The 72,089-nt window shown below is 47.6% G+C and overlaps 3 protein-coding genes across 3 annotated transcripts; all 3 read left to right on the top strand.

Moving 5' to 3' along the window:
- Positions 1-6,207: 6,207 nt before the first annotated feature.
- LOC123138828 (probable acetolactate synthase 2, chloroplastic) lies at positions 6,208-6,699 on the top strand. Its single transcript, XM_044558692.1, has one exon. It carries the CDS (start codon positions 6,259-6,261, stop codon positions 6,697-6,699), a length of 441 nt encoding a protein of 146 aa, XP_044414627.1. The 5' UTR covers positions 6,208-6,258.
- An 18,781-nt stretch (positions 6,700-25,480) lies between these two features.
- LOC123138827 (probable acetolactate synthase 2, chloroplastic) lies at positions 25,481-25,972 on the top strand. The gene has a single exon (XM_044558691.1). The coding sequence runs from the start codon at positions 25,532-25,534 to the stop codon at positions 25,970-25,972; it is 441 nt and encodes a 146-aa protein (XP_044414626.1). The 5' UTR covers positions 25,481-25,531.
- An 18,780-nt stretch (positions 25,973-44,752) lies between these two features.
- LOC123133512 (acetolactate synthase 1, chloroplastic-like) lies at positions 44,753-64,998 on the top strand. The gene is made up of 2 exons (XM_044552991.1): positions 44,753-45,093; positions 63,540-64,998. Exons 1-2 carry the CDS (start codon positions 44,789-44,791, stop codon positions 64,996-64,998), a joined length of 1,764 nt encoding a protein of 587 aa, XP_044408926.1. The 5' UTR covers positions 44,753-44,788.
- Positions 64,999-72,089: the final 7,091 nt, after the last annotated feature.

Here is a 72,089-nt window from a genome sequence, read left to right as displayed (position 1 = left end):
CACAGAGAGAAAAGACCATGGATCTACGGGGGTTCACCTTTTTCTACCACGTTATCCAAGAGTCAGTACCTTCTTCAGTATATCCCCTGGCTCTTCACTACTGCCTGAAACATGTCCGACAGGAGTTTCCGAATGCGGACATCTAGGAGTAATAGAAGAACCATCAACAAAGATGAATCAATATAGAGACGTCTTTATAAAAGCCAAAGAGCAAGGGGCGGCAGAGTGTACGATCTAACTGAGGCACTGGTAAGACAAAAGTAGCTCAACTCACCGGCTTCTTCAACTGCTTTCAGAAAATAAAAAAAGGTTGCATACTACACGCAGAAAACTAAAAACAACCAACATTCATGAAGAAAATGAAGGTCTCGTCAATTTCGTTGGTCCTCTAGCAGAAGCAGCAAGCCATGGAAGCTGGCTAGTACTTGGGCCGGCAGCATTACATTCATTTGGCTGAAAACCAACAAAAACACTGCTACCATTAGGGAGAATTTTGAGGACCTGAAATGAAACGGATCTTCTATATCTAAATAGCTAGCCCCCAGTAACCTATTTCTCTCAACATGCAAATATGCCAACTCATCATTCAACATGCATGGAGAAAGGCCCGCCACAACATGCAACCATGCATAATAAAAAGACACCTCAACATAAAAACATGCATGAGAATTGAAATTCGATTATGATAGTTATATTATACAATAACCAAACACCACAAATCATATTTATTTTCAGTTTTAGTTCATATTATTACTCTACATATTCATGTTCCATACAACCAATTATCACTGAATATATTGCAAAATACTTCCGCAACAATGTGCGGGTTAACGCGAGGTAGCGGCATTCAGAACTGTAGTTCCTTCCAACCAAACCAGATATCTGCATAGGCACAAACAGAGAACATAACATAGGTCTCGGCTAGTAAAACATCAATACCTTTGTCAACCAAGTCTTGCTCCACATCGACCAAGAATACCATGCCATCCACATAGCTTATCCCGCATCCAAGATCGTTAACCGGTACATGCATCTCATCAACAAACGAAAAAACATGTAAGGCACATAATTGATAGTACAGTAATGAAAGAAACCATGGCCTGGGCAACCTTCCTTCGAACACCTATAAACATTCCTCATATGATAGAACAACCATTTTAGTTTGGCTGCAAACCATCAATTTTAATGTTGGACTTGAACATTTTACCCTACAGGAATCGCCGCCAACACGCATGATGTCATCAGTGAATCATAAATTAAAAAAATAGATGCCCACTCTATCGAACAACGCACCGGATAGGAAAGATCAGCTCCCCGATAGTGTCACTGGCCATGTCACCGACATTGGCTTATTCACATCTTTTCTTAGATACTCCTCTGAGTCCTCTCATATCTGTAAAAAAAGCAACATGATTTAGACATCATCTGCATGTAGAATAACATTGAGCCATATAGCCACCTAATGTAAGTGTCATAGTCACCTGAAGCAAGGGTCTAAAATCTGACGCAATTATTCACATCGAAAATTACACAATGAACTTTGAAATGAGGTTAAGCAATCACAAAAACCGACAGTGTCACTCCACCACGCTATCGTCATTGGCTCATTCGGTTATTTCCTTAGAGCCTCCTCTCATATATGTAAAACATCAATATAATGTAGACATGATCTACCAAAAAAGGGCCATATAGTCACTTCATGCATGAGCCTCCAAAATTTGAGGTAATCATTCACATCCTAAAATACATAATGAACTTTGAAATGAGGTTAAAAAATCACCACAACCAGCTGCAAACAAACGATCATCATCGGCAGCAACTGATTTCTGAAGTAGTTGACGGCAGGTCGGCAGCAAGCGAGCGGCGGCGACGGCAATATTGGGATCGAATTGTTGAGGGATCTCAACCGGTCAAGGCCTAATACAGTCGCCAATTCAAACGACCAGAACATGCAGCGTTTAGGCCATTTAATTTGCTGTGCCTGTTGGGCTTAGGCCATGAGAACTAATCTAATATACACCGGTTGATTCATCCCAAAAATCTATCAGAGGTAAACAGATTACCATTGCATAAATCTATGACAACTAGTACTGAGTTCTACGATAAGTCGATAAGTAGTTAGGGGTGGCCTGGCCCCCGCTTATTGCCCCGTCTTCGCCCTGGCAGCGACACCATATGGCACGCGTCGGAGCTGCTGCCGAAGAGGGAGGCGAAGATCACAAAGCTGAAGCCGATCTGTGTCAGCAGGGCCTCATCATCGGCCTCCCATATGCGTCGGCCTCTGCGGGATCCTGGGTCGGTGGCGAGGGCTTGGTCGTCTCGCCTCCTTGAGCCGCCACCGCCGCTCGCCTCCTTTAGCAGCTATCTGCCGGTGTGTCAGATGCCCGAGTCTCTCATCCAGGGCGTGTTTGGTTGCCAGTGTGAGGTCCAACAAGGCCCACGCGGGAAGTGAACGGGCTGTTTAGTTGCCTGGCTTTATTATTGGGCCTGCATAACAAACTTAAAACATCTCTGGGGATACTAGCTGATATGCAGCCTACCCGTGCTTATCTTCCTACCTCCATTAACCTTCCCTCTAATTCTGTTCTTCCTAGCCCATTCTGATCTACACAACGGTGCTTCGATTCAAGGTAAGCTCTACACAAAAAAGATGCACCTCGATGCTATGGTTTCATTCAGGCGATCGGTTCGTAGTTTCGTCGGCTGTAAGTTCTTAATTTTGTCTTCCCGTTTGAAGCTGTTCTTGACGAATTTTGTCAAATTCGTCGCGCACGATCGATCATTTGAGTTTTCCTTTGACCAGCAGCCCAATCTCGCGGTTCCTCAAAACATTCGTGTTGTAAGTTTTTGGTTTTGACGATCGTAACTTCATCTCCTTTTGAATAGCAGTTTACTGCACCGACGATCCTGACGTGCTTGTGCTGCTGCTGCGGCTGGTGGTGCTGCGGCAGCGCGGCCGCGACGAGGAGCGCCGCGCAGCAGGCGGCGACGGCGAGCAGAGTCGCCGCTGGCGAGGACACGTCGCTCATCTCGGTCTCTCTGTCGTCCTCCTACTGCACTGACGCTGCAATGGCGTGCACACTTTTTTCTTGTGTCCTCTGCCTCCGTGCACACTGCAGTTCGCCGCGCCGCCGACGGGGTCGATCTTCTTGGCCTCCTCTCTCTCGCCCTACTAAACTGGAGTCATTTCCGGCATCGATCATCTCGGCTTCCTCTCTCGTTCACTGCACTGACGAACCATGGCGCGAGCACTGCATTCTCCTCCTCTGTCGACTGTCTTTGCGCGAGCACCGCAACTAGTTCATCGACGGTGTCGCTCGCCGTGCCGCCGACGGGGTCGCTAGTCGACGACTCCATGCTCGTCATGTCGGACACGGCGCCACAGCCACTATCCACCGCAGTCGCCATGGTCCGGCGCACACTGCATTTCTTCCCCCCCCCTCTGCTAGCTCTTAATCCTGTGTGCTAAGTGCAAGTGCTAGCTCTTAATCATACCCCATGCGGGCAACCAAACACCGTGTTCATGTGCCGCTTGGGCTAATGCAGGCAACCAGCGTTGTACCCAAGAAAATGGAGGCCGGGTGCGAAACCAAAAATTGGGCCCTCGTAACCATTGGCAATTAGGAAAATGTAGTTTTATAATATGTGTGTGCCTATATATATATATATATATATATATATATATATATATATATATATATATATATATAATGTTAGTGGTAAATTTTTTGAAAGAGTTACATCTTACCAAGAAGCAATCTAAGTATTCAAAAGTACTATGTTCTTTAGCATAAACGTGCCATCCTTCTATCATTCCTTGAGAAAAAAAATCTTAAATTAGTTCTTCATAAAAAACCTTTTCTAAAAACAGAACATGGAAATAAAATGTGATGAAACAACATGTGATTGATTTTGAAAGCACATCATTGCGCGACGGCGCATGTGGCTTCGGTAGTCTGGATGCAGGGCATGCCCAGTTGGGAGCTAGATCCTTTAACATACAAAGGGAAGTCATGTATGCTACATTAACCTGACTTCCCTTCTCTGTAGGTCCTTGAACAGTGCTCATTTTAATTTTCATGGAAGAGAGCGGGGGCTTGCGTGAGTTTCAGCCGTGTGGAGCAGGGCCTGGCGTAGAGTTAATTCTGCCACAGATTCGGTGGAATTTTTAAATGCGTTGATTAGTACAAGGCCTGATTAACCCAACTAAACCAGCACTAAGTAATAGTTTAAAAAATTGGGGGCCCTCCTGCTTTGGGGGCCCTGTTTGGTCGAACCTTCTGCAGAGGCGTCAGGTACGGGGCTGCAGGCAACCAAACAAAGTGCACTTGGGTATTATCTAATGCCACGCGGGAACACCTATACCACTATGCTGAGTATTTCAGGAACTCGACAAATCTTTACCACACTTAAAACAATGTTTGGATAAATGATTGCCTGTATGACTCATAGGAACCTCGACAAATATTTACTGCACATTATAAAAGTATTTGCAGAAAATGATTGCCAAGCACCAGCCAAACTGAACACGGTAAACCTTTACTGCACATGGAAAAAGTATTTCCAAAAAATGATTCCCGGGTACTCCATTCGTCCTTAAAAGAGTGTACTTCCAACTTTATTGAAAAGTCAAACATTTTTTATGTTTGCCCTTATTTATACAATAATACACCAACATTTATGTCATCAAATTAGTAGCATTAGATTCATGATAAAATATATTTTGATCATATACCTATTTAATTTCACAAACATTGATACATTTTTCTACAAACTTTGTCAAATTTTGAGATAGCTTGACCATTCAACTAAACTGGAAGTACATTTTTTGAACGACGGAGGGCGTACCATGCATAAGGTTCTTGACAAAGGTGCACTCGACGTTACGGAGCCGTCAACACAGACCAGTTGTGCCACGTGGCACCTAATTGTGAGCTCTCGGCAAAGGTCTTTCAGACCGAGCCTTTTTTATTGTGCGGAGTTTATTTAGATTGGCTCTCGACTAACTGGAGTCTCTGGCAAAGTCTTCTCTGTTCTTCGAGTCTGCCACTCGGCAAAACTGGTTGTTTGACATGATCCCGTGGAATAGAACTCGCCAAACACATATTAGAACTCGGCAAAGACTCAATTTTCGCAGTAGTGACACTCATACGACTAGCCACAATGACGAGTAACTTACACTAGCAACATACACATATCCCTAGACTATATTACTATCTTCATAGTGGGTAGTAACCTAAGTGTGGTAACATGTAAAGCTTCATTTATTAGGTTATAGACTCATATTGTATTGAGACATGTGATGTTACAGTAACTAGCTAAGTTACTCAAACTACCTCTCTCCTCATTAACTCATTATCACTTAAACAAATTTGCTAAGTTGGACTCGATATTACTGCTGAAATTACTCCCACTGTGGCCAGTCTACCAGAGCGCTTGTGCACATAGGACATTGCCAAAACTACCACGGTCCGGATCACCAGCCCGATAAATCGTTGATTGGTATTACTTCCTCTGTTCCTAAATATAAGTCTTTTTAGAGATTTATTCTAATGCAGACTATACATGAAACAAAATGAGTGAATCTACATAGTAAAATATGTCTATATAAGTACATCTGTATGTAGTTTTTATTAAAATACTTAAAAAGACTTATATTTAGAAATGGAGGGAGCACTGATCATTGATATTCACCTTGATCACTCCATTATCAGGAGGTGTCCATTTAGCTTTCATCTTCAGAGGCTTGGCTCTGCTTTCTTTTCCTGCCGTGGCAAGTCCACCACATATTGCCCGCTCTTGTTTTTATCTCCAATGTGTCTTGTTCGACACTGGATAAAACGTGATGCTTTTCACTTTGAATTTTTGATAAAGAAAAAAAAAACGTGTGGCTTTTCTCAAATGAACACACGTTTTTCTTTTGACCCGAAACTAACACACGTTGGTTTCCTGGCGTTTGCGGGTACGTTGCCTACCGAAACACTATCGAAGTCTCCAAAATAATCACGTATACGTGGAGCCCATTTTTCCCTTTACAAAACGTGACCCATATCTAGCAATTTAAGAAAAATTGAATTATTTTCCACACATTATATCCCATATATAATACATGCATGTAGATGTGTCCTATAAAAATGAGGGCAAGGAAAGCATCTGCGAGTGTTCCAGTGAGAGCTGTGTTTCTAGCCAAGGAGCGCGGGTGTTTTCCTAAGGATTCTGGCCTTCTTTGCATCTAAATAAGGGTACGCTCTAAACACCATGGCCTCCTCTTCTCCCACCGTCACAACGCTTAGGCGAAATGGCGCAGACATACTCGTGGAGGCCCTCGAGCGCTGTGGAGTTGGCGACGTGTTCGCGTACCCGGGCGGTGCGTCCATGGAGATCCACCAGGAGCTCACGCGCTCGCCCACCATCCGCACCCACCTGCTCCGCCACGAGCAGGGCGAGGCCTTCGCCGCGTCAGGCTACGCGCGCGCTTCCGGCCGGCCCGGCGTCTGCATCGCCACCTCCGGCCCCGGTGCCACCAACCTCGTCACCGCGCTCGCCGATGCGTATCTCGACTCTGTGCTGTTAGACAAACTAGAGTTTGGAACAATGCTCGATGCCCTTGATGGACACGGCTGTCATATATTTATAAGAGGGAATCGTACAAATACAAGTTATGTTACAACACGTATATATACTATATACTTAGTCTAACACCCTCCCTCAATCTTAACTATGTCCTGAAACACTCAGAAGGTTAAGATTGCGTCGACATCCCTCAAAAGAAGGCAAGGGCAAGGGCTTAGTGAAAATATCAGCAAGTTGATCCTTAGAAGAAACAAACTTGATCTGAAGAAGCTTCTGAGCAACACGTTCCCTCATAAAGTGATAGTCAACTTCGATGTGCTTCGTTCGGGCATGAAATACTGGATTGGATGAAAGGTATGTAGCACCGATGTTATCACATCAAAGGACAGGCGGCTGAGTTGGAGAGACCTTCAACTCCCGAAGCAACGACTGCACCCACATGATCTCAGCTGTGGCATTAGCAACCGCTTTGTACTCAGCTTCAGTACTACTCCGGGAAACCGTAGCTTGCTTGCGAGCTTGCCAGGCGATCAAGTTAGGTCCAAAGAATACAACATGTCCCCCCGTGGATCGCCTGTCATCAGGACTACCAGCCCAGTCGGCATCAGAAAATGCGGAGATTAGTCTAGAAGGCGCCGACTGAAGATGAAGACCATATGAACCAGTGTGACGAACATAGCGCAAGAAGCGCTTAACAGCGGACCAGTGAGAATCACGCGGCGCATGAAGATACTGGCACACACGGTTCACTGCAAACGATATGTCTGGTCGAGTGATGATCAAGTATTGCAGTCCATCAACAATGCTGCGATACTCAGTGGCATCCTCAGGAGAAAGCAAGTCACCAGCAAGAGCAGTTAGTTTGTCCGTGACAGACATGGGAGTCGTAGCAGGCTTGCACTGCAACATACCTGCACGACGGAGGAGATCCTGGGAGTACTTCTTCTGAGTAAGAGTCAAGCCACCATCAGAATGAAGAACCTCGAGACCCAGAAAATAATGCAGTCTCCCAAGATCCTTAACAGCAAACTCAGCACCAAGAGAGGACACCAGCCGATCCGTAGCAGCAGCAGATGAGCTAACAATGATGATGTCATCAACATAGACCAGAATGTACATAGTCACCTCCGGTCGCTGAAGGATAAACAAAGACGTGTCCGCTGCAGAAGGCACAAACCCATGAGCACGAAGAGCAGCGCCAAGACGTGCATGCCATGCACGAGGGGCCTGCTTCAGACCATAAAGAGCTTTGACAAGACGACATAAATGATGTGGCTGAGCAGGATCAACAAAATCGGGCGGCTGACGCATATAAACCTCTTCTTCCAGAACTCCATGGAGAAAAGCATTCTGAACGTCAAGCTGTCGAAGCGACCATCCTCGAGTAACAGCCAAGGAGAGAAGAACACGAATAGTGGTTGGTTTAATAACAGGACTGAATGTGTCTGCATAATCAATACCATACCGTTGCTTGAATCCCTTGGCAACCAGACGTGCCTTGTATCTCTCAATGGAACCATCAGCATGTTTCTTCACCTTGAATACCCATTTAGAGTCAATGACATTGACACCAGATGGAGGTGGAACCAGGCGCCAAGTGTTGTTTCGTTGAAGAGCATGAATCTCCTGCTCCATCGCAGCACGCCAGTGTGGAATGCCAAGTGCTGCCTGAAAATGTCGTGGTTCAGTCGTAGGGTCGGCCTCAGTATGCGCCATACAGGCCACAAGCCATGCAACAGTGCCGTCAGTGCGCTTCTTCGGTTGGAAGATGCCACTCTTGCTGCGAGTATGAGGACGCAGGATGACAGGCGGCGGTGGCGGTGGAGCAGCCACCACAGAGGAGCCACTGTCCATCAGCGGCGAAGAAGACATGCCTGGAGTGGTTGGTGAAGACGAGCCTCTCGAAGCAACGATCGGCGAAGTCGTCCGCTCAGGCGACTGTGTCGCGGGAGCAGCCAGCCCAGGGAGCAACGCTGCGGGGTCAGCCGGCCCAGGCGACCCAGGCGACAGCGCCGCGGCCGGCGTAGGCGACAACGAGGCCACGGACCCAGGCGACGTGGGTGCCTCGTCGGATCCACGTGCATGTCCCATGCATGCGCGATTGTCGTCGTGAGCAGCCGGCGTAGCAGCAGGCACAACCGGTGTAGTAGCAGGCGCAGCCGGTGTAGCAGCAGGCGCAGCCGGCGTAGCGGCGGCTGGCGCAGGTGAGGCCTCATTATCAACCTCAAGAAGCTCAAGTCGTGCACCTCGCCCAGTCCCTGCACCATGGTTAGGCAACAACAGACGAGAATATGCAGCATCCACAAATTGATCAGGCAAAACTGGAAAAGAGTGCAACTCGTTGACGGGAGTATCAGTGGAAGATGTGAGCGTGGAAAAAGGAAAGACAGTCTCATCGAACACAACATCACGGGAAATGTAAACACGATTCGTTGGAATGTGGAGACACTTGTAACCTTTGTGGAGAGGACTGTACCCAAGGAACACACATTTTTTTGATCGATACTCAAGTTTATGCTTGTTGTACGGACGAAGATGTGGCCAATACGCACGACCAAACACTTTGAGGAAGGAGTAATCTGGAGTTTCATGAAGCAACACCTCAAGAGGAGACTTCATACGAAGAAGTCGTGTGGGAGTCCTGTTTATCAAAAAACAAGCAGTGACAAAAGCATCGCTCCAGAACCTAAAAGGAACAGAGGCATGTGCAAGAAGGCTTAGACCAGTTTCAACTATGTGACGGTGCTTGCGCTCAGCTGCACAGTTCTGCTGATGTGTATGAGGACAAGACACATGGTGTGAGATGCCAAGCTTCTGAAAGAAGGTGTTGAGATTACGATATTCACCCCCCCAGTCGGATTGAACATTGATAATTTTATGCTTAAGCAACCGCTCAACATGTGCTTGAAATTGCATAAAGACATGAAACACATCAGATTTGCGCTTAATAAGAGAAATCCAAGTAAAGCGACTGAAAGCATCGATGAAACTGACATAATAGTTGTGACCACTGACAGAAGTTTGGGCATAGCCCCACACATCTGAAAACACAAGTTCGAGAGGAGTCTTGACAACATGACTCGATACAGAAAAAGGCAACTGATGACTCTTGCCTTGTTGACAGGCATCACACACTAGAAACTCCTTATTACTCGACTCGACAGGAAGACTATGACGATGAAGCACATGGCGCACAATGGGAGTGGCAGGACGACCAAGGCGAGAATGCCACTGCGACGATGACACCCGAACACCACTGAAAACTTGAGGAACTCGTGCATGGACTCGTGGCACATCAAGCGCATATAATCCACGCGAGCTCGACCACTAAGAGCAGGCCGTGTAACAGAGAAGAAGTCGTCGTCAAGGGCCCAGAACTGGGTTGGACACAAAAGCCCACGTTGGGTGCTAATTTATGATTTCGAGCCCAGTAGCCGAACGTATAAAAAGAACACCTCTTAAACTGGTCCCGAGGGCTGTTTTGAAGACGGCAAATACTCCCTCCATTCAAAAATACTTGTCATCAAAATTAATAAAAAGAAATGTATTTAGAACTAAAATATGTCTAGATACATTTCTTTTGATTCATTTTGATGACAAGAACGAAGGAAGTAATTTCTTCGATTTTTTGCTTCTGTCTCTCACTATATGATTCCTTTTTTCTTCGACCATTTCTCTTTTTATGTTACTTCATTTGACACAGGAAAAATGAATCGTTCTAATGATTTTCGTCCTCATGGTGTACGATTTGCACATGCAACAACACACAATGAGAAATGAAGTTATGATTGTTGGAAAATATATATGCCATCGTTTAGTTTCTCTATTTTTTCCGTTATACCACTCACAGTGCATAATGAGGCTAGTGTGCATGAACCTATTTATAAACTCTATTTTTAGGTGTTTTACTATTTCCATCAGTTTTTGAAAAAAATCATATGACTCTTGAGCAATGTCACTAACCACACACAAGCATGCCAGTTTTCAAGTCTAGCACATATGTGTGAGTCATATACCATAATAAGATTGTACGTATAAGATTATTTTTCCAATTTAATCATGTGGGTCAACAGCCTGCACAACAAACCCAACTCTTCCGCCCGGGTGATGTCCTGAAAAAAACATTGCATAGATATAACATTTCAATAGAGTCGACCATAAGAAATTCTTGTATTGCACTCCAGCACAGTCATCCTTGGCACATGGAGTATTACTTCCTCGAGTGAAATTCCACATCAACAATTCCCCTTCACATACATCAATAATATGAATAATTCCACATTGAGTTAAGTGATAAGGCTAGAATTCTTTTACCTGCATTGTTGAATATTGAGCAAAGTTTTAAATAGCACTCTAGCGTTTGGAGGGGGTTCACACTAAGTTGCTTAGTGCCATTTAGTGTGCTATAGGACAATTTAGCGCATTAATGCTTCTGCCACTATTTGTCATCCCCCACTATTTACAACTTTGACATTGGAAAACATATATTGGTGGAGTTGGCCTGGAATCATTGTTAGGGTTTCAAGTGGCAGAGACAGTGCATGGAGCGATTTGTAATCTCCCATGATGCATTGGGGGGTTTTCTCACCCATGTATTCCATTGTTGCTCTGATCCTTCAGTCGTGTTCGGTTTGCCACTTGCGTGGTGAATCAGGGGGGTGTTTGGGTCTAGAGATCTTTCCCACCCTTGGAGCGCTGAATGGAGAGAAGGTTTAGGGTTTGGAGAGAGAGGCGAAGATGACGAGTTCCTATAATCCAGGAAAGAAGAAAGAGAGGGTAGAGAAGGTAGAAATAATGAATCTGATCGAGAGGGGGAGCCAAAATTGGTGTGGATGACATGGAAGGGGAGGGTTCCGAGCTGTGTGATGATTCGAAAAGTTTTGTAACGAAGAGTGATGCATGTCAACACAAGGACACTCCAATGGGCTTGTTTTTAGCTCAGTGGGCGAGAACATGTTTGTTGCCAATCTAGAGATAAAGCATGGTAGAGATGGCATCTACATCTAGGAAGGAGGTCCATGGACTATATGCAAGCATGTTGTGGAGATAGAGGTATTTGATTTTGTTCGAAGCCTGATAACCATAAGTTCGAGAGATCTTGGAGTAATTTCTATTTTGTTTGACCTGTTTCTCACTTCTGGTATACTTTTATAGTTTTTTTAACACAGTACAACCTCGCAAGGGAATTCACGTGGAGGCAATCGGCCACGGTGGAGGTTGGATGCGGCAGCGTCAGCCGTGGTAGGCGACTCTCCCGATCCGTGATTGTAGGGACAGTTGTTCGAGTACTTCTCTACTCCTTCTGATGGAGTATCGTCAGTCATGAAAAATTACTAAGTGCACATGATAGAAGTAGTAGATCAATAAGGACTGTTAGATTAAAAATTATGGGTTTAATTGTGTGGTGCTGATTAGTCTGTAAGTTGTTGTGGGACTAATTACAAGATGCACTTAAGAAAGTTCTTATTTGATCATTTAATAGTGGAGATCCAGCCGTTCGGTCACTTGAGCAATTATTACTGCTGCCTATTTCCCCAGCCACCTCTGACTCTTCTCCGGTTTACACTCCGCCGCCGCATTTGACCAGCCCATCGCCCCCCGCGCAGAAGCAACACAGGCACAAGCACACCGCCGGCCGTAATCGATCGAGGCGAGGGACGACGGCGAAGCAATCCACCGGTCACGCCGCGCCCCTGGTTATCAAGCAAGGTACGTTCGCCGCGTCCATCAGGCTTCACAAATCTGCTCTGCATTTGGGCTGTCCGCCCGCCGGCCGCTGCGCCCAAAACCCTAGTTCGATTGCATTATAATGCCACTTTCATTCTAATCCAACGTAGTGGGATGGATTCGGCCGATTTCTGGCTCGAGGATCTAATAGTCTCGCCCGACGCCCGAGAAGATCCATCCTGTGCCACCACGCCGCCCGTCCTCCGTGCCCAAGGGCTCGAGCTTGAGCTCTTACCAGCCGGCAATGGCGCCCCGTCCCCTCCCGCGGTCACGTCCAGGATATCCGTGCAGAAGTTCTGCGCCACCGTGGCCCGATTCGACGGCTTCAAGACCAGGCTGGCAACGGAGACCGGGCTCGGCGGCATGCTCCGGCTCAAGCCGCTGCCCAAACTGAACCTCAAGTTCAGCGCCTTCCTGATGGAGAGGGTCAACGTCGACGACCGGTCCATCCGGATCGACGACGAGACCTCCATCAAGTTCTCCCCTCAGGACGTCAGAAACGTCTTTGGTCTGCCATGTGGGGCCAGGACCTTATCATCAAAGCCGGTTCGCCTGTCGGAGGCCTGCAAGGAGTTCAGGCGGGCGGCGGCCGAGATCGGTGGCAAGGGCACACATAGCCTCAAGGCGGTGGAGGCCATTCTCCTGAAGGAGCTGACTGAGGCATCGTCGACGCAGGTCGAAATCGACTGCTTCAAGATCGCCTATGTGGTTTTCGCCGTAGGACATGTGTTGTGCCCTTCCTCCAAGTATGATTACACCAGCATCGACTACTAGCAAGCACTGTGCAACATTTCAAGCATCGCCGAGTTCAACTGGTGCGAGTATGTCCTGGGACACCTCATGCCGGCCGTCGAGAAGCTCAAGGCCGACATGGAAAGAGGGTACTCCCCAATTCACCTTTCAGGATGCCATCTCTTCCTTCAGGTACGTAGCTGGCCTCTGTTTTTTACAACTCATTGCAATTGTTTTCTTACTGTAATGTAATGCCCACTAAGCATTTCATTTATGTTTTTTCCTTCATGGATAACAGATTTTTGTCCTGGATAACATGGACCTAGGCGCGGTCACCCTTCGGCAGCATGCTTCTCCAAGAATTTCCCTGTTTGACTGTGCCACGCTGAGGAAGATGATTGGCATCCTGACCACAGGTGTCACCGGGGACAAGTCTTTCTTCTTAGCCCGTGTGAGAAATTAATCTGATACTAACATATATAATACCCCCATGCATATATATTCTTGTTGCTATAACCATGACATGATTGCTCCAAAAGATGCTCAAAAACACTCCGAGTATTAGTATTACTGACATCACAATTACCCCAGCAGGGTCTACGCCGCGACGATGTTGGGTACACTGTCAGCAATGCTGGACACATCGCAAGAGCCGGTGCCCACAACGAGCAGCACCCATTTGTTTCCAGTCATGAAGAGCAAACTCCAGATCCAGAGCAGTACCCAAGCTCTGCAGAAGAATTCACAGAACATTTGCGCAGACTATATCCAGAGATGGTAAGATCAGCCCACTCCCACCTCCCATTGTCTCTGTTGTTTGCTTACCAGCACTTGTCGATCTGCATCTTATTTTATCAACTGTCGTGACACTTGGGAATTTGTGTTCATCAGGACGCTGAGGCGGTATGCACACTGTTGAGGGAATGCAATGCTCGCATGTGTGCCCACATGGACGAAATGGAGCAGAAATGCCAAGCTGAAAGGCTTGATTTTGCTGATAAACTGCTGAAGCTTGTCTCCAAGAGTAGATGCACATGCAAGCCATCTACTAATTGATATCACACAAGGTGTGTTTATTTGTTTTAATTTTGTCACTCCCAGCGAACCAATTCATTCGGCATGCGTACCAAGATATCGCTGGCACACACCTCCACACCGACAACCATGATAATGCCGCTTTCCTCGCAAGCCACAGTATCTTGCTAACTTTGTGTTGATATTTGCTTGCAGGTTATGGGTTCTAATCTAGGAGCAGAGCTCTGTTTTGCCGTTCTTCAGGGCTCAGTCAGCCAAACATGCATATGGCAGCTCACGAAGTAGCTAGGCGTGGCCGCGGGGCTCGAGCTGTGTTGGTGTCTGAGTTCTTGTACTGGGAACAAGCTTCGGTAAAAAGGGAAATATGAACCTTCACTACTATTTTAAATCCTCGTGCTGCCTATCAGAAATCAAATGCACAATCTGGAACATCCTACTTTTGTTTTGCAGTCTTCCAAGTAACACTAATCTTGACCAGCCTTAATTAGCCTTTGCGCATGATTTGTAGTGCAAGGATGTGCAGTATGAAACCAGTGTGCAATTTTTTTCTCTTCACACCGGTTGATGCTCAACCGTATTAACAATAGTTTGTGTCCAAATTTTACATTGAGGATCCATTCATGGCGACATTTTGTTCGGATGGCATTGTGATGTAATGATGACAACAAGGCTGTTCAAGTGCTTCAAAATTGACAACGATTGCAACCGAATCCTTACCAACTCATCCGAAATCAAATAATTCTTGCTAGATATATAGTTGAATGAGAGTGATGTAGGGCATAAAGAATCTGCTAAACCATATGGGGCAGAGGTGCAGATTGTGCTATTTCCAGGTCATGCTTTCCTATTGGCAGCAGTTACACGGGTACTCTAGGTGAGTGCTCTTCAGTTTACTCCTTGCCGTCAGCTTGGCACAAAAGGGACCCAGCTACGCGTAACCAAACTAGGTTCCCGTTTAGTTCATGCTAGGATGGGGTTTATGAGTATTTCAGTTAGTGTAGCAGGATGCGGTGAAAGTGAAGGATCAGTTGTGGAGATCATCACGGTGGAAATTTGAGCCTTTCTGCAGCCGGTGCGATGGGGTGCTATGTGGTGTCAGTGTCACAATAACTTTGAATATCAGCCATTGGATATGCTCCATCCAATGGTTGAGAGATGACAAATCAGAACAATATCATCTATCGGATAAAGTTTTTGTTTCACAAGATTCTGCCATGTAGCCTTTTAATTGAATCCTCACTATCGTCTCATATTATTCTTTATAAGTATCTTTTTCCCATGCCAAGAACTGATTCTCAAAAGAAGCAATAGAACAAAATCTGATATCACATTGTGTTTTACACATATTGACATATTCTTTGTAAGTGAGTACAATTTTATATGAGTGTTCCACAACAAACAACCGAAGCAACTGACAAGAGAAACAAAAAGGGAATGGCTAGAGGCATGTCGGCTGAAATTTGTTTTCGGGTCAGCCAATTTTGCTAGGATCAGTATGAAGCGTTAGATAAAAAAAGAATGGTCTGGATTACATCTTCTACCTTCAACCGTTTCCTTCCTTCCTGAAAAATAGATCACTCACGCCCATGTTCTTCCTACTGCCCCTCTCCCCTGCGCAGTAAGCGGCGCGATTGCACTAGCCTCGCCGCCCTGCACTCCCCTCAACCTCTCCCCACCGCAGTGTTTCCGCCACCCCCAGCCATCCCTCTAAACCGATGAACCCCATAAATCCCCCGGCGAACCTGCACCACCCCTACCCCTAAGATAGACAAGGGGGAAGTTGCTACACCTCCTGAAGCCTAAGATAGACAAGGTGGCTACTTCTACCCCTAGATGAGATCAAACCTGCCTCGGTACAATACCATTGTTCCTTTCTTTCCACAAAGTTGACTGACCCAAATTCTGTATTCCGTTTTCAAGCGACTGACATGCAGCTAAACTGAACAAAAAAAGGAGGATGGAGGAAGGATCCCTTAAACTACCTAATTTATTCTCACATCTTCTTACTATGAATTTTTTTCCTTTTAAGACGACAAAACAACGATGATCCCTGTCCCCGGCCAAGTTCGGTACTCTCGATGAAGGTACTCTTTTGCCGAATGCAGCTCTCAACAGAGGTGTCACCTGGGAACAACTGACATCATCAACATTTTCATGAGAGCTGCAAAACAAGGCACAATAGGCCGCGCTGGAACACCTATACCACTATGTTGAGTATCTCAGGGAACTCGACAAATCTTTACCACACTTAAAATAGTGTTTGGATAAATGATTGCCGAGTACGGCTCATAGGAACCTCGACAAATATTTACCGCACACTATAAAAGTATTTGCAGAAAATGATTGCCAAGCACCAGCCAAAGTGAACGCGGTAATCCTTTACTGCACATGGAAAAAGTAATAGTGGATCACGCGCGCTTTCGCCGCGTGCGCTGAGGACAGGTTGCGATTTCTTGATTTGGGTTTGCTACGTAGTGGGGCTATGCTATCAGTTTTGTCCGGGTAAATGGCATTTTTTAAAGGTTCCTGCAAGGGCCTATATCTCTATTCCTAATGGAGCAGTTGGTAGTCTCGCTACCAGCTTTTTTTTCATCCCACCACTTTCGTCCGGTTTTTTTCGTAGGTTAACCGTCGTAGATTTTTTTCGATGCTGGTTTCTTATTCACTGGTTTATTTACCCCTCAGCTCTTTCCTTGCAAATCAGCACTTTCCAAACGTACACGTAATCACGGATCTAAATTTACTAACTTATCCAAATCAACCGATACCTTCCATTATTGCAAATTTTTAGGAAACAAATAATAGATTATAAGGAAACAAATAAAAGATTTTAAAGACGCATCATACTTTACTAACAATCACTAAAAATCAAATCTAAATTAATTAACCTTACCTTAAATCACTCAATCACTTTAATTAGAAAACATTTTCTTTCCTAACTGCACCCCGCTTAGTGTGCACATAACAATCCGAAGTAATTAGAGTCACATGATTGAATCCATTTATTTAGAGCGACATGATTGAATTCATTTATTAACAATAATCCTCACCAAAAATGCGTTTAGCAATTTTAGAGGGCGGACCAAAACTCTGCCATCCGCTCGCCCGCGTTTGTTTAGGTACAGGAAAAAATGGCATAATATATGGAAACAACACGACCGGGGCGGTGGCGCAATCTTCGGGGATAGGGGATCGGAGGAGAAGGATTGGCCTGGCAGCATGATCGGGTGCTTCCCCGCGGCCGCGGCCGTCCTCGCGATGCCACCTACCCGAAATCAACGCTGCTCCCTGCCGTCAGCCGAGGCGACGCCGCCTGCCCTCCTACCCACGGTCCGCTGCAGCGTGCGGCTACGGCGGGAGGAGTAGCGACGGGGCCGAGGTCCTTCATGCGTTCCGGGATGGAGGCCATGATTTCGTCGAGGTCGTTGCTGCCTCCTACACTCAGGGTGTGTCACCGAGATCGAGGCGAGCATGAGGAGCTGTGACCACCGCCATGGTCACCCCATCGCAGGGGATGGAGCACGCTGTCGGCCTACAACTTGTGGAGATCACTGTTGCTCTTCAGGTCGCGTGGTGACCGGATCTTACCGATGTGTCCCTCCCCAACGACCTCCTCTTCGCCCGGTTGGCCGGCATGGATCTCGCCACTGCTGCCCTCAACTTCTCTGCCTCGAGCTCGACGGTCAGCCACCATGGATCCTCCAGCTGGAGGGTCACGTGAACCAGCCGTCCTCCCATGCTGCAGCGGCTAGAAGGTGACATGGCTCTCCGTACACGAAGAGTGGAGTTCAGTCAAGTACTTATATACTTGGCCTCTACTGCTGATCCATGTACATGGAGAAGAACAGACAACCGTTCATTCATGCTTCGTTCCACTCCTTTGCGCTACATTACTGTAGGTGACATTTTCCTATCTCTCTATGTTGTAACAAGCCTGCTACCTGCATAGTTAATGGATTTTTTATTTAAATTTATCGCTGCTTAGTGCTTTGTTGCAATTGTTCACCCAAGATTCTTATACATAATTTGAGCGTATGTAGGCATACTTAGCTTTGCTATTCCATTTTTTCTGGCGCATAGAAATAAGAGTATTGTCCAGGTTAGGTATTCAATTGAGTATGGTATTTGAATTGCTATCAGAATGTCTTTTCTATGCATGTGATTTCTCACATCTGGTTATAATATTTGTGAAGACGTGCATTGCACGTGCACTTGGAAGCGGGCCCGTGGCCCGTGCTGGACGGCGCCGACGCCGACCCGAGCCACCTCGTCCGCGTATTCTTGGAGCTGTGGCTGGTCGATTTTCATGAAATTAATTCCCTCAGTTCTGGTGGCAAATATAATACACATAATCCATATTGTTGTGCACTAACGTGTATGTGTGAAATAGATGGATTATGGTCCCGTACCCAATAAGATGGATATGTGTGTGTGTGTTAGAGGGAGAGGGAGAGGGGGATAGAGAGTGAGGAAGAGGGAGGGAGAGTGTGTGTCTGTGTGTGTGAGGATTTGATGGTAAAAAAGGTCGCCAATGTCGTAATATTGAACTCTTAAAGTTAATGTGGCCCCGTTGCAACGTACGGGCGTTCTTCTAGTATTGCGTTGGTTTGCTCTTTGCATCACACTTCTCTAGCGGGATGACAACGTGTAGCCTGTAGTCTCTTCCACAAGCATAAATAAAGAATGTAACCAGAAAAAAAAGAGATCGGAGCAGAATAAAGATTAGAGTCGGCATATTGGCTATTCTCCAATTTCTAACTTCGCTAAGAGATCCAGCAATTCACTATGAACTAATTCCAGTCTTGGCACCAGCCTTGTCCATGCCTTTTAAGTAGCTTTTAGACATGCAAACTACTCCTACATGAAGCAGTTCACTGAACGGGTCATCACAGCCACATCCTAAACTGAACGTTGCAGATGAAGCTACCTACCGCCCCCACCTGCAGGAGAAGCAAATTCAGTCATTACACCCATAATGACAGCAACATATTCATTAACCAACATCCGGCAAAAAACAAACAAACACATATAGTAACCATATAAAGGATCTTAAAGGGGAACACAGTTGGCATCTTTTGCCTCCCTCTCTGCCGCATTAGCGAAAATCTGCTTCCATGCATATGCCCTATAACAATAGGATAGGCATGAAAATAACAACAGAAAAATAACACAGAGAGAAAAGACCATGGATCTACGGGGGTTCACCTTTTTCTACCACGTTATCCAAGAGTCAGTACCTTCTTCAGTATATCCCCTGGCTCTTCACTACTGCCTGAAACATGTCCGACAGGAGTTTCCGAATGCGGACATCTAGGAGTAATAGAAGAACCATCAACAAAGATGAATCAATATAGAGACGTCTTTATAAAAGCCAAAGAGCAAGGGGCGGCAGAGTGTACGATCTAACTGAGGCACTGGTAAGACAAAAGTAGCTCAACTCACCGGCTTCTTCAACTGCTTTCAGAAAATAAAAAAAGGTTGCATACTACACGCAGAAAACTAAAAACAACCAACATTCATGAAGAAAATGAAGGTCTCGTCAATTTCGTTGGTCCTCTAGCAGAAGCAGCAAGCCATGGAAGCTGGCTAGTACTTGGGCCGGCAGCATTACATTCATTTGGCTGAAAACCAACAAAAACACTGCTACCATTAGGGAGAATTTTGAGGACCTGAAATGAAACGGATCTTCTATATCTAAATAGCTAGCCCCCAATAACCTATTTCTCTCAACATGCAAATATGCCAACTCATCATTCAACATGCATGGAGAAAGGCCCGCCACAACATGCAACCATGCATAATAAAAAGACACCTCAACATAAAAACATGCATGAGAATTGAAATTCGATTATGATAGTTATATTATACAATAACCAAACACCACAAATCATATTTATTTTCAGTTTTAGTTCATATTATTACTCTACATATTCATGTTCCATACAACCAATTATCACTGAATATATTGCAAAGTACTTCCGCAACAATGTGCGGGTTAACGCGAGGTAGCGGCATTCAGAACTGTAGTTCCTTCCAACCAAACCAGATATCTGCATAGGCACAAACAGAGAACATAACATAGGTCTCGGCTAGTAAAACATCAATACCTTTGTCAACCAAGTCTTGCTCCACATCGACCAAGAATACCATGCCAACCACATAGCTTATCCCGCATCCAAGATCGTTAACCGGTACATGCATCTCATCAGCAAACGAAAAACCATGTAAGGCACATAATTGATAGTACAGTAATGAAAGAAACCATGGCCTATAAAGAAGGAATCGGCCTTGGCTTATGGTTTTGCCTGGGCAACCTTCCTTCGAACACCTATAAACATTCCTCATATGATAGAACAACCATTTTAGTTTGGCTGCAAACCATCAATTTTAATGTTGGACTTGAACATTTTACCCTACAGGAATCGCCGCCAACACGCATGATGTCATCAGTGAATCATAAATTAAAAAAATAGATGCCCACTCTATCGAACAACGCACCGGATAGGAAAGATCAGCTCCCCGATAGTGTCACTGGCCATGTCACCGACATTGGCTTATTCACATCTTTTCTTAGATACTCCTCTGAGTCCTCTCATATCTGTAAAAAAAGCAACATGATTTAGACATCATCTGCATGTAGAATAACATTGAGCCATATAGCCACCTAATGTAAGTGTCATAGTCACCTGAAGCAAGGGTCTAAAATCTGACGTAATTATTCACATCGAAAATTACACAATGAACTTTGAAATGAGGTTAAGCAATCACAAAAACCGACAGTGTCACTCACCACGCCATCGTCATTGGCTCATTCGGTTATTTCCTTAGAGCCTCCTCTCATATATGTAAAACATCAATATAATGTAGACATGATCTACCAAAAAAGGGCCATATAGTCACTTCATGCATGAGCCTCCAAAATTTGAGGTAATCATTCACATCCTAAATTACATAATGAACTTTGAAATGAGGTTAAAAAATCACCACAACCAGCTGCAAACAAACGATCATCATCGGCAGCAACTGATTTCTGAAGTAGTTGACGGCAGGTCGGCAGCAAGCGAGCGGCGGCGACGGCAATATTGGGATCAAATTGTTGAGGGATCTCAACCGGTCAAGGCCTAATACAGTCGCCAATTCAAACGACCAGAACATGCAGCGTTTAGGCCATTTAATTTGCTGTGCCTGTTGGGCTTAGGCCATGAGAACTAATCTAATATACACCGGTTGATTCATCCCAAAAGTCTATCAGAGGTAAACAGATTACCATTGCATAAATCTATGACAACTAGTACTGAGTTCTATGATAAGTCGATAAGTAGTTAGGGGTGGCCTGGCCCCCGCTTATTGCCCCGTCTTCGCCCTGGCAGCGACACCATATGGCACGCATCGGAGCTGCTGCCGAAGAGGGAGGCGAAGATCACAAAGCTGAAGCCGATCTGTGTCAGCAGGGCCTCATCATCGGCCTCCCATATGCGTCGGCCTCTGCGGGATCCTGGGTCGGTGGCGAGGGCTTGGTCGTCTCGCCTCCTTGAGCCGCCACCGCCGCTCGCCTCCTTTAGCAGCTATCTGCCGGTGTGTCAGATGCCCGAGTCTCTCATCCAGGGCGTGTTTGGTTGCCAGTGTGAGGTCCAACAAGGCCCACGCGGGAAGTGAACGGGCTGTTTAGTTGCCTGGCTTTACTATTGGGCCTGCATAACAAACTTAAAACATCTCTGGGGATACTAGCTGATATGCAGCCTACCCGTGCTTATCTTCCTACCTCCATTAACCTTCCCTCTAATTCTGTTCTTCCTAGCCCATTCTGATCTACACAACGGTGCTTCGATTCAAGGTAAGCTCTACACGAAAAAGATGCACCTCGATGCTATGGTTTCATTCAGGCGATCGGTTCGTAGTTTCGTCGGCTGTAAGTTCTTAATTTTGTTTTCCCGTTTGAAGCTGTTCTTTACGAATTTTGTCAAATTCGTCGCGCACGATCGATCATTTGAGTTTTCCTTTGACCAGCAGCCTAATCTCGCGGTTCCTCAAAACATTCGTGTTGTAAGTTTTTGGTTTCGACGATCGTAACTTCATCTCCTTTTGAATAGCAGTTTACTGCACCGACGATCCTGACGTGCTTGTGCTGCTGCTGCGGCTGGTGGTGCTGCGGCAGCGCGGCCGCGACGAGGAGCGCCGCGCAGCAGGCGGCGACGGCGAGCAGAGTCGCCGCTGGCGAGGACACGTCGCTCATCTCGGTCTCTCTGTCGTCCTCCTACTGCACTGACGTTGCAATGGCGTGCACACTTTTTTCTTGTGTCCTCTGCCTCCGTGCACACTGCAGTTCGCCGCGCCGCCGACGGGGTCGATCTTCTTGGCCTCCTCTCTCTCGCCCTACTACACTGGAGTCATTTCCGGCATCGATCATCTCGGCTTCCTCTCTTGTTCACTGCACTGACGAACCATGGCGCGAGCACTGCATTCTCCTCCTCTGTCGACTGTCTTTGCGCGAGCACCGCAACTAGTTCATCGACGGTGTCGCTCGCCGTGCCGCCGACGGGGTCGCTAGTCGACGACTCCATGCTCGTCATGTCGGACACGGCGCCACAGCCACTATCCACCGCAGTCGCCATGGTCCGGCGCACACTGCATTTCTTCCCCCCTCCCTCTGCTAGCTCTTAATCCTGTGTGCTAAGTGCAAGTGCTAGCTCTTAATCATACCCCATGCGGGCAACCAAACACCGTGTTCATGTGCCGCTTGGGCTAATGCAGGCAACCAGCGCTGTACCCAAGAAAATGGAGGCCCGGTGCGAAACCAAAAATTGGGCCCTCGTAACCATTGGCAATTAGGAAAATGTAGTTTTATAATGTGTGTGTGTCTATATATATATATATATATATATATATATATATATATATATATATATATATATATATAATGTTAGTGGTACAAATTTTGAAAGAGTTACATCTTACCAAGAAGCAATCTAAGTATTCAAAAGTACTATGTTCTTTAGCAGAAACGTGCCATCCTTCTATCATTCCTTGAGAAAAAAAATCTTAAATTAGTTCTTCATAAAAAACCTTTTCTAAAAACAGAACATGGAAACAAAATGTGATGAAACAACATGTGATTGATTTTGAAAGCACATCATTGCGCGACGGCGCATGTGGCTTCGGTAGTCTGGATGCAGGGCATGCCCAGTTGGGAGCTAGATCCTTTAACATACAAAGGGAAGTCATGTATGCTACAGTAACCTGACTTCCCTTCTCTGTAGGTCCTTGAACAGTGCTCATTTTAATTTTCATGGAAGAGAGCGGGAGCTTGCGTGAGTTTCAGCCGTGTGGAGCAGGGCCTGGCGTAGAGTTAATTCTGCCACAGATTCGGTGGAATTTTTAAATGCGTTGATTAGTACAAGGCCTGATTAACCCAACTAAACCAGCACTAAGTAATAGTTTAAAAAATTGGGGGCCCTCCTGCTTTGGGGGCCCTGTTTGGTCGAACCTTCTGCAGAGGCGTCAGGTACGGGGCTGCAGGCAACCAAACAAAGTGCACTTGGGTATTATCTAATGCCACGCGGGAACACCTATACCACTATGTTGAGTATTTCAGGAACTCGACAAATCTTTACCACACTTAAAACAATGTTTGTATAAATGATTGCCTGTATGACTCATAGGAACCTCGACAAATATTTACCGCACATTATAAAAGTATTTGCAGAAAATGATTGCCAAGCACCAGCCAAACTGAACACGGTAAACCTTTACTGCACATGGAAAAAGTATTTCCAAAAAATGATTCCCGGGTACTCCATTCGTCCTTAAAAGAGTGTACTTCCAACTTTATTGAAAAGTCAAACATTTTTTATGTTTGCCCTTATTTATACAATAATACACCAACATTTATGTCATCAAATTAGTAGCATTAGATTCATGATAAAATATATTTTGATCATATACCTATTTAATTTCACAAACATTGATACATTTTTCTACAAACTTTGTCAAATTTTGAGATAGCTTGACCATTCAACTAAACTGGAAGTACATTTTTTGAACGACGGAGGGCGTACCATGCATAAGGTTCTTGACAAAGGTGCACTCGACGTTACGGAGCCGTCAACACAGACCAGTTGTGCCACGTGGCACCTAATTGTGAGCTCTCGGCAAAGGTCTTTCAGACCGAGCCTTTTTTATTGTGCGGAGTTTATTTAGATTGGCTCTCGACTAACTGGAGTCTCTGGCAAAGTCTTCTCTGTTCTTCGAGTCTGCCACTTGGCAAAACTGGTTGTTTGACATGATCCCGTGGAATAGAACTCGCCAAACACATATTAGAACTCGGCAAAGACTCAATTTTCGCAGTAGTGACACTCATACGACTAGCCACAATGACGAGTAACTTACACTAGCAACATACACATATCCCTAGACTATATTACTATCTTCATAGTGGGTAGTAACCTAAGTGTGGTAACATGTAAAGCTTCATTTATTAGGTTATAGACTCATATTGTATTGAGACATGTGATGTTACAGTAACTAGCTAAGTTACTCAAACTACCTCTCTCCTCATTAACTCATTATCACTTAAACAAATTTGCTAAGTTGGACTCGATATTACTGCTGAAATTACTCCCACTGTGGCCAGTCTACCAGAGCGCTTGTGCACATAGGACACTGCCAAAACTACCACGGTCCGGATCACCAGCCCGATAAATCGTTGATTGGTATTACTTCCTCTGTTCCTAAATATAAGTCTTTTTAGAGATTTATTCTAATGCAGACTATACATGAAACAAAATGAGTGAATCTACATAGTAAAATATGTCTATATAAGTACATCTGTATGTAGTTTTTATTAAAATACTTAAAAAGACTTATATTTAGAAATGGAGGGAGCACTGATCATTGATATTCACCTTGATCACTCCATTATCAGGAGGTGTCCATTTAGCTTTCATCTTCAGAGGCTTGGCTCTGCTTTCTTTTCCTGCCGTGGCAAGTCCACCACATATTGCCCGCTCTTGTTTTTATCTCCAATGTGTCTTGTTCGACACTGGATAAAACGTGATGCTTTTCACTTTGAATTTTTGATAAAGAAAAAAAAACGTGTGGCTTTTCTCAAATGAACACACGTTTTTCTTTTGACCCGAAACTAACACACGTTGGTTTCCTGGCGTTTGCGGGTACGTTGCCTACCGAAACACTATCGAAGTCTCCAAAATAATCACGTATACGTGGAGCCCATTTTTCCCTTTACAAAACGTGACCCATATCTAGCAATTTAAGAAAAATTGAATTATTTTCCACACATTATATCCCATATATAATACATGCATGTAGATGTGTCCTATAAAAATGAGGGCAAGGAAAGCATCTGCGAGTGTTCCAGTGAGAGCTGTGTTTCTAGCCAAGGAGCGCGGGTGTTTTCCTAAGGATTCTGGCCTTCTTTGCATCTAAATAAGGGTACGCTCTAAACACCATGGCCTCCTCTTCTCCCACCGTCACAACGCTTAGGCGAAATGGCGCAGACATACTCGTGGAGGCCCTCGAGCGCTGTGGAGTTGGCGACGTGTTCGCGTACCCGGGCGGTGCGTCCATGGAGATCCACCAGGAGCTCACGCGCTCGCCCACCATCCGCACCCACCTGCTCCGCCACGAGCAGGGCGAGGCCTTCGCCGCGTCAGGCTACGCGCGCGCTTCCGGCCGGCCCGGCGTCTGCATCGCCACCTCCGGCCCCGGTGCCACCAACCTCGTCACCGCGCTCGCCGATGCGTATCTCGACTCTGTGCTGTTAGACAAACTAGAGTTTGGAACAATGCTCGATGCCCTTGATGGACACGGCTGTCATATATTTATAAGAGGGAATCGTACAAATACAAGTTATGTTACAACACGTATATATACTATATACTTAGTCTAACACCCTCCCTCAATCTTAACTATGTCCTGAAACACTCAGAAGGTTAAGATTGCGTCGACATCCCTCAAAAGAAGGCAAGGGCAAGGGCTTAGTGAAAATATCAGCAAGTTGATCCTTAGAAGAAACAAACTTGATCTGAAGAAGCTTCTGAGCAACACGTTCCCTCATAAAGTGATAGTCAACTTCGATGTGCTTCGTTCGGGCATGAAATACTGGATTGGATGAAAGGTATGTAGCACCGATGTTATCACATCAAAGGACAGGCGGCTGAGTTGGAGAGACCTTCAACTCCCGAAGCAACGACTGCACCCACATGATCTCAGCTGTGGCATTAGCAACCGCTTTGTACTCAGCTTCAGTACTACTCCGGGAAACCGTAGCTTGCTTGCGAGCTTGCCAGGCGATCAAGTTAGGTCCAAAGAATACAACATGTCCCCCCGTGGATCGCCTGTCATCAGGACTACCAGCCCAGTCGGCATCAGAAAATGCGGAGATTAGTCTAGAAGGCGCCGACTGAAGATGAAGACCATATGAACCAGTGTGACGAACATAGCGCAAGAAGCGCTTAACAGCGGACCAGTGAGAATCACGCGGCGCATGAAGATACTGGCACACACGGTTCACTGCAAACGATATGTCTGGTCGAGTGATGATCAAGTATTGCAGTCCATCAACAATGCTGCGATACTCAGTGGCATCCTCAGGAGAAAGCAAGTCACCAGCAAGAGCAGTTAGTTTGTCCGTGACAGACATGGGAGTCGTAGCAGGCTTGCACTGCAACATACCTGCACGACGGAGGAGATCCTGGGAGTACTTCTTCTGAGTAAGAGTCAAGCCACCATCAGAATGAAGAACCTCGAGACCCAGAAAATAATGCAGTCTCCCAAGATCCTTAACAGCAAACTCAGCACCAAGAGAGGACACCAGCCGATCCGTAGCAGCAGCAGATGAGCTAACAATGATGATGTCATCAACATAGACCAGAATGTACATAGTCACCTCCGGTCGCTGAAGGATAAACAAAGACGTGTCCGCTGCAGAAGGCACAAACCCATGAGCACGAAGAGCAGCGCCAAGACGTGCATGCCATGCACGAGGGGCCTGCTTCAGACCATAAAGAGCTTTGACAAGACGACATAAATGATGTGGCTGAGCAGGATCAACAAAATCGGGCGGCTGACGCATATAAACCTCTTCTTCCAGAACTCCATGGAGAAAAGCATTCTGAACGTCAAGCTGTCGAAGCGACCATCCTCGAGTAACAGCCAAGGAGAGAAGAACACGAATAGTGGTTGGTTTAATAACAGGACTGAATGTGTCTGCATAATCAATACCATACCGTTGCTTGAATCCCTTGGCAACCAGACGTGCCTTGTATCTCTCAATGGAACCATCAGCATGTTTCTTCACCTTGAATACCCATTTAGAGTCAATGACATTGACACCAGATGGAGGTGGAACCAGGCGCCAAGTGTTGTTTCGTTGAAGAGCATGAATCTCCTGCTCCATCGCAGCACGCCAGTGTGGAATGCCAAGTGCTGCCTGAAAATGTCGTGGTTCAGTCGTAGGGTCGGCCTCAGTATGCGCCATACAGGCCACAAGCCATGCAACAGTGCCGTCAGTGCGCTTCTTCGGTTGGAAGATGCCACTCTTGCTGCGAGTATGAGGACGCAGGATGACAGGCGGCGGTGGCGGTGGAGCAGCCACCACAGAGGAGCCACTGTCCATCAGCGGCGAAGAAGACATGCCTGGAGTGGTTGGTGAAGACGAGCCTCTCGAAGCAACGATCGGCGAAGTCGTCCGCTCAGGCGACTGTGTCGCGGGAGCAGCCAGCCCAGGGAGCAACGCTGCGGGGTCAGCCGGCCCAGGCGACCCAGGCGACAGCGCCGCGGCCGGCGTAGGCGACAACGAGGCCACGGACCCAGGCGACGTGGGTGCCTCGTCGGATCCACGTGCATGTCCCATGCATGCGCGATTGTCGTCGTGAGCAGCCGGCGTAGCAGCAGGCACAACCGGTGTAGTAGCAGGCGCAGCCGGTGTAGCAGCAGGCGCAGCCGGCGTAGCGGCGGCTGGCGCAGGTGAGGCCTCATTATCAACCTCAAGAAGCTCAAGTCGTGCACCTCGCCCAGTCCCTGCACCATGGTTAGGCAACAACAGACGAGAATATGCAGCATCCACAAATTGATCAGGCAAAACTGGAAAAGAGTGCAACTCGTTGACGGGAGTATCAGTGGAAGATGTGAGCGTGGAAAAAGGAAAGACAGTCTCATCGAACACAACATCACGGGAAATGTAAACACGATTCGTTGGAATGTGGAGACACTTGTAACCTTTGTGGAGAGGACTGTACCCAAGGAACACACATTTTTTTGATCGATACTCAAGTTTATGCTTGTTGTACGGACGAAGATGTGGCCAATACGCACGACCAAACACTTTGAGGAAGGAGTAATCTGGAGTTTCATGAAGCAACACCTCAAGAGGAGACTTCATACGAAGAAGTCGTGTGGGAGTCCTGTTTATCAAAAAACAAGCAGTGACAAAAGCATCGCTCCAGAACCTAAAAGGAACAGAGGCATGTGCAAGAAGGCTTAGACCAGTTTCAACTATGTGACGGTGCTTGCGCTCAGCTGCACAGTTCTGCTGATGTGTATGAGGACAAGACACATGGTGTGAGATGCCAAGCTTCTGAAAGAAGGTGTTGAGATTACGATATTCACCCCCCCAGTCGGATTGAACATTGATAATTTTGTGCTTAAGCAACCGCTCAACATGTGCTTGAAATTGCATAAAGACATGAAACACATCAGATTTGCGCTTAATAAGAGAAATCCAAGTAAAGCGACTGAAAGCATCGATGAAACTGACATAATAGTTGTGACCACTGACAGAAGTTTGGGCATAGCCCCACACATCTGAAAACACAAGTTCGAGAGGAGTCTTGACAACATGACTCGATACAGAAAAAGGCAACTGATGACTCTTGCCTTGTTGACAGGCATCACACACTAGAAACTCCTTATTACTCGACTCGACAGGAAGACTATGACGATGAAGCACATGGCGCACAATGGGAGTGGCAGGACGACCAAGGCGAGAATGCCACTGCGACGATGACACCCGAACACCACTGAAAACTTGAGGAACTCGTGCATGGACTCGTGGCACATCAAGCGCATATAATCCACGCGAGCTCGACCACTAAGAGCAGGCCGTGTAACAGAGAAGAAGTCGTCGTCAAGGGCCCAGAACTGGGTTGGACACAAAAGCCCACGTTGGGTGCTAATTTATGATTTCGAGCCCAGTAGCCGAACGTATAAAAAGAACACCTCTTAAACTGGTCCCCGAGGGCTGTTTTGAAGACGGCAAATACTCCCTCCATTCAAAAATACTTGTCATCAAAATTAATAAAAAGAAATGTATTTAGAACTAAAATATGTCTAGATACATTTCTTTTGATTCATTTTGATGACAAGAACGAAGGAAGTAATTTCTTCGATTTTTTGCTTCTGTCTCTCACTATATGATTCCTTTTTTCTTCGACCATTTCTCTTTTTATGTTACTTCATTTGACACAGGAAAAATGAATCGTTCTAATGATTTTCGTCCTCATGGTGTACGATTTGCACATGCAACAACACACAATGAGAAATGAAGTTATGATTGTTGGAAAATATATATGCCATCGTTTAGTTTCTCTATTTTTTCCGTTATACCACTCACAGTGCATAATGAGGCTAGTGTGCATGAACCTATTTATAAACTCTATTTTTAGGTGTTTTACTATTTCCATCAGTTTTTGAAAAAAATCATATGACTCTTGAGCAATGTCACTAACCACACACAAGCATGCCAGTTTTCAAGTCTAGCACATATGTGTGAGTCATATACCATAATAAGATTGTACGTATAAGATTATTTTTTCCAATTTAATCATGTGGGTCAACAGCCTGCACAACAAACCCAACTCTTCCGCCCGGGTGATGTCCTGAAAAAACATTGCATAGATATAACATTTCAATAGAGTCGACCATAAGAAATTCTTGTATTGCACTCCAGCACAGTCATCCTTGGCACATGGAGTATTACTTCCTCGAGTGAAATTCCACATCAACAATTCCCCTTCACATACATCAATAATATGAATAATTCCACATTGAGTTAAGTGATAAGGCTAGAATTCTTTTACCTGCATTGTTGAATATTGAGCAAAGTTTTAAATAGCACTCTAGCGTTTGGAGGGGGTTCACACTAAGTTGCTTAGTGCCATTTAGTGTGCTATAGGACAATTTAGCGCATTAATGCTTCTGCCACTATTTGTCATCCCCCACTATTTACAACTTTGACATTGGAAAACATATATTGGTGGAGTTGGCCTGGAATCATTGTTAGGGTTTCAAGTGGCAGAGACAGTGCATGGAGCGATTTGTAATCTCCCATGATGCATTGGGGGGTTTTCTCACCCATGTATTCCATTGTTGCTCTGATCCTTCAGTCGTGTTCGGTTTGCCACTTGCGTGGTGAATCAGGGGGGTGTTTGGGTCTAGAGATCTTTCCCACCCTTGGAGCGCTGAATGGAGAGAAGGTTTAGGGTTTGGAGAGAGAGGCGAAGATGACGAGTTCCTATAATCCAGGAAAGAAGAAAGAGAGGGTAGAGAAGGTAGAAATAATGAATCTGATCGAGAGGGGGAGCCAAAATTGGTGTGGATGACATGGAAGGGGAGGGTTCCGAGCTGTGTGATGATTCGAAAAGTTTTGTAACGAAGAGTGATGCATGTCAACACAAGGACACTCCAATGGGCTTGTTTTTAGCTCAGTGGGCGAGAACATGTTTGTTGCCAATCTAGAGATAAAGCATGGTAGAGATGGCATCTACATCTAGGAAGGAGGTCCATGGACTATATGCAAGCATGTTGTGGAGATAGAGGTATTTGATTTTGTTCGAAGCCTGATAACCATAAGTTCGAGAGATCTTGGAGTAATTTCTATTTTGTTTGACCTGTTTCTCACTTCTGGTATACTTTTATAGTTTTTTTTAACACAGTACAACCTCGCAAGGGAATTCACGTGGAGGCAATCGGCCACGGTGGAGGTTGGATGCGGCAGCGTCAGCCGTGGTAGGCGACTCTCCCGATCCGTGATTGTAGGGACAGTTGTTCGAGTACTTCTCTACTCCTTCTGATGGAGTATCGTCAGTCATGAAAAATTACTAAGTGCACATGATAGAAGTAGTAGATCAATAAGGACTGTTAGATTAAAAATTATGGGTTTAATTGTGTGGTGCTGATTAGTCTGTAAGTTGTTGTGGGACTAATTACAAGATGCACTTAAGAAAGTTCTTATTTGATCATTTAATAGTGGAGATCCAGCCGTTCGGTCACTTGAGCAATTATTACTGCTGCCTATTTCCCCAGCCACCTCTGACTCTTCTCCGGTTTACACTCCGCCGCCGCATTTGACCAGCCCATCGCCCCCCGCGCAGAAGCAACACAGGCACAAGCACACCGCCGGCCGTAATCGATTGAGGCGAGGGACGACGGCGAAGCAATCCACCGGTCACGCCGCGCCCCTGGTTATCAAGCAAGGTACGTTCGCCGCGTCCATCAGGCTTCACAAATCTGCTCTGCATTTGGGCTGTCCGCCCGCCGGCCGCTGCGCCCAAAACCCTAGTTCGATTGCATTATAATGCCACTTTCATTTTAATCCAACGTAGTGGGATGGATTCGGCCGATTTCTGGCTCGAGGATCTAATAGTCTCGCCCGACGCCCGAGAAGATCCATCCTGTGCCACCACGCCGCCCGTCCTCCGTGCCCAAGGGCTCGAGCTTGAGCTCTTACCAGCCGGCAATGGCGCCCCGTCCCCTCCCGCGGTCACGTCCAGGATATCCGTGCAGAAGTCCTGCGCCACCGTGGCCCGATTCGACGGCTTCAAGACCAGGCTGGCAACGGAGACCGGGCTCGGCGGCATGCTCCGGGTCAAGCCGCTGCCCAAACTGAACCTCAAGTTCAGCGCCTTCCTGATGGAGAGGGTCAACGTCGACGACCGGTCCATCCGGATCGACGACGAGACCTCCATCAAGTTCTCCCCTCAGGACGTCAGAAACCTCTTTGGTCTGCCATGTGGGGCCAGGACCTTATCATCAAAGCCGGTTCGCCTGTCGGAGGCCTGCAAGGAGTTCAGGCGGGCGGCGGCCGAGATCGGTGGCAAGGGCACACATAGCCTCAAGGCGGTGGAGGCCATTCTCCTGAAGGAGCTGACTGAGGCATCGTCGACGCAGGTCGAAATCGACTGCTTCAAGATCGCCTATGTGGTTTTCGCCGTAGGACATGTGTTGTGCCCTTCCTCCAAGTATGATTACACCAGCATCGACTACTGGCAAGCACTGTGCAACATTTCAAGCATCGCCGAGTTCAACTGGTGCGAGTATGTCCTGGGACACCTCATGCCGACCGTCGAGAAGCTCAAGGCCGACATGGAAAGAGGGTACTCCCCAATTCACCTTTCAGGATGCCATCTCTTCCTTCAGGTACGTAGCTGGCCTCTGTTTTTTACAACTCATTGCAATTGTTTTCTTACTGTAATGTAATGCCCACTAAGCATTTCATTTATGTTTTTTCCTTCATGGATAACAGATTTTTGTCCTGGATAACATGGACCTAGGCGCGGTCACCCTTCGGCAGCATGCTTCTCCAAGAATTTCCCTGTTTGACTGTGCCACGCTGAGGAAGATGATTGGCATCCTGACCACAGGTGTCACCGGGGACAAGTCTTTCTTCTTAGCCCGTGTGAGAAATTAATCTGATACTAACATATATAATACCCCCATGCATATATATTCTTGTTGCTATAACCATGACATGATTGCTCCAAAAGATGCTCAAAAACACTCCGAGTATTAGTATTACTGACATCACAATTACCCCAGCAGGGTCTACGCCGCGACGATGTTGGGTACACTGTCAGCAATGCTGGACACATCGCAAGAGCCGGTGCCCACAACGAGCAGCACCCATTTGTTTCCAGTCATCAAGAGCAAACTCCAGATCCAGAGCAGTACCCAAGCTCTGCAGAAGAATTCACAGAACATTTGCGCAGACTATATCCAGAGATGGTAAGATCAGCCCACTCCCACCTCCCATTGTCTCTGTTGTTTGCTTACCAGCACTTGTCGATCTGCATCTTATTTTATCAACTGTCGTGACACTTGGGAATTTGTGTTCATCAGGACGCTGAGGCGGTATGCACACTGTTGAGGGAATGCAATGCTCGCATGTGTGCCCACATGGACGAAATGGAGCAGAAATGCCAAGCTGAAAGGCTTGATTTTGCTGATAAACTGCTGAAGCTTGTCTCCAAGAGTAGATGCACATGCAAGCCATCTACTAATTGATATCACACAAGGTGTGTTTATTTGTTTTAATTTTGTCACTCCCAGCGAACCAATTCATTCGGCATGCGTACCAAGATATCGCTGGCACACACCTCCACACCGACAACCATGATAATGCCGCTTTCCTCGCAAGCCACAGTATCTTGCTAACTTTGTGTTGATATTTGCTTGCAGGTTATGGGTTCTAATCTAGGAGCAGAGCTCTGTTTTGCCGTTCTTCAGGGCTCAGTCAGCCAAACATGCATATGGCAGCTCACGAAGTAGCTAGGCGTGGCCGCGGGGCTCGAGCTGTGTTGGTGTCTGAGTTCTTGTACTGGGAACAAGCTTCGGTAAAAAGGGAAATATGAACCTTCACTACTATTTTAAATCCTCGTGCTGCCTATCAGAAATCAAATGCACAATCTGGAACATCCTACTTTTGTTTTGCAGTCTTCCAAGTAACACTAATCTTGACCAGCCTTAATTAGCCTTTGCGCATGATTTGTAGTGCAAGGATGTGCAGTATGAAACCAGTGTGCAATTTTTTTCTCTTCACACCGGTTGATGCTCAACCGTATTAACAATAGTTTGTGTCCAAATTTTACATTGAGGATCCATTCATGGCGACATTTTGTTCGGATGGCATTGTGATGTAATGATGACAACAAGGCTGTTCAAGTGCTTCAAAATTGACAACGATTGCAACCGAATCCTTACCAACTCATCCGAAATCAAATAATTCTTGCTAGATATATAGTTGAATGAGAGTGATGTAGGGCATAAAGAATCTGCTAAACCATATGGGGCAGAGGTGCAGATTGTGCTATTTCCAGGTCATGCTTTCCTATTGGCAGCAGTTACACGGGTACTCTAGGTGAGTGCTCTTCAGTTTACTCCTTGCCGTCAGCTTGGCACAAAAGGGACCCAGCTACGCGTAACCAAACTAGGTTCCCGTTTAGTTCATGCTAGGATGGGGTTTATGAGTATTTCAGTTAGTGTAGCAGGATGCGGTGAAAGTGAAGGATCAGTTGTGGAGATCATCACGGTGGAAATTTGAGCCTTTCTGCAGCCGGTGCGATGGGGTGCTATGTGGTGTCAGTGTCACAATAACTTTGAATATCAGCCATTGGATATGCTCCATCCAATGGTTGAGAGATGACAAATCAGAACAATATCATCTATCGGATAAAGTTTTTGTTTCACAAGATTCTGCCATGTAGCCTTTTAATTGAATCCTCACTATCGTCTCATATTATTCTTTATAAGTATCTTTTTCCCATGCCAAGAACTGATTCTCAAAAGAAGCAATAGAACAAAATCTGATATCACATTGTGTTTTACACATATTGACATATTCTTTGTAAGTGAGTACAATTTTATATGAGTGTTCCACAACAAACAACCGAAGCAACTGACAAGAGAAACAAAAAGGGAATGGCTAGAGGCATGTCGGCTGAAATTTGTTTTCGGGTCAGCCAATTTTGCTAGGATCAGTATGAAGCGTTAGATAAAAAAAGAATGGTCTGGATTACATCTTCTACCTTCAACCGTTTCCTTCCTTCCTGAAAAATAGATCACTCACGCCCATGTTCTTCCTACTGCCCCTCTCCCCTGCGCAGTAAGCGGCGCGATTGCACTAGCCTCGCCGCCCTGCACTCCCCTCAACCTCTCCCCACCGCAGTGTTTCCGCCACCCCCAGCCATCCCTCTAAACCGATGAACCCCATAAATCCCCCGGCGAACCTGCACCACCCCTACCCCTAAGATAGACAAGGGGGAAGTTGCTACACCTCCTGAAGCCTAAGATAGACAAGGTGGCTACTTCTACCCCTAGATGAGATCAAACCTGCCTCGGTACAATACCATTGTTCCTTTCTTTCCACAAAGTTGACTGACCCAAATTCTGTATTCCGTTTTCAAGCGACTGACATGCAGCTAAACTGAACAAAAAAAGGAGGATGGAGGAAGGATCCCTTAAACTACCTAATTTATTCTCACATCTTCTTACTATGAATTTTTTTCCTTTTAAGACGACAAAACAACGATGATCCCTGTCCCCGGCCAAGTTCGGTACTCTCGATGAAGGTACTCTTTTGCCGAATGCAGCTCTCAACAGAGGTGTCACCTGGGAACAACTGACATCATCAACATTTTCATGAGAGCTGCAAAACAAGGCACAATAGGCCGCGCTGGAACACCTATACCACTATGTTGAGTATCTCAGGGAACTCGACAAATCTTTACCACACTTAAAATAGTGTTTGGATAAATGATTGCCGAGTACGGCTCATAGGAACCTCGACAAATATTTACCGCACACTATAAAAGTATTTGCAGAAAATGATTGCCAAGCACCAGCCAAAGTGAACGCGGTAATCCTTTACTGCACATGGAAAAAGTAATAGTGGATCACGCGCGCTTTCGCCGCGTGCGCTGAGGACAGGTTGCGATTTCTTGATTTGGGTTTGCTACGTAGTGGGGCTATGCTATCAGTTTTGTCCGGGTAAATGGCATTTTTTAAAGGTTCCTGCAAGGGCCTATATCTCTATTCCTAATGGAGCAGTTGGTAGTCTCGCTACCAGCTTTTTTTTCATCCCACCACTTTCGTCCGGTTTTTTTCGTAGGTTAACCGTCGTAGATTTTTTTCGATGCTGGTTTCTTATTCACTGGTTTATTTACCCCTCAGCTCTTTCCTTGCAAATCAGCACTTTCCAAACGTACACGTAATCACGGATCTAAATTTACTAACTTATCCAAATCAACCGATACCTTCCATTATTGCAAATTTTTTAGGAAACAAATAATAGATTATAAGGAAACAAATAAAAGATTTTAAAGACGCATCATACTTTACTAACAATCACTAAAAATCAAATCTAAATTAATTAACCTTACCTTAAATCACTCAATCACTTTAATTAGAAAACATTTTCTTTCCTAACTGCACCCCGCTTAGTGTGCACATAACAATCCGAAGTAATTAGAGTCACATGATTGAATCCATTTATTTAGAGCGACATGATTGAATTCATTTATTAACAATAATCCTCACCAAAAATGCGTTTAGCAATTTTAGAGGGCGGACCAAAACTCTGCCATCCGCTCGCCCGCGTTTGTTTAGGTACAGGAAAAAATGGCATAATATATGGAAACAACACGACCGGGGCGGTGGCGCAATCTTCGGGGATAGGGGATCGGAGGAGAAGGATTGGCCTGGCAGCATGATCGGGTGCTTCCCCGCGGCCGCGGCCGTCCTCGCGATGCCACCTACCCGAAATCAACGCTGCTCCCTGCCGTCAGCCGAGGCGACGCCGCCTGCCCTCCTACCCACGGTCCGCTGCAGCGTGCGGCTACGGCGGGAGGAGTAGCGACGGGGCCGAGGTCCTTCATGCGTTCCGGGATGGAGGCCATGATTTCGTCGAGGTCATTGCTGCCTCCTACACTCAGGGTGTGTCACCGAGATCGAGGCGAGCATGAGGAGCTGTGACCACCGCCATGGTCACCCCATCGCAGGGGATGGAGCACGCTGTCGGCCTACAACTTGTGGAGATCACTGTTGCTCTTCAGGTCGCGTGGTGACCGGATCTTACCGATGTGTCCCTCCCCAACGACCTCCTCTTCGCCCGGTTGGCCGGCATGGATCTCGCCACTGCTGCCCTCAACTTCTCTGCCTCGAGCTCGACGGTCAGCCACCATGGATCCTCCAGCTGGAGGGTCACGTGAACCAGCCGTCCTCCCATGCTGCAGCGGCTAGAAGGTGACATGGCTCTCCGTACACGAAGAGTGGAGTTCAGTCAAGTACTTATATACTTGGCCTCTACTGCTGATCCATGTACATGGAGAAGAACAGACAACCGTTCATTCATGCTTCGTTCCACTCCTTTGCGCTACATTACTGGAGGTGACATTTTCCTATCTCTCTATGTTGTAACAAGCCTGCTACCTGCATAGTTAATGGATTTTTTATTTAAATTTATCGCTGCTTAGTGCTTTGTTGCAATTGTTCACCCAAGATTCTTATACATAATTTGAGCGTATGTAGGCATACTTAGCTTTGCTATTCCATTTTTTCTGGCGCATAGAAATAAGAGTATTGTCCAGGTTAGGTATTCAATTGAGTATGGTATTTGAATTGCTATCAGAATGTCTTTTCTATGCATGTGATTTCTCACATCTGGTTATAATATTTGTGAAGACGTGCATTGCACGTGCACTTGGAAGCGGGCCCGTGGCCCGTGCTGGACGGCGCCGACGCCGACCCGAGCCACCTCGTCCGCGTATTCTTGGAGCTGTGGCTGGTCGATTTTCATGAAATTAATTCCCTCAGTTCTGGTGGCAAATATAATACACATAATCCATATTGTTGTGCACTAACGTGTATGTGTGAAATAGATGGATTATGGTCCCGTACCCAATAAGATGGATATGTGTGTGTGTGTTAGAGGGAGAGGGAGAGGGGGATAGAGAGTGAGGAAGAGGGAGGGAGAGTGTGTGTCTGTGTGTGTGAGGATTTGATGGTAAAAAAGGTCGCCAATGTCGTAATATTGAACTCTTAAAGTTAATGTGGCCCCGTTGCAACGTACGGGCGTTCTTCTAGTATTGCGTTGGTTTGCTCTTTGCATCACACTTCTCTAGCGGGATGACAACGTGTAGCCTGTAGTCTCTTCCACAAGCATAAATAAAGAATGTAACCAGAAAAAAAAGAGATCGGAGCAGAATAAAGATTAGAGTCGGCATATTGGCTATTCTCCAATTTCTAACTTCGCTAAGAGATCCAGCAATTCACTATGAACTAATTCCAGTCTTGGCACCAGCCTTGTCCATGCCTTTTAAGTAGCTTTTAGACATGCAAACTACTCCTACATGAAGCAGTTCACTGAACGGGTCATCACAGCCACATCCTAAACTGAACGTTGCAGATGAAGCTACCTACCGCCCCCACCTGCAGGAGAAGCAAATTCAGTCATTACACCCATAATGACAGCAACATATTCATTAACCAACATCCGGCAAAAAACAAACAAACACATATAGTAACCATATAAAGGATCTTAAAGGGGAACACAGTTGGCATCTTTTGCCTCCCTCTCTGCCGCATTAGCGAAAATCTGCTTCCATGCATATGCCCTATAACAATAGGATAGGCATGAAAATAACAACAGAAAAATAACACAGAGAGAAAAGACCATGGATCTACGGGGTTCACCTTTTTCTACCACGTTATCCAAGAGTCAGTACCTTCTTCAGTATATCCCCTGGCTCTTCACTACTGCCTGAAACATGTCCGACAGGAGTTTCCGAATGCGGACATCTAGGAGTAATAGAAGAACCATCAACAAAGATGAATCAATATAGAGACGTCTTTATAAAAGCCAAAGAGCAAGGGGCGGCAGAGTGTACGATCTAACTGAGGCACTGGTAAGACAAAAGTAGCTCAACTCACCGGCTTCTTCAACTGCTTTCAGAAAATAAAAAAAGGTTGCATACTACACGCAGAAAACTAAAAACAACCAACATTCATGAAGAAAATGAAGGTCTCGTCAATTTCGTTGGTCCTCTAGCAGAAGCAGCAAGCCATGGAAGCTGGCTAGTACTTGGGCCGGCAGCATTACATTCATTTGGCTGAAAACCAACAAAAACACTGCTACCATTAGGGAGAATTTTGAGGACCTGAAATGAAATGGATCTTCTATATCTAAATAGCTAGCCCCCAATAACCTATTTCTCTCAACATGCAAATATGCCAACTCATCATTCAACATGCATGGAGAAAGGCCCGCCACAACATGCAACCATGCATAATAAAAAGACACCTCAACATAAAAACATGCATGAGAATTGAAATTCGATTATGATAGTTATATTATACAATAACCAAACACCACAAATCATATTTATTTTCAGTTTTAGTTCATATTATTACTCTACATATTCATGTTCCATACAACCAATTATCACTGAATATATTGCAAAGTACTTCCGCAACAATGTGCGGGTTAACGCGAGGTAGCGGCATTCAGAACTGTAGTTCCTTCCAACCAAACCAGATATCTGCATAGGCACAAACAGAGAACATAACATAGGTCTCGGCTAGTAAAACATCAATACCTTTGTCAACCAAGTCTTGCTCCACATCGACCAAGAATACCATGCCAACCACATAGCTTATCCCGCATCCAAGATCGTTAACCGGTACATGCATCTCATCAGCAAACGAAAAACCATGTAAGGCACATAATTGATAGTACAGTAATGAAAGAAACCATGGCCTATAAAGAAGGAATCGGCCTTGGCTTATGGTTTTGCCTGGGCAACCTTCCTTCGAACACCTATAAACATTCCTCATATGATAGAACAACCATTTTAGTTTGGCTGCAAACCATCAATTTTAATGTTGGACTTGAACATTTTACCCTACAGGAATCGCCGCCAACACGCATGATGTCATCAGTGAATCATAAATTAAAAAAATAGATGCCCACTCTATCGAACAACGCACCGGATAGGAAAGATCAGCTCCCCGATAGTGTCACTGGCCATGTCACCGACATTGGCTTATTCACATCTTTTCTTAGATACTCCTCTGAGTCCTCTCATATCTGTAAAAAAGCAACATGATTTAGACATCATCTGCATGTAGAATAACATTGAGCCATATAGCCACCTAATGTAAGTGTCATAGTCACCTGAAGCAAGGGTCTAAAATCTGACGTAATTATTCACATCGAAAATTACACAATGAACTTTGAAATGAGGTTAAGCAATCACAAAAACCGACAGTGTCACTCACCACGCCATCGTCATTGGCTCATTCGGTTATTTCCTTAGAGCCTCCTCTCATATATGTAAAACATCAATATAATGTAGACATGATCTACCAAAAAAGGGCCATATAGTCACTTCATGCATGAGCCTCCAAAATTTGAGGTAATCATTCACATCCTAAATTACATAATGAACTTTGAAATGAGGTTAAAAAATCACCACAACCAGCTGCAAACAAACGATCATCATCGGCAGCAACTGATTTCTGAAGTAGTTGACGGCAGGTCGGCAGCAAGCGAGCGGCGGCGACGGCAATATTGGGATCAAATTGTTGAGGGATCTCAACCGGTCAAGGCCTAATACAGTCGCCAATTCAAACGACCAGAACATGCAGCGTTTAGGCCATTTAATTTGCTGTGCCTGTTGGGCTTAGGCCATGAGAACTAATCTAATATACACCGGTTGATTCATCCCAAAAGTCTATCAGAGGTAAACAGATTACCATTGCATAAATCTATGACAACTAGTACTGAGTTCTATGATAAGTCGATAAGTAGTTAGGGGTGGCCTGGCCCCCGCTTATTGCCCCGTCTTCGCCCTGGCAGCGACACCATATGGCACGCATCGGAGCTGCTGCCGAAGAGGGAGGCGAAGATCACAAAGCTGAAGCCGATCTGTGTCAGCAGGGCCTCATCATCGGCCTCCCATATGCGTCGGCCTCTGCGGGATCCTGGGTCGGTGGCGAGGGCTTGGTCGTCTCGCCTCCTTGAGCCGCCACCGCCGCTCGCCTCCTTTAGCAGCTATCTGCCGGTGTGTCAGATGCCCGAGTCTCTCATCCAGGCGTGTTGGTTGCCAGTGTGAGGTCCAACAAGGCCCACGCGGGAAGTGAACGGGCTGTTTAGTTGCCTGGCTTTACTATTGGGCCTGCATAACAAACTTAAAAACATCTCTGGGGATACTAGCTGATATGCAGCCTACCCGTGCTTATCTTCCTACCTCCATTAACCTTCCCTCTAATTCTGTTCTTCCTAGCCCATTCTGATCTACACAACGGTGCTTCGATTCAAGGTAAGCTCTACACGAAAAAGATGCACCTCGATGCTATGGTTTCATTCAGGCGATCGGTTCGTAGTTTCGTCGGCTGTAAGTTCTTAATTTTGTCTTCCCGTTTGAAGCTGTTCTTTACGAATTTTGTCAAATTCGTCGCGCACGATCGATCATTTGAGTTTTCCTTTGACCAGCAGCCTAATCTCGCGGTTCCTCAAAACATTCGTGTTGTAAGTTTTTGGTTTCGACGATCGTAACTTCATCTCCTTTTGAATAGCAGTTTACTGCACCGACGATCCTGACGTGCTTGTGCTGCTGCTGCGGCTGGTGGTGCTGCGGCAGCGCGGCCGCGACGAGGAGCGCCGCGCAGCAGGCGGCGACGGCGAGCAGAGTCGCCGCTGGCGAGGACACGTCGCTCATCTCGGTCTCTCTGTCGTCCTCCTACTGCACTGACGCTGCAATGGCGTGCACACTTTTTTCTTGTGTCCTCTGCCTCCGTGCACACTGCAGTTCGCCGCGCCGCCGACGGGGTCGATCTTCTTGGCCTCCTCTCTCTCGCCCTACTACACTGGAGTCATTTCCGGCATCGATCATCTCGGCTTCCTCTCTTGTTCACTGCACTGACGAACCATGGCGCGAGCACTGCATTCTCCTCCTCTGTCGACTGTCTTTGCGCGAGCACCGCAACTAGTTCATCGACGGTGTCGCTCGCCGTGCCGCCGACGGGGTCGCTAGTCGACGACTCCATGCTCGTCATGTCGGACACGGCGCCACAGCCACTATCCACCGCAGTCGCCATGGTCCGGCGCACACTGCATTTCTTCCCCCCCTCCCTCTGCTAGCTCTTAATGCTGTGTGCTAAGTGCAAGTGCTAGCTCTTAATCATACCCCATGCGGGCAACCAAACACCGTGTTCATGTGCCGCTTGGGCTAATGCAGGCAACCAGCGCTGTACCCAAGAAAATGGAGGCCCGGTGCGAAACCAAAAATTGGGCCCTCGTAACCATTGGCAATTAGGAAAATGTAGTTTTATAATGTGTGTGTGTCTATATATATATATATATATATATATATATATATATATATATAATGTTAGTGGTACAAATTTTGAAAGAGTTACATCTTACCAAGAAGCAATCTAAGTATTCAAAAGTACTATGTTCTTTAGCAGAAACGTGCCATCCTTCTATCATTCCTTGAGAAAAAAAATCTTAAATTAGTTCTTCATAAAAAACCTTTTCTAAAAACAGAACATGGAAACAAAATGTGATGAAACAACATGTGATTGATTTTGAAAGCACATCATTGCGCGACGGCGCATGTGGCTTCGGTAGTCTGGATGCAGGGCATGCCCAGTTGGGAGCTAGATCCTTTAACATACAAAGGGAAGTCATGTATGCTACAGTAACCTGACTTCCCTTCTCTGTAGGTCCTTGAACAGTGCTCATTTTAATTTTCATGGAAGAGAGCGGGAGCTTGCGTGAGTTTCAGCCGTGTGGAGCAGGGCCTGGCGTAGAGTTAATTCTGCCACAGATTCGGTGGAATTTTTAAATGCGTTGATTAGTACAAGGCCTGATTAACCCAACTAAACCAGCACTAAGTAATAGTTTAAAAAATTGGGGGCCCTCCTGCTTTGGGGGCCCTGTTTGGTCGAACCTTCTGCAGAGGCGTCAGGTACGGGGCTGCAGGCAACCAAACAAAGTGCACTTGGGTATTATCTAATGCCACGCGGGAACACCTATACCACTATGTTGAGTATTTCAGGAACTCGACAAATCTTTACCACACTTAAAACAATGTTTGGATAAATGATTGCCTGTATGACTCATAGGAACCTCGACAAATATTTACCGCACATTATAAAAGTATTTGCAGAAAATGATTGCCAAGCACCAGCCAAACTGAACACGGTAAACCTTTACTGCACATGGAAAAAGTATTTCCAAAAAATGATTCCCGGGTACTCCATTCGTCCTTAAAAGAGTGTACTTCCAACTTTATTGAAAAGTCAAACATTTTTTATGTTTGCCCTTATTTATACAATAATACACCAACATTTATGTCATCAAATTAGTAGCATTAGATTCATGATAAAATATATTTTGATCATATACCTATTTAATTTCACAAACATTGATACATTTTTCTACAAACTTTGTCAAATTTTGAGATAGCTTGACCATTCAACTAAACTGGAAGTACATTTTTTGAACGACCGAGGGCGTACCATGCATAAGGTTCTTGACAAAGGTGCACTCGACGTTACGGAGCCGTCAACACAGACCAGTTGTGCCACGTGGCACCTAATTGTGAGCTCTCGGCAAAGGTCTTTCAGACCGAGCCTTTTTTATTGTGCGGAGTTTATTTAGATTGGCTCTCGACTAACTGGAGTCTCTGGCAAAGTCTTCTCTGTTCTTCGAGTCTGCCACTTGGCAAAACTGGTTGTTTGACATGATCCCGTGGAATAGAACTCGCCAAACACATATTAGAACTCGGCAAAGACTCAATTTTCGCAGTAGTGACACTCATACGACTAGCCACAATGACGAGTAACTTACACTAGCAACATACACATATCCCTAGACTATATTACTATCTTCATAGTGGGTAGTAACCTAAGTGTGGTAACATGTAAAGCTTCATTTATTAGGTTATAGACTCATATTGTATTGAGACATGTGATGTTACAGTAACTAGCTAAGTTACTCAAACTACCTCTCTCCTCATTAACTCATTATCACTTAAACAAATTTGCTAAGTTGGACTCGATATTACTGCTGAAATTACTCCCACTGTGGCCAGTCTACCAGAGCGCTTGTGCACATAGGACACTGCCAAAACTACCACGGTCCGGATCACCAGCCCGATAAATCGTTGATTGGTATTACTTCCTCTGTTCCTAAATATAAGTCTTTTTAGAGATTTATTCTAATGCAGACTATACATGAAACAAAATGAGTGAATCTACATAGTAAAATATGTCTATATAAGTACATCTGTATGTAGTTTTTATTAAAATACTTAAAAAGACTTATATTTAGAAATGGAGGGAGCACTGATCATTGATATTCACCTTGATCACTCCATTATCAGGAGGTGTCCATTTAGCTTTCATCTTCAGAGGCTTGGCTCTGCTTTCTTTTCCTGCCGTGGCAAGTCCACCACATATTGCCCGCTCTTGTTTTTATCTCCAATGTGTCTTGTTCGACACTGGATAAAACGTGATGCTTTTCACTTTGAATTTTTGATAAAGAAAAAAAACGTGTGGCTTTTCTCAAATGAACACACGTTTTTCTTTTGACCCGAAACTAACACACGTTGGTTTCCTGGCGTTTGCGGGTACGTTGCCTACCGAAACAGTATCGAAGTCTCCAAAATAATCACGTATACGTGGAGCCCATTTTTCCCTTTACAAAACGTGACCCATATCTAGCAATTTAAGAAAAATTGAATTATTTTCCACACATTATATCCCATATATAATACATGCATGTAGATGTGTCCTATAAAAATGAGGGCAAGGAAAGCATCTGCGAGTGTTCCAGTGAGAGCTGTGTTTCTAGCCAAGGAGTGCGGGTGTTTTCCTAAGGATTCTGGCCTTCTTTGCATCTAAATAAGGGTACGCTCTAAACACCATGGCCTCCTCTTCTCCCACCGTCACAACGCTTAGGCGAAATGGCGCAGACATACTCGTGGAGGCCCTCGAGCGCTGTGGAGTTGGCGACGTGTTCGCGTACCCGGGCGGTGCGTCCATGGAGATCCACCAGGAGCTCACGCGCTCGCCCACCATCCGCACCCACCTGCTCCGCCACGAGCAGGGCGAGGCCTTCGCCGCGTCAGGCTACGCGCGCGCTTCCGGCCGGCCCGGCGTCTGCATCGCCACCTCCGGCCCCGGTGCCACCAACCTCGTCACCGCGCTCGCCGATGCGTATCTCGACTCTGTGCTGTTAGACAAACTAGAGTTTGGAACAATGCTCGATGCCCTTGATGGACACGGCTGTCATATATTTATAAGAGGGAATCGTACAAATACAAGTTATGTTACAACACGTATATATACTATATACTTAGTCTAACACCCTCCCTCAATCTTAACTATGTCTTGAAACACTCAGAAGGTTAAGATTGCGTCGACATCCCTCAAAAGAAGGCAAGGGCAAGGGCTTAGTGAAAATATCAGCAAGTTGATCCTTAGAAGAAACAAACTTGATCTGAAGAAGCTTCTGAGCAACACGTTCCCTCACAAAGTGATAGTCAACTTCGATGTGCTTCGTTCGGGCATGAAATATTGGATTGGATGAAAGGTATGTAGCACGGATGTTATCACATCAAAGGACAGGCGGCTGAGTTGGAGAGACCTTCAACTCCCGAAGCAACGACTGCACCCACATGATCTCAGCTGTGGCATTAGCAACCGCTTTGTACTCAGCTTCAGTACTACTCCGGGACACCGTAGCTTGCTTGCGAGCTTGCCAGGCGATCAAGTTAGGTCCAAAGAATACAACATGTCCCCCCGTGGATCGCCTGTCATCAGGACTACCAGCCCAGTCGGCATCAGAAAATGCGGAGATTAGTCCAGAAGGCGCCGACTGAAGATGAAGACCATATGAACCAGTGTGACGAACATAGCGCAAGAAGCGCTTAACAGCGGACCAGTGAGAATCACGCGGCGCATGAAGATACTGGCACACACGGTTCACTGCAAACGATATGTCTGGTCGAGTGATGAGCAAGTATTGCAGTCCATCAACAATGCTGCGATACTCAGTGGCATCCTCAGGAGAAAGCAAGTCACCAGCAAGAGCAGTTAGTTTGTCCGTGACAGACATGGGAGTCGTAGCTGGCTTGCACTGCAACATACCTGCACGACGGAGGATATCCTGGGAGTACTTCTTCTGAGTAAGAGTCAAGCCACCATCAGAATGAAGAACCTCGAGACCCAGAAAATAATGCAGTCTCCCAAGATCCTTAACAGCAAACTCAGCACCAAGAGAGGACACCAGCCGATCCGTAGCAGTAGCAGATGAGCTAACAATGATGATGTCATCAACATAGACCAAAATGTACATAGTCACCTCCGGTCGCTGAAGGATAAACAAAGACGTGTCCGCTGCAGAAGGCACAAACCCATGAGCACGAAGAGCAGCGCCAAGACGTGCATGCCACGCACGAGGGGCCTGCTTCAGACCATAAAGAGCTTTGACAAGACGACATAAATGATGTGGCTGAGCAGGATCAACAAAATCGGGCGGCTGACGCATATAAACCTCTTCTTCCAGAACTCCATGGAGAAAAGCATTCTGAACGTCAAGCTGTCGAAGCGACCATCCTCGAGTAACAGCCAAGGAGAGAAGAACACGAATAGTGGTTGGTTTAATAACAGGACTGAATGTGTCTGCATAATCAATACCATACCGTTGCTTGAATCCCTTGGCAACCAGACGTGCCTTGTATCTCTCAATGGAACCATCAGCATGTTTCTTCACCTTGAATACCCATTTAGAGTCAATGACATTGACACCAGATGGAGGTGGAACCAGGCGCCAAGTGTTGTTTCGTTGAAGAGCATGAATCTCCTGCTCCATCGCAGCACGCCAGTGTGGAATGCCAAGTGCTGCCTGAAAATGTCGTGGTTCAGTCGTAGGGTCGGCCTCAGTATGCGCCATACAGGCCACAAGCCATGCAACAGTGCCGTCAGTGCGCTTCTTCGGTTGGAAGATGCCACTCTTGCTGCGAGTATGAGGACGCAGGATGACAGGCGGCGGTGGCGGTGGAGCAGCCACCACAGAGGAGCCACTGTCCATCAGCGGCGAAGAAGACGTGCCTGGAGTGGTTGGTGAAGACGAGCCTCTCGAAGCAACGATCGGCGAAGCCGTCCGCTCAGGCGACTATGTCGCGGGAGCAGCCAGCCCAGGGAGCAACGCTGCGGGGTCAGCCGGCCCAGGCGACCCAGGCGACAGCGCCGCGGCCGGCGTAGGCGACAACGAGGCCACGGACCCAGGCGACGTGGGTGCCTCGTCGGATCCACGTGCATGTCCCATGCATGCGCGATTGTCGTCGTGAGCAGCCGGCGTAGCAGCAGGCACAACCGGTGTAGTAGCAGGCGCAGCCGGTGTAGCAGCAGGCGCAGCCGGCGTAGCGGCGGCTGGCGCAGGTGAGGCCTCATTATCATCCTCAAGAAGCTCAAGTCGTGCACCTCGCCCAGTCCCTGCACCATGGTTAGGCAACAATAGACGAGAATATGCAGCATCCACAAATTGATCAGGCAAAACTGAAAAAGAGTGCAACTCGGTGACGGGAGTATCAGTGGAAGATGTGAGCGTGGAAAAAGGAAAGACAGTCTCATCGAAGACAACATCACGGGAAATGTAAACACGATTCGTTGGAATGTGGAGACACTTGTAACCTTTGTGGAGAGGACTGTACCCAAGGAACACACATTTTTTTGATCGATACTCAAGTTTATGCTTGTTGTACGGACGAAGATGTGGCCAACACGCACAACCAAACACTTTGAGGAAGGAGTAATCTGGAGTTTCATGAAGCAACACCTCAAGAGGAGACTTCATACGAAGAAGTCGTGTGGGAGTCCTGTTTATCAAAAAACAAGCAGTGACAAAAGCATCGCTCCAGAACCTAAAAGGAACAGAGGCATGTGCAAGAAGGCTTAGACCAGTTTCAACTATGTGACGGTGCTTGCGCTCAGCTGCACAGTTCTGCTGATGTGTATGAGGACAAGACACATGGTGTGAGATGCCAAGCTTCTGAAAGAAGGTGTTGAGATTACGATATTCACCCCCCCAGTCGGATTGAACATTGATAATTTTGTGCTTAAGCAACCGCTCAACATGTGCTTGAAATTGCATAAAGACATGAAACACATCAGATTTGCGCTTAATAAGATAAATCCAAGTAAAGCGACTGAAAGCATCGATGAAACTGACATAATAGTTGTGACCACTGACAGAAGTTTGGGCATAGCCCCACACATCTGAAAACACAAGTTCGAGAGGAGTCTTGACAACATGACTCGATACAGAAAAAGGCAACTGATGACTCTTGCCTTGTTGACAGGCATCACACACTAGAAACTCCTTATTACTCGACTCGACAGGAAGACTATGACGATGAAGCACATGGCGCACAATGGGAGTGGCAGGACGACCAAGGCGAGAATGCCACTGCGACGATGACACCCGAACACCACTGAAAACTTGAGGAACTCGTGCATGGACTCGTGGCACATCAAGCGCATATAATCCACGCGAGCTCGGCCACTAAGTAGAACGTCCCTCGTGTCCCGGTCCTTAACAAAAAAAATGGAAAGGTTGAAACTCAACAAACACATTGTTGTCACGAGTTAACTTAGGAACCGAGAGTAAACTACGTGTGACTGAAGGAACACGAAGGACATCAAGAAGACGCAAGGCTTTAGTGGTACATGAAAGAAGAGTTGCCTGACCAACATGTGAGATGGGCATACCTGATCCATTGGCAGTGCGGACCTGAGCATGACCGGTGTAGGCCTGGCGAGTGGCCAGCTTGTCAAGCTGGCTCGTCAAATGGTCCGTGGCGCCTGTGTCCATATACCATGCAGGGTCCACCGAGTACGAAGGAGTGAACCCAGGCTCCTGTGTGGCGAGAGCAGCTTGCTTCTCGTTACCCTTCCCATTGTTCCCAATGCTAAGGAAATCACGTTTGAAGCGACGATGACAGTGAGACGCCAAGTGCCCCTCAATGCCACAAAGCTGACACTCAACCCCACCCCCTCATGCCTCACAGTGTAGCCGCTTGCGGCCAGCCGTCGGAGGAGGTGGAGCGGGAGGACGGGGCTGGTTGCCCGTGGACGGCGGCGCCTTCTGCTTGGCACCACGAGCACCCCCGCGGAGAGAAGCGTTCGCAGAGGGACCCTCCGTGTAGACGCCGACGGAGCGACGGGCAGCAAGCCGCTGTTCGGTGTTGAGGAGGCGCGCGTAGAGATCGCGAGGCAGCATCGGGGTGTCACGTCCGTTGATGTTTTCAACAAGAGAATCATAGTCCTCATCAAGCCCATTGAGAATGAACGAAGTAAACTCCTCATCACCAAGAGGCTTCCCAATAGATGACAGTGTATCGGCCAGACTTTTGACCTTGTTGAAGAAGGTCGTGACGGAGAGATCATTTTTCTTGACCTCACCCAGCTGGTTACGAATGGCAGAAGAACGTGCCAGCAACTGTGATGAGAAGCTGGAATCGAGGGTGGCCCATGCATCCCTCGACGTCGCGGCAAAGACCATCATGCCAGCCACGGAAGGAGTGAGCGAGGACTGAATGGCACCCAGAATAGCCTGATCCTGAGCGATCCACCGACAATGAGCAGGGTTGGTCACCATGACGGATGATGGGGTCATGTACCTTGGGTAGGGTCACATACTTGATCTAAGTACCCTGCCTAAGGACACCCTTAGAAGAGGTCACCTTCCAGTCGACCAACGAGAGACTCACTCAACTGACTTGAAGGACTCGACCACGAAGACTCACTCGACTACCGGGAGGTCAAAAGGCACTCTGCACTGCAACGGCCTGTAGTTAAGTAGACTTTATGATAGTTAAAGACACTTTATGTGGGGTATTACCTGTAACTCCCCGGACTTAATACACCTTAAACCCTTCATTACGTGGGCTGGCTGGGGTCCTGGCGCACTCTATATAAGCCACCCCCCTCCACAGGCAGAAGGGTTCGGCACCCTGTAACTCATATACACATAATCCACTCGACCGCCTCCGGGCTCCGAGACGTAGGGCTTTTACTTCCTCCGAGAAGGGCCTGAACTCGTACATCTCTTGTGTTTACAACCTCTCCATAGCTAGAACCTTGCCTCTCCATACCTACCCCCACTCTACTGTCAGACTTAGAACCACGACAGTTGGCGCCCACCGTGGGGCAGGTGTTTTAGCGATTTTGTGGAGAAGTTGCGATTCTTCCGAATACTTTCATCATGGTGGCTGCTGGAGTTTTGGTCGAGGGTCGAGAGATCCGTCTTGGCGCTCTCACCTTCATCGCCGACGACTCCGCCTGGCTCCAGGAGGCTCCACTCGACGTTGATGCGCTCCCCGTCCGCGGTGCGACGCATTTTCGCGCATGTGTCCGCGGCGTTCTGCTGCGGCAACCATCGACCCCGTATCGGTCGACTCCCCCATCAGCCACCCTCCCGGTCTTCCGCCAGTGCAAGCGCTCGGGCCGGTCGAGGCTTCAGCGGTGGGTGAGGCACGCGGTGGCTCGCCAGACGGCCACCACTCAAGTTGCGGCAATCGAGCCCGACGAATCTCTTTACGGCCTGTTCGATCTGTCGACTGGCTCCGTAGAGACTGCATCCGAGTGCGATAGCAGTGATCCAGCGGCGGAAATCCTGATGGTCGACGGGCCTCGCAGTCCCCCTGGCTTCGCCCGTGATGGTGGAGCAGGCGACAGAGGCGACCCCGCACGAGACCACGAAGAGTACCAGCCCGAGCCACTCAACTTTCTGCAAAGAGAGGAACTTCGCCGCAGGAACGTGGATGCCCTGCGTACTCCCATCGCAGGAGAAACCCCCGAGGCTCGCGCCTTGGAGGAGGCACGTTTGGCCAATTTGGCCGAACGCACTCGACTGGAGAACCTTCAGCGAGCACTCGACGAGCGCGCGCGGCAACGAGTTCCCGACACCAGTCGACGTCAACTCTTCCCGCCGACTCAGGTATATCGAACCCCAATCCAGAATTTAGCAGCTGCGACCCATATAGCAGAGTCCATCCAGCCCTCTCAGTCAGAAGCTGGCAGAGGCTTGATGCAGATCAGGGATCTGCTCCGGGCAGCAGGAGATCAGAATTCGGCCGTGTCGCAGTCGCGCAACAGAATTCACAGTCGATCTGTCGCTGCGAATACGGTTCAGTCGGCTCACAGCCCCAGATCGCCTCCGTGGTGTGAAGGGCGCGAGAATCGGCGAGACCAATATGGTGACCGACTCGACCGAGATGATAGGCGTCAAGTGCCCAATTCCCCTCCGAGGGGTGGGTCTTACGCTCCTCGGCAGCAAGATGACAGGCGTCAGCCCAGTACGGGGCGAAGAGTTCTAGTCGACCCCCGAGAACCAGGCTTCGACGCGCGATCCATTATCGTGCAAGGTTTGGTCGACCGGAACAGAGCCCATCGAGGTGGACTCGACAGAGATGCGCCCACAAGCAGTCGAGTGCATGTTTCTGGTCCTGAATGTTTCAGCAGAGCTATCAGAGCCGCAGTTATCCCTCCCAATTTCAGGTTGGCAACAGGAGTCAGCAAGTTCACTGGCGAGTCTAAGCCTGAAACTTGGCTTGAGGACTACCGAGGGGCGGTTCAGATTGGTGGTGGGAACGACGAGGTGGCCATGAAGCATTTGCCCCTCATGCTGGAAGGTTCTGCCAGGGCATGGTTGACTCAATTACCTCCTAGCAGCATTTACACTTGGGAAGATCTGTCCCGAGTGTTCATCAGAACATTTGAAGGAACTTGCAAGCGACCGGCTGGATTGACGGAGCTACAAGTCTGCGTGCAGAAGACCAATGAGACTCTCAGAGAGTATATTCAGATATGGATCACTTTGCACCATACTGTGGAGAATGTGTCTGATCATCAGGCAGTCTGCGCCTTTAAGGATGGTGTCAAGAACAGAGAATTAAGTTTGAAATTTGGTCGAACCGGTGACATGACCTTGAGTCGGATGATGGAGATTGCTACCAAGTACGCCAACGGCGAAGAAGAAGACCGACTCCGAAGCGGCAAGCACAAGCCGAGTCAGTCGGAAAAGGGAAACACCAGTCGGAAACAGAAGCGGAAGGCTGAACCGGCAGCTCCTGGAGAGGCTCTGGCCGTGACTCAGGGAAAGTTTAAAGGGAAACCAAAAGGATCCTGGAACCCTAATAAGGTGAAGGATAAAGAAGGGAACGACGTGATGGATATGCCGTGTCACATCCACACGAAGAAAGACGAAGAGGGGAATATCATCTACCCGAAGCATACCACTCGCCAATGTCGACTCCTGATCCAGCAGTTTCAGGGAAAACAGTCTAAGGACAAGGAGAAGGAGTCGGACAAGGTCAAAGACAAGGAGGACAGTGAGGAAGGATATCCACATATCAACTCCACTCTGATGATCTTTGCAGATGTGGAAAGCAAGAGTCGATTGAAAGTTATTAACCGTGAGGTGAACATGGTTGCCCCAGCAAAAGCAAATTATCTGAAATGGTCCCGAACACCCATCACATTCGACCAATCTGATCATCCGACTCATATTGCCACCCCTGGGAGGCAAGCTTTGGTGGTCGATCCAGTTGTTGAAGGCACTCGAGTAACAAAAGTGCTAATGGACGGTGGTAGCGGGCTGAATTTGTTGTATGCAGACACACTGAAAGGAATGGGCATTCCGATGTCCCGACTGAGCACCAGTAACATGAGCTTTCATGGAGTTATTCCAGGGAAGAAAGCCGAGTCACTCGGCCAAATAGCTCTGGACGTGGTGTTTGGTGATTCGAAACATTTTCGCAAAGAAAAGTTGACGTTTGAGGTCGTGGATTTTTAGAGTGCATATCATGCCATTTTGGGGAGACCAGCTTACGCACGGTTCATGGCTCGACCATGTTACGTGTGCCTCAAATTGAAGATGCCCGGCCCCAAAGGAATGATCACTGTCACCGGTGATTGGAAAAAGGCAGAAGAGTGCTTTCAGAAGGGCTCAAAAATTGCCGATTCCCAGGTGACAGCGGTCGAATTCGAAGAATACAAGCAAAATGCAGATCCGAGTGATTTGCTGCGATCCAAGAAACCCGCCACAGAATCTGCATTTCAGTCGTCCGGTGAGACGAAGCCTGTTCATATTTACCCGACCGACCCCGATGCAGCTCCGACCCACATCTCCACAACACTCGACCCGAAATAGGAAGAAGCGCTCATCCATTTCCTCCGTGAGAACTGGGACATTTTTGCATGGAAGCCCGCTGACATGCCAGGTGTTCCCAGGGGACTGGCTGAGCATCGCCTAAGAGTCGACTCATCTGCAAAACCAGTCAAAGAGCCTCTTCGGCGGTCCGCCGTCCAGAAGAGAAAAGCCATTGGTGAGGAAGTGGCTCGACTGTTGGCGGGAGGATTTATCCAAGAGATATACCACTCCGAGTGGCTCGCTAATGTCGTCATGGTTCCTAAGAAGGACAAATCACTCCGAATGTGCATTGATTTCAAGCACATCAACCGGGCCTGCCCGAAAGATCATTTTCCTCTCCCTCGCATAGATTAAATTGTTGACTCGACCGCGGGATGCGAGAGATTGTCTTTTCTAGACGCCTACTCCGAGTACCACCAGATCCGTCTGTACGGACCCGACGAGGTTAAAACAGCTTTCATCACTCCATTCGGGTGCTTCTGCTATATCACCATGCCATTCGGCCTCAAGAATGCCGGAGCCACATTTATGCGAATGATTCAGAAGTGTCTACTCACTCAAATCAGTCGGAATGTGGAAGCGTATATGGATGATATCGTCGTCAAGTCACGAAAAGGTTCCGACCTGCTCGCTGACCTCGCCGAAACATTTGCCAACCTCAGAAGGTATGATATCAAGCTCAATCCATCAAAGTGCACATTCGGAGTTCCTGGTGGCAAGTTACTCGGTTTTCTCATTTCCGAACGAGGAATCGACGCTAATCCAGAGAAGATTGGCACTATTCTCCGAATGAAACGCCCTGTGCGAGTGCACGATGTCCAGAAGCTTACTGGATGCTTGGCCGCATTAAGTCGATTCATCTCACGACTCGGTGAAAAGGCATTGCCTCTTTACCGACTGATGAAGAAGGCAGACAAGTTCGAGTGGACTCCAGAAGCTGATGCAGCGTTTGCCGAGCTAAAAGCTCTGCTCTCCACCCAGCCGGTGCTTGCTGCTCCAATCAGCAAAGAGCCTCTGTTGCTCTATATCGCAGCCACAGGACAAGTCGTCAGTACTGTGCTTACGGTCGAGCGGGAAGAAGAAGGAAAAGCTCTCAAAGTTCAGCGCCCAGTGTATTATTTGTCTGAAGTCTTGACTCCATCCAAGCAGAGATATCCTCATTATCAGAAGCTTGTGTATGGAATATACATGACCACAAAGAAGGTTGCTCATTATTTCTCTGATCATTCCATCACAGTCGTCAGCGACGCTCCACTATCAGAGATTTTGCACAACAGAGATGCAACTGGTCGAGTGGCTAAATGGGCGATTGAACTTCTTCCCCTTGATATCAAGTTTGAGGCAAAGAAAGCCATTAAGTCCCAGGCAATAGCAGATTTCCTCGCCGAGTGGATTGAACAGCAGCAGCCGACTGAAGTTCACTCGGAGCATTGGACCATGTTCTTTGATGGCTCTAAGATGTTGAATGGTTCCGGTGCTGGGGTTGTCCTGGTTTCCCCCAGAGGAGATAAGCTCAGATATGTGCTCCAGATTCACTTTGATTCCTCCAACAATGAGGCAGAATATGAGGCCCTCTTATATGGGTTGCGCATGGCCATTTCACTCGGCGTCCGTCGCCTGATGGTCTATGGCGACTCGGATTTAGTGGTCAACCAAGTGATGAAGGAGTGGGACGTGAGAAGCCCAGCCATGACTGGATACTGCAGTGCAGTGAGGAAGCTGGAAAAGAAGTTCGAGGGGTTGGAGCTCCATCATATACCCCGACTGAAAAATCAAGCAGCTGATGATCTAGCAAAGATAGGTTCCAAGAGAGAAGCCATTCCGAGTGGTGTGTTCTTGGAGCATATACACACTCCGTCAGTCAAAGAAGATCCTTTCACCGAAGAAGCTCCACAGCCCAAGAGTGCCACAGATCCGACTGAGGTTGAAGTCCCAGCGGTGGTCGACTTGATCATGGAGGTCTTGGTGGTCATTCCCGACTGGACAGTTCCATATATCGCGTATATCCTGAGAAAAGAGCTCCGGAGGATGAGGAAGAGGCTCGACAGATCGTCCGTCGATCTAAGGCCTTTACCGTAATCAAAGGACAATTATACAGAGAAAGCGCGACTGGAGTTGGTCAGAAGTGCATAACACCAGAAGAAGGTCGACTCATCCTCAATGATATCCACTCGGGGACCTGTGGTCATCATGCGTCCTCTCGGACCATCGTGGCCAAAGCATACCGAGCCGGATTTTACTGGCCAAAGGCGAATGAGATGGCAAAGGAGATAGTGGATAAGTGCGAGGGATGTCAGTTCTACTCGAATATGTCGCACAAGCCTGCATCGGCTCTGAAGACCATCCCACTCGTCTGGCCTTTCGTAGTATGGGGGTTGGACATGGTCGGTCCTTTGAGAACAGGGCGAAATGGCTTCACGCATGTACTGGTGGCAGTCGACAAGTTCACCAAGTGGATCGAGGCTAAACCAATCAAGAACCTTGACGCCGGTGCTGCTGTTAGCTTCATCAGAGAACTAATATTCAGATATGGAGTCCCGCATAGCATCATTACGGATAATGGGTCGAACTTTGACTCGGAGGAATTCAGAGATTTCTGTAACTCTCAAGGCACACGAGTCGACTACGCTTCAGTCGCTCAACCGCAGTCGAATGGACAAGCAGAGCGAGCCAATGGCCTGATTCTCAAGGGACTGAAACCCCGACTGATGCGTGATCTCAAGCATGCAGCTGGAGCTTGGGTCGACGAACTTCCCTCGGTGCTTTGGGGACTGAGGACCACACCTAATCGGTCGACCGGAAGAACTCCATTCTTCTTGGTCTACGGAGCTGAAGCAGTCTTGCCGAGTGATCTTCTCCACAATGCTCCTCGAGTTGAAATCTACAACGAAGCAGAAGCTGAACAAGCGCGGCAGGACGCAGTCGACCTTTTAGAGGAAGAAAGGGAGATGGCTCTGATCCGGTCGACCATCTACCAACAAGATTTGCGTCGTTTCCACGCCAGAAATGTGAGAGGTCGAGCCTTCCAAGAAGGAGATTTAGTTCTCCGAGTGGATCAGAAGAAACAACACAAGCTTGCTCCTTCTTGGGAAGGACCCTTCATCGTCACCAAAGTTCTCCACAACGGGGCGTACAGTCTTTACAACGTCGAGCATGATATCGACGAGCCCCGAGCGTGGAACGCGGATCTACTCCGCCCATTTTACACTTAAGTTTTATCACTCGGATGAGTTGCAATAAAGTACTTCTGTAGTTCATGGACCTCAAAATAATAGTGTCATAGTTCCTCCATAATTTTTGTCACTTTTTATTCCAATAAAATTTCCCCTCAGTGGGTGCCTTAGCCGCGAATCCGTTTCGCCTAAGTTTGTAAAAAAATCCTACCGAGTGGTGAGCCAGACTCCCACTCGGAGGCTTAGCTGTGAATCCGTTTCGCCTAAGTTATTAGAAATCCTACCGAGTGAAGAGCAAACCTCTCACTCGGGGGCTTAGCTGCAGTCCAAGTACTCGCCTAAGTTATGAAAATCCTACCGAGTGGTAAGCCAGACTTCCACTCGGAGGCTTAGCTGCAGTCCAAGTACTCGCCTAAGTTATGAAAATCCTACCGAGTGGTAAGCCAGACTTCCACTCGGAGGCTTAGCTGCAGTCCAAGTACTCGCCTAAGTTATGAAAATCCTACCGAGTGAAGAGCAAACCTCTCACTCAGGGGCTTAGCTGCAGTCCAAGTGCTTGCCTAAGTTATGAAAATCCTACCGAGTGAAGAGCAAACCTCTCACTCGGGGGCTTAGCTGCAGTCCAAGTACTCGCCTAAGTTATGAAAATCCTACCGAGTGAAGAGCAAACCTCTCACTCGGGGGCTTAGCTGCAGTCCAAGTGCTCGCCTAAGTTATGAAAATCCTACCGAGTGAAGAGCAAACCTCTCACTCGGGGGCTTAGCTGCAGTCCAAGTACTCGCTTAAGTTATAAAAAATCCTACCGAGTGGTAAGCCAGACTTCCACTAGGAGGCTTAGCTGCAGTCCAAGTACTCGCCTAAGTTATAAAAATCCTACCGAGTGGTAAGCCAGACTTCCACTCGGGGGCTTAGCTGCAGCCCAGTGCTCGCCTAAGTTATAAAAATCCTACCGAGTGAAGAGCAAACCTCTCACTCGGGGGCTTAGCTGCAGCCCAGTGCTAGCCTAAGTTATCAAAATCCTTCCGAGTGAAGAGCAAACCTCTCACTCGGGGGCTTAGCTGTAGCCCAGTGCTCGCCTAAGTTATCAAAATCCTACCAAGTGAAGAGCAAACCTCTCACTCGGGGGCTTAGCTGCAGTCCAAGTACTCGCCTAAGTTATAAAAATCCTACCGAGTGGTAAGCCAGACATCCACTCGGAGGCTTAGCCGCAGCCCAGTGCTCACCTAAGTGGACTAAGGAATAAGTCGATTGCAGTAAAGGCGCCCTGCTTTGAACCTGCAAAAGACATTTCGAGCCAAAAGCAATCATATTCAAGCACCAAATTCAAGTTCGAATCGATATCTAAAGGAACCGAAAGTGCTCAGGCGCTAAGCCCATTAAGGTTTATCGGTTACAATTCCACTCGGCATACCGAGGCCAATTTAAAGCGTCGAGCTTAGAAGAAGTTTTTTACCCCTCCTGTGGAGGGCTGGAAGGTGCAACAAACTCATCAAGATCAATTCCGTCTGCGATCCGAGTGGCAGCCGCAAGGAAAGTTTCCATAAAGGACCTTAAGTCGTGTTTTTTGGTGTTGGCCACCCGGAGGGCCGCCAGCTTGTCTTCTCACGCATCTTTGCAGTGGACTCGGGCCAGACACAGAGCAACATCTGCACCACACCGAGCCGAGGATTTTTTCCACTCCTGCACTCGACCAGGGATCGTGTTCAAGCGAGCCATCAGCGACTCGAGGTCGTTCTGAAGTGTCTCCCCGGGCTAGAGCGTCGAGTCGATGCGAGATGTGGCGACCTTCAGCCTTGCAAGATAGTCCATGACAGCTGCAACACGGGACTCCAGTCGGAAAACATTCATGGCAACTTCGTCGGTTATCGGAGAATTGACGGGGTCAAGGTTTGGTTCCAGCCGGCTAGTTTCTTCTTCAAAGTTTTGACAAAATTCTGCAAGGACGATCACCGAGTCAAGACAATGGTCGAATGAAAAAAAAACCACGTTTGGAAACGAGTGCCGACCATAGAGATTTACCTTCAAGCATAAGAAACAGCTTCTTGGCAAGACCATTCAGGAAGGCCTCCAGATCTTTTTTCTTCCAAAGAGCAGCTTTCAGATTGGCATTTTCTTGCTCAAGCTTGGCGACTGAAGCTAACTTCTTGTCAACAAGCTTGACCTTCTCAGCTAGTTCAAGGTCCTTCTTCCGTTGGGCCTCCCTCACCTTACCTGCAAGTTACAGCAAGATCATATTTTGAAACAAATGAAGGGAAAAAGCAGTCGTCAAGGTCTCACCAAACATACCTTCGGTCTCCTCCTTCGCCTTCGTCAGTTTCTCCTGAACCAGCTTCAAATTCAGCTCGAGCTGAACGTGCTTATTTTCCAGCTCAGAATAGTGAGCCACAAGATCACAGGAGTTCTGCGAAGAACCAATCGACTAAATGTCAAATATAGTTCACTTCCGAGTGGAAAAGGAAAAATCACGCGTTTCTAAGACTACAGCCGAATTCAAGCATTCGACCGTAGTCTCGGGGACTACACCCAGTGGGTGCACTCAGCGTGCCCCCACTAATCCTGTTGAAAATAGAGTCGACCAGTCGACCTCAAAAAAAAAGAGAGATATATTCTTTAAGACTGTAATCGACTGCAAGCAGTCGACCACAGTCTCGGGGACTACACCCAGTGGGTGCACTCAGCGTGCCCCCACCGGTTTGCGAAATCCAGTCGACATAGTCGAATGACGGAAAGATTGAAATTATAAAGCCTACGGCCGACTGCCAGCAGTCGACCTTAGCCTTGGGGACTACACCCAGTGGGTGCACTCAGCGTGCCCCCACTAATCCTGTTGAAGACAGAGTCGACCAGTCGACCGGTTTGCGAAATCCAGTCGCCATAGTCGAATGACAGAAAGATTGAAATTATAAAGCCTAAGGCCGACTGCCAGCAGCCGACCTTAGCCTTGGGGACTACACCCAGCGGGTGCACTCAGCGTGCCCCCGCTAACACGGAGTTTAAATCGACACACCCAGTGGGTGACTACTATAAATTCTGGAAAGGAAAAGTTTTTGGTAGCATATCCTAACAGAACAAACGGTGGTCGACTGACCTGAACATTGCTTTGGAGGGCAGAACTGGCGTCGTAAGCTGCCTGGCTCGCATCCCGGATGGTCTTCAACTGCTCCATCATGATTCCTGCCTGGCGTATCGCCTCCTTCGCCGCGCCAGCTTGGTCCTCTGGGACGTGGTGCGTCGTGAAGAGGGAGGGCTGCGGGGCACTCGTCAGTGGATCTGCGAAGGACACGGTGTGTCGAGTGGTGTTCTCCTCCGCCGCGACCAGAGTCTCAGGCACCGTCACATCCTGGGTCACCCTGCTGGCAGACGCCTTCCTTCTCATTCTGTGCTTCAGTGGTTCCTCATCTTCATCATCATCAGGGAGAGTGATAACAACATTGGATCGAGCTACAGAAAAGAATCAGAGTTAGAGATCATGAGTCAGTCGACTAAAAATGGCGTTAAGAGTATAGTACTTGGTTTTGAGGTTGCTGCGTCCTCCATCTCATGGTCATCAGCCCGGGCTGAGGTCTCAGAAGTAGCAGCACTGCAACTCCAAAGAATCAATCGACTAACTCCAGCGCCAACTAGAGACAAAGTTCACACAAAACAAGAAGACTTAAGCAACATGATTACCCTAATATGGTGGGGATGGACACCTTCATCTTCGGCAGGTGCTTGGTCGGCTTCGATGGGGCCGCCCTGGGCTGCTTCGACGCCTTTTCAGTCGGCGCCGAAGAGGTGGTCCGAGGGCGCTTGGTCGACTGTGTAGCAGTCGCAACCCCTTCGCCGCGTTCGGTCGCAGGATCATGGACAAGTTTCGACCGCCTTTCCGAGCGCGGTGGTGCGACCTCCTCCTCCTCCTCCTCTTCCTCGTCCTCATCGTCATCATCATCATCGTCATCGTCATCATCATCGGCCTCAGCGGCGTCCGAGTCCCACTCCTCCTCCTGGCTCTCGCCCCCGCTCGCTTCTCCCTCCTCAGTCGGAGCCTGCGCTCCGTTGGGCATTGAGTACAGTTCAGTGAGGGCCTGATGGACAACAAGACAAAGATCAGTCGACCGATCGGCAGAGAAAACAGAGATAAATATGACGAGAATACAATGGGAAGTGGAGCAGGCATACCTTGTTTGGATCGCTGTGGCAGTCGAGTGGAGGAATCCTTCTGGCTCCGCGAGGGTTATCTTTGTTCCCAGTAACAGCGGCCATCCACCTTTCCAGAGTGGTATCGTCGACTATTTCTGGATTGACCCGAGTCACATCCTCAGTCCCGCAGTACAACCACATGCAATGGCTCCGGAACTGAAGAGGCTGGATTCGGCGCCTAAGGAAAACCTCCAGGAGATCCATACCTGTCACTCCCTCCCGAACCAACTGAACTACGCGCTCCATCAGCATCTTCACGTCAGCTTTCTCCTCCGGAATCAACTTCAGAGAGGAGGGCTTGTTCACTCGGTCCATGGTAAATTGAGGAAGTCCACTCGACTGCCCCGGCGTCGACTCATCCGGGCAGTAGAACCAGGTCGACTGCCAGCCTCTGACTGACTCGGGAAATGTCATGGCTGGGAAGGTGCTCTTGTTCCTCACCTGGATCCCCAGACCTCCACACATTTGGACCACTCGGGTTCTTTCATCGCCTGGGCTCGCCTTCTTCACGGTTTGAGAGCGACATGTGAATATGTGCTTGAACAAGCCCCAATGCGGTCGACAACCCAGAAAACTCTCACACATAGACACAAACGCGGCAAGATAGGCAATAGAATTCGGGGTGAAGTGGTGGAGTTGCGCTCCAAAGAAGTTCAAGAAACCACAGAAGAAAATGCTCGGCGGTAAAGAGAATCCGCGGTCGACATGGGTAGCCAGAAGCACGCACTCACCCTCTTCCGGCTGGGGCTGCCACTCTTTCCCCGGAAGCCTCGCAGCTCCATGGGGGATCAGGCCCTCGTTGGCCATGTCGAGGAGATCCTTCTCCGTGATGGTCGACTGGATCCAATCTCCCTGGACCCAGCCTTTCGGCAGGCGAGATCTAGACGAAGACCCACCGTGGCTGGTGGATCTCCCCTTCGCCTTCTCCGTCGCCGACGCCTTCTTCGCGCGCTCCAGCGCCGCCGTCTTCTCCTTGACCATGGCTACCGGCGAGGCGCGTGAGGAGAAGTGGTGCGGAGGCGAGAGCGAGCGCGTTGGGCGAAGACGGAGAGGGCAGAGAGAGGATGCTGAGGCACTGCTCAAAGAAAACCCTCGCCGGGCGCATTTATAAGATTCCTTCCTAGTGGATGACAGGTGGGCCCGGTCGATCTAATCATATCCTGGAACTGTTACACGGGCGGGATACGTGGCGAAGAAAGCGGCGCGGGGATCGAGGCGTCTATGTCCCGTCCCATCCGAACGCCGCGGTCCGCTCGGCTTCGCGCGTTTCCCCAAATTTCGCATCCCGCGGAATCCGCGAACGGCAGATCAGTCTGTCAGGCGCGGGATTTTCTGCGATCCGTCGCTCGGAAATCGACGAAGCCCGAAAGATCACTCGACGAAAGAAAAGAATGGATCGAGTCGACTGAAGACAAGTTGCTCACTATCAACGAAGAGATTCTCTGGATTCAGAACAACGCACGACCAGTGTGCAAAGGTTAATCGGTAACAGCATCAACTCCTCCATCACTCAAAGCCTCAATCCATTCGGGGGCTAATGATGGGGTCATGTACCTAGGGTAGGGTCACAGACCTGATCTAAGTACCCTGCCTAAGGACACCCTTAGAAGAGGTCACCTTCCAGTCGACCAACGAGAGACTCACTCGACTGACTTGAAGGACTCGACCACGAAGACTCACTTGACTACCGGGAGGTCAAAAGGCACTCTGCACTGCAACGGCCTGTAGTTAAGTAGACTTTATGATAGTTAAAGACACTTTATGTGGGGCATTACCTGTAACGCCCCGGACTTAATACACCTTAAACCCTTCATTACGTGGGCTGGCTGGGGTCCTGGCGCACTCTATATAAGCCACCCCCCTCCACAGGCAGAAGGGTTCGGCATCCTGTAACTCATATACACATAATCCACTCGACCGCCTCCGGGCTCCGAGACGTAGGGCTTTTACTTCCTCCGAGAAGGGCCTGAACTCGTACATCTCTTGTGTTTACAACCTCTCCATAGCTAGAACCTTGCCTCTCCATGCCTACCCCCCACTCTACTGTCAGACTTAGAACCACGACAACGGAGCCACCATCAGCCGAGGGCACCGGAACCATGGCCGGGGGACACGGCAGCGTACCGTCGACATACCCCTCAAGGTAGTGACTACGCATCAGTGGCAACACCTGAGCGCGCCACAGGAGGTAGTTATCAGCAGAGAGCTTCACCGTCACCAGATGAGCGAAGTGGAACGGTCCTGGTTCAGCCACCGGTGCGGAGAGCTGCGAGTCGAGCATCGGAGGAGCACTATACGGAATCAGCGCATCGGCCGACGGAGGCGCACGGTAGTGTTGGTGATGACCATAGGACACCGTAGGAGGTACGCCGTAGGGCTGCAGCGACGCGACATACGGCACAGAGGCCGCATAGGGCGCGCCGTACGGCGCCTCGTAGGGCACCGCAGAGGACGAAGCATACGGCACTGGCGCGACGTACGGCGATGGCGACGGCGCGACGTACGGTGCTGGATACGACCCGCCGTAGGGGACCTGAACGGGAGCACCAGGGGGGCGGAGGCCGGCGCCGCAGCATGCGCTTGAGTCCCGATGTAGGGCGACACATCAGGGGGCTGATTCCCAGGGTAGATCAGTCGCGCAGGAGCTCCAGAGGAATCGCGAGACGGCCATGCAAAGACGCCAGACGTATTGGGGCCGGATGGATTCGCTAGTGCAGTAGATGGATCACGAGGCGGCCATGCAGCTACACCATGCGAATCGTGAGGCGGCCATGCAGGGACTCCAGACGCATCGCGGGCCGGCCATGCACGAGCGCCTGATGCATCGGGGCCGGATTGGATCGCTGGCGATCGGGGCACGGCCGATCGGGGCGCAGGCGGGTGCGACCCCGAGGCACCTTGGCGAGCCCAGGCGACGCGGCGGCGGCAGAGGAGGCGGAAGCACGGCGCGGATCGAACGCGTCGTCTGATACCATGTTAGACAAACTAGGGTTTGGAACAATGCTCGATGCCCTTGATGGGCACGGCTGTCATATATTTATAAGAGGGAACCGTATAAATACAGATTATGTTACAACACGTATATATACTATATACTTAGTCTAACACGTGCCACTCGTCGCCATCACCGGCCAGGTCCCGCGGTACATGATCGGGACGGGCGCCTTTCAGGAAACGCCGGTCGTGGAAGTCACTCGCCCCATCACCAAGCACAACTATCTGGTTCTCGACGTGGACGACATCCCCCGCATCATCAAAGAGGCCTTCTTCCTCGCGTCGTCCGGACGTCCAGGGCCTGTTCTGGTCGACATCCCCAAGGACATCCAGCAGCACATGGCTGTGCCGTCCTGGGGCACGCCCATGCAGCTACCCAACAGGTACATTGCGCGCCTGCCCGAGCAGCCGGCCACTGACCTGCTCGAGCAAGTCATCCACCTTGCGGCCGAGGCCAGGAGACCCGTTCTCTACGTTGGTGGCGGATGCTCTGCGTCTGGTGATGAGCTGCGCCGCTTTGTTGAGCTCACGGGCATCCCGGTGGCAACCACTCTGATGGGTCTCGGTAACTTTCCTAGCGACCATCCGCTGTCACTGCGCATGCTTGGGATGCATGGGACCGTGTATGCCAATTACGCCGTGGATAAGGCTGACTTGTTGCTTGCATTTGGTGTGCGGTTCGACGATCGCGTGACTGGGAGGATTGAGGCTTTTGCGAGCAGGGCCAAGATTGTGCACATTGACATTGACCCCGCGGAGATTGGGAAGAACAAGCAGCCACACGTCTCAATTTGTGCAGATGTCAAGCTTGCTTTGCAGGGTATGAATGCTCTGCTAGAAGGGAGCATTGGGGAGAGGAATTTTGACTACCGTGATTGGTGCTCGGAGTTGGAGCAGAAAAGAATTGAGTTTCCCCTAGGTTATCAAACATTTGGTGAAGCCATTCCACCGCAATATGCTATCCAGGTGCTGGACGAGATGACAAATGGGGAGGCAATCGTTGCCACCGGCGTTGGGCAGCATCAGATGTGGGCGGCTCAGTATTACACCTATAGGAGGCCTAGACAATGGTTGTCGTCTGGTGGGCTGGGGGCAATGGGCTTTGGGTTGCCGGCAGCTGCTGGTGCCGCAGTGGCCAACCCAGGTGTCACTGTGGTCGACATTGATGGAGACGGTAGCTTCCTCATGAACATCCAAGAGTTGGCAATGATCCGAATTGAGAACCTCCAAGTGAAGGTCATGGTTCTTAACAACCAGCATCTGGGTATGGTGGTGCAGTGGGAGGACATACTCTACAAAGCCAACCGAGCACACACCTACCTAGGCAACCCGGAGAAGGGGAGTGTGATTTACCCAGACTTCATCACAATTGCCAGAGGCTTCAGTATCCCTGCGGTCCGAGTGGCAAACAAGAGCGAAGTTCGTGCTGCCATCAAGGAGATGCTTGAGACACCAGGCCCGTACTTGCTGGACGTCATCGTCCCACACCAGGAACATGTCCTACCCATGATCCCAAGTGGTGGATCTTTCAAGGACACGATCCTGGATGGAGATGGTCGAACTCTCCATTAGTCGGTGATCTTACCTGGCTTGTGTAGTTGTGTTCAATTGCAAGGACCTTAGTCGTCAGACTCGAGGTTCGGTAATCGGTTTCTCAGTGTGTTTGTTATGGATAATCTCCTTAGTTTGTAGTACCACGTACCATACCATGTTGTGTGTAGTTGTACCAATCACAAGCAAGTAATAAGCGAATGATATTGTGATGTGCTATGGAAAATTCAATAAAGGCTTGACCAGAATAATACTCCCTCCATTTCTAAATATACGACCTTTTATAGATTTCAATACAAACTACATGCAGATGTACGTAAACGTATTTTATTCACTCATTTTACTTCCTATTCGTATGTAGACCATATTGGAATCTCTAACAGGGCTTGTATTAGGAACAGAGGTAGTATGTGTAAGATATTGTGGGAAGCGTAGAACCCTTCGTCTGGGCCGCATTGTATACATTGAGGGTTTGTCATGGCTTACAAGGAAGAGGAGATCGATCGATCGATCGATCGATCGATCGATCGAGAGAGAGAGAGAGATAGAGATCGATCTCATTGTTAGGTGGAGAATAATAGAAGAAGGGATAGAAGATAGATTACAATTCAAACTAGTCTCCTATCCCTATACAATTTATTCTAACACTCCCCCTCAATCTGAACCGTATGCACTTTGCGAAGGTTATATTGTACTTAAACTCATTCAACCTTCTTGTAGTGAGAGGTTTTGTGAAGCCATCAGCAAGTTGCTATCCAGTTGGTATAAATCGAATGTCAAGTAGCTTTCGAGCTACTCTTTCTCTCACAAAGTGGGAATCAACTTTGATATGTTTTCTGCGTGCATGAAAAATAGGATTAGCTGAGAGGTAGGTTGCACCAATATTATCACACCATAACCTCGCAGCCTGAGGAGCCTTAATTCCAAGCTCATAGAGTAATGTATGTATCCACATTACCTCAGCAGTAGCATTTGCTAAAGCTTTATATTCAGCTTCTGTACTGGATCTTGAGACAATGGCCTGTTTTCTTGCACTCCATGACACAAGATTTGTATCCAGAAACACATCAAAGCCACCTGTGGATCTTCTATCATCAGCACACCCTGCCCAATCTGCATCAGAATATGCAGCGACAAGCATGGACAAAAACTTGGTGATTTGAATTCCAAGTCCTTCTAAATATTATGACATGTAAGGGTCAAATATTGTAAAGCACCTACAACACTTCTGTATTTTTTTGCATCTTCTGGTCCAAGTGTTTCTCCACTTTTAGTTGTAATTAAGCTGCTCTGAGGTTGACATTGGTGTACTCACAGGTTTACAATTTTCCAATCTTACTCTCCTCAGTATGTTAGTGGTGTATTGTTCCTATGTGAGAAGTATACCATCCTTCACTTGTTTGACCTCTATGCCAAGGAAATAGTGAAGATTACCCAAGTCCTTGAGAGCAAACTCCAACTTTAGATCTTTAAGCAAACAAGTGGTAGCACTTGAACTTGAACTAGCAACAATTATATCATCAACATAAACAAGGACAAATATAGTGATATTGTCTTTATTGTAAAAGAACAACGAGATATCTGCTTTAGATGGTGTAAACCCAAGTTGTTGTAACTGCATGCTCAACCTTGAGTACCAAGCTTTTGGGGCCTGTTTCAAACCATACAGAGCTTTATCCAACTTACAGACATAATGTGGTGTGCTTTGATCCTCATATCCTGGTGGTTGCAGCATGAACACTTCTTCCTCAAGAACACGATGAAGAAACACGTTCTGAACATCTAGCTGTCGTAAACTCCATCCTCTGGAAGTAGCAATAGACAATACAAGTCGAATAGTGGCTGACTTAAAAACAAGGCTGAATGTATCCTCATAGTCAATACCAAACCTCTGTTTGAAACCCTTTGCAACTAGCCTAGCCTCATATCTGTCTATACTTCCATCAGATTTTCTCTTTATTTTGTATACCCACTTGCAGTCTATAACATTACTACCCTTCCTTGGTGGTACTAAATGCCAAGTGTTATTTTTCATGAGTGCATCATACTCATTATCCATAGCGTTTTTCCAATCCTTATGAGAAAGAGCATCATGCAAGTGAGTCGGTTCGCCGACACTGCTAAGGAAAGCACGTTTGATTATGTCATACCTTATCATACCATCAGTGTATTCTTTCCCTTTAACCATACCTGAATGCGATCTAGTATGTCGGCAAAGAGGTTGGTGAAGAGCTGATGTTGTAGACGCAGAAGATCCCGGCTCAGAGGACTCTGTGTGATTTGGCGCAAAAAATCCTAGCTCCCGATCTGAGGGAGATCGAGGCGCAGGCGATCCAGGTTCCCGATTCGAGGGAGATCCCCCTGACGCCTCAGGTGTACCGCTGTCGGCGGTTGGCTCGATCCATGGGCCCACGGTGCAACCCGGCGATGCACTCCCTCTCGTGCCTGGGCTGGCGGGGTCCACCACACGTGGCGACGCGCTTCCCCCCGTGCTTGGGCTGGGGGGGGGGGGGAGGGTCCACCACACGTGAGCTGTCGGCCACCCCCGCGGCTGGGCTGGCTGGCTCCGCCTGCGTGTGGTTGGCTGCATGTAGAGGAAGGCGATCCGCCTTGGATCGGTCGCCAACGGAGACAGCAGAGCTGGCACGGGAGTTGGCATTGGATCGCGTGCCGCTGCCAGGTGAATCAGCCTCAGAACCTATGCCCGCTTTGTCCAGATCTGTACACATAAAATGACAACCCAAATCTGCACATATATTATCAGAACCACGATTTCCTATAGAATTTTTCACATGATCAGTTTTATGTAATTCTCCCCCGTAATCTGGAAGGAGTGCTATTTCAGCACGGAGAAGGGCCCCTGCATTGGGATGAAGTTTAGCAAATGGAAAAAGAGTTTCATCAAAAAAACATCTCTAGAAATATAAATTCGTCCAGTGGCATTTCCTACTTATACCCTTTGTGGAGAGTACTATAGCCAAGAAAAACACATTAGGTGGAGCGAAGCTCAAGTTTATGATGATTGTATGGGCGTATATTGGGATAACAAGCACACCCAAAAATTCTAAGAGAGTTGTAGGCAGGTTTTACATGATATAATCGCTCCAATGGAGTGGTATTTCCAATAACCTTACTAGGGAGACGATTAATAAGATAGGTGCACTAGTAGAAAAAGGCCCATCTGTCCCGGTTCCAGATGCCCATCTGTCCCGGTTCTGGAACCGGGACTAAAGGGTCGGTACTAAAGCCCATGACCTTTAGTCCCGGTTCACTCATGAACCGGGACAAATGAGGCTCCACATGGCCGATGCGGCTTGCCCAGGCAGGAGGGCCTTTAGTCCCGGTTGGTAACACCAAGCGGGACCAAAAAACATCCACGTGTCAGCAGTTCAGAGACTGGAGTTTTTGTTTCTTTTTGAAAGGGGGGGGGGGGGTTGGGGTTTTTGGAGGGTTAATTTAATTAGGGTTTTTATATATTGTGTTAGCTAGCTAATAGAGAGAAGTGACCTCTCTTATCTCCGTGCTTGATCGATGCTATGTACTATACGTATAGAGGACTCAACACGCTAGCTAGTAAGAAAATAAAGGAAACCATTAAGTATAGAAGATCATCATGAACATATACAGAGAGAAGTGATCGACCTCTCCTTCTCCGAGAGATTGGTCGAACAACAAGTTTTCGTATATCTATCCAATGCTACTAGCTACATATATACAAATACCATATAAGATCTATTACAATCCTTAAAGTCTGAAGTCAAGTTCCACATGGTATTCTTCGGCTTTCTTGATGATGTGGTCAAGAAAGAATCCCGCCAAATCCTCTTGAATTGCTTTGATGCGATCATGTGGTAGGAGCTCCCGCAGCTGCCAGATTTAAATCGAAGAAGAGGGTCAATACATGTGTATGAATGAAACTCAACACAAATGATGGTAATAAAATACAATTTTGAATATTTTTTCTTACACACTTGATATTGTTTTTCAGTGTAGCCCCACTTATTCTTGGCCGTCTCATTGTAGATGAACTCGCAAACGTAGTATCCACAGAAACTATTTCCTTGTTCCTGCCACAAGCACTTTACGAGAAATAGAGGTCAATCAAACTGATAAGCAAGCATGCTAAATGGTATTGATGCAACTAGCTACAATCAATGGGAATGCGCGGAACTAGGTATAGTACTTACTTTCGGTTGTTTAAATGCCAGCTCGGTCGGTTGTCCCGGAGAAATTGCGGTGAACTTTTTCCAAACTCTGCCAGACAAAGAAAATAATTACTTGATATTAGGAAATGAACCAAGTTGCCGATATGGTGCGATAATGATCGATTGAGCTTACTTCTGGAGCATTCCAGTCATGTCTGCATAGTCCTCAGAATCTTTTTGTCTCAAGTCTAAGACGGTTACTTCTCCCTTCTCAAGCTTAATCACTAGGAGAATAAAGTGGAAGTTGCGCACGCATGCACAACTCATCAGTTACATGACTATAACCTCGAGTAATAAGGGAAACCGAATACGCACAAGACAGTAACACTCACTTGAAGTTGTAAGGAAAGAGTATTTTATCTTTGGTTTGATTTTTTGAGCTAGTTATCCTTGGACTCTTCGCATTTTTTTGACTGTATTCATGTATGACTTTTGGGTTAATGAACCCAATGTCATAGATTTGTGCTTTTCTGCATTCGACGATCTTCAGTCTGCATAATATAGTGAGGATAATTATATATACATACAATGAAAGAGCTGAGCTATATATATAGAGAGACTTAATTACAGAAAGTAGTACTTATAGACAGTAGCAAGCCACAAGTGATTTGTCGATGGCCTTTTGGTTGTAGAACAGGAAAAACTCATCAAAACCAATAGTTGACAGTTCTTGGCCAATGAACTCGTGGTTCTCTTTAATCAGCATCGACAGAGCATCCATCCCAGACTCTCTGCAGGTTTTCATGTACCAGTAATGGAATCTTCACATCATTGTTGTTAGAGCAAGAGTATCTTTGACGAGAGGCTTCCCGTAATGGTATTTGAATTCATCCAACTCCATTGTTTCAAATTGTACATCGTCGCATAGATAATCACCAATAGTGAAACCGGGCAGTAGCGGCTGATTTGCGACGATATCGCTAGACAACTTGAGTGGGGGGAATGATTGGTTCTCCTGTTCTCCGAGCTGGGGAATTTTCTTCCCACTTCTTCGTTCTTTTAACCTTTTGTCATTTGAAGTACTTCCCGACTGGCGTGCTTCTTGCAATGTCTTTTTAAGATAGCGGAGATGGTTGTTATCCGGCGAACGCGGTGGTGGTCGCTTTAGGGCATTGAGAGTGCGCTTTGCTTTCACCGGATCTATCTTCTCCTCCAGAGGTGGATGTTTCATAGATTTTCGTTTCAAAGAAGTCCTTCACTTGGGCTTGAATGGTCTGCTCGTTTTCCTCCATGGTCATCTCATATGGTAACTTCTCTATAGGCTTGAGAGATGGACCGAATCTGTATTGCCTCCTGCCTCTGGCTGTACTGCTAGACGCCGGAGCGGCGGTGGCTCTCTTCCGTTGCTGTTGACGAGTAGTAGAAGGAGGCGGAGTGGTCCAACGCGTCGGAGCAGCCGGTGCGGCGGCGTATGTGTTCCACCGTTACCGACGAGGCGAAGGAGGAGGTGGGCTGCTCGGATGCACCGGAGCAAGCGGAGAAGGACGCGGAGTGCCATCCTCACGCGCCGGAGCAGGAGGCGGACTGCCTGATCACTCGCCAGAGGAGGAGTAGGAGGCAGAGGCGTGAAGTTCAGAAGCTTGATGTGCTCCTTCCGTCATAGACATGGAGTCTTCAGAGCAAGACCCAGCTGAGTCTCCCCTTCACCTGTAGGGTGGTCAAGCTGGAGCTCCTCAAATTTCATCCAGCATCACAACAACATAGCCTTGTGGAATTGGAAGGCAGTGAAAAGTTGCGCCGGGTTCAGGAGGGAACACAGAGCCGACAGCCGCCTTGACTTTGAGGTTCTGCCAATGCGTCATAAGCTGGCACTGGTGTGACTCCGTGATAGCATCCACGGGGTAGCTAGGAGCCGTGAAGTCAGACTGCTGAACGAGCTCGATGGAAGCCACACTATTTCTCCGCTGAGATGGCGGGGTAGCTTCTGGGGTAGCTTGGGCAGGATCTCGCTTGTTCTCAACAGCTTGTCGTTCCTCTAGCTTTCGTACCCTTGCATTCAGCTTCTGCAGTTCGCTCAGCTCCACTTTCCTCCTCTCCTGGGTTTCGTAACCGCCTACGTTGGGAAACCCAACCTTCCATGCAACGGAGCTTGGCATGCCTCGTGTTCGTCCAGGGTGCTCAGGATTCCTGAGGGCCTGTGTGAGCTCGTCGTTCTCTCATCCGTCCAAACGCACTTCCCTGTTTCAGGGTCCAAGGTTCCCCAACCCCGAAGAACCAAGTCCTTGAACAGTCTGTCCAGTTCAATGTCTCTGGTTCGTCCTCTTTAGCAATCAGGTCACTTCAACCCTGTCCCACAACGGCCGGGCTTTGAGGTAGACACCTGACCCTGTGCGATGGTGATGCTCCTTCTTTGCAGCATTTATCTTGTTTGTCGCTGACATCTTCTTACTCTTCTTCGATGTCTTGTGGGCCACAAATGCGGCCTAGTGTCTCTTCTTTATCTTTTGCCGTGGTCGGGAATTGAGCTGAGCTCAATTTCACACCTTGCAATACAGGCAAGAACCCTTTTTTGGATTGATCCATTTTGAACTTCTTCAAAATCTTATCAAGGTATGTGCTTTGTGAAAGACCTATGAGGCGTCTCGATCTATCCCTATAGATCTTGATGCCTAATATGTAAGCAGCTTCTTCAAGGTCCTTCATTGAAAAACACTTATTCAAGTAGGCCTTAATGCTGTTCAAAAGTTCTATATCATTTCCCATCAAGAGTATGTCATCTACATATAATATGAGAAATGCTACAGAGCTCCCACTCACTTTCTTGTAAACGCAGGCTTCTCCATAAGTCTGCATAAACCCAAACGCTTTGATCATTTCATCAAAGCGAATGTTCCAACTCCGAGATGCTTGCACCAGCCCATAAATGGATCACTGGAGCTTGCATACTTTGCTAGCATTCTTAGGATC

Source organism: Triticum aestivum, chromosome 6B (genome assembly GCF_018294505.1).
Source record: "Triticum aestivum cultivar Chinese Spring chromosome 6B, IWGSC CS RefSeq v2.1, whole genome shotgun sequence".
Lineage (NCBI taxonomy): Eukaryota > Viridiplantae > Streptophyta > Magnoliopsida > Poales > Poaceae > Triticum > Triticum aestivum.
The sequence above is the reverse complement of the archived record's forward strand: the minus strand, read 5'-3'. Positions and strand labels throughout refer to the sequence as shown.

What these genes read in the sequence shown, in the direction of transcription:
- LOC123138828 (XM_044558692.1), top strand. Translation starts at nt 6,259, where the DNA reads ATGGCCTCCTCTTCTCCCACCGTCACAACGCTTAGGCGAAATGGCGCA.
- LOC123138827 (XM_044558691.1), top strand. Translation starts at nt 25,532, where the DNA reads ATGGCCTCCTCTTCTCCCACCGTCACAACGCTTAGGCGAAATGGCGCA.
- LOC123133512 (XM_044552991.1), top strand. Translation starts at nt 44,789, where the DNA reads ATGGCCTCCTCTTCTCCCACCGTCACAACGCTTAGGCGAAATGGCGCA. An exon ending in GCCGATGCGTATCTCGACTC is followed by an intron (nt 45,094 to 63,539) that starts TGTGCTGTTAGA and finishes CTTAGTCTAACA; the next exon opens with CGTGCCACTCGTCGCCATCA.